The sequence below is a fragment of the Zea mays genome, chromosome 4 (genome assembly GCF_902167145.1).
Source record: "Zea mays cultivar B73 chromosome 4, Zm-B73-REFERENCE-NAM-5.0, whole genome shotgun sequence".
Taxonomy (NCBI): Eukaryota; Viridiplantae; Streptophyta; class Magnoliopsida; order Poales; family Poaceae; genus Zea; species Zea mays.
In genome coordinates, this window is record NC_050099.1 from 6,341,648 (window position 1) to 6,412,778 (window position 71,131).

Consider the following 71,131-nt stretch of genomic DNA (forward strand, 5'->3'; position numbering starts at 1 on the left):
TGGCCCAAATCGAGCACTTCAACTCTCAAGCAACGACAATACTCCTCGCCTCTCTAAGTAGAGAGGAGTATAACAAAGTACAAGGGTTGAAGAGCGCTAAGGAGATTTGGGATGTGCTCAAAACCGCGCACGAAGGAGATGAGCTCACCAAGATCACCAAGCGGGAAACGATCGAGGGGGAGCTCGGTCGGTTCCGGCTTCGCAAAGGGGAGGAGCCACAACATATGTACAACCGGCTCAAGACTTTGGTGAACCAAGTGCGCAACCTCGGGAGCAAGAAGTGGGATGACCACGAAGTGGTAAATGTTATTTTAAGATCTCTCATTTTTCTTAATCCCACTCAAGTTCAATTGATTCGTGGTAATCCTAGATATACTAAAATGACCCCCGAGGAAGTTATCGGGCATTTTGTAAGTTTTGAGTGCATGATAGAAGGCTCGAGGAAAATCAACGAGCTTGGCGACCCATCCGAAGCCCAACCCGTTGCATTCAAGGCAACGGAGGAGAAGAAGGAGGAGTCTACACCAAGTAGACAACCAATAGACGCCTCCAAGCTCGACAATGAGGAAATGGCGCTCGTCATCAAGAGCTTCCGCCAAATCCTCAAGCAAAGGAGGGGGAAGGACTACAAGTCCCGCTCCAAGAAGGTTTGCTACAAGTGTGGTAAGCCCGGTCATTTTATTGCTAAATGTCCTATATCTAGTGACAGTGACCGAGGCGACGACAAGAAGGGGAGAAGAAAGGAGAAGAAAAGGTACTACAAGAAGAAGGGCGGCGATGCCCATGTTTGTCGGGAATGGGATTCCGACGAAAGCTCAAGCGACTCCTCCGACGACGAGGACGCCGCCAACATCGCCGTCACCAAGGGACTCCTCTTCCCCAACGTCGGCCACAAGTGCCTCATGGCAAAGGACGGCAAAAAGAAGAAGGTTAAATCCAACTCCTCCACTAAATATGAATCTTCTAGTGATGATAATGCTAGTGATGAGGAGGATAATTTGCGTTCCCTTTTTGCCAACCTTAACATAGCTCAAAAAGAAAAATTAAATGAATTAGTTAGTGCTATTCATGAAAAGGATGACCTTTTGGATGCCCAAGAGGATTGTCTTATTAAAGAAAACAAGAAACATGTTAAGGTTAAAAATGCTTATGCTCTAGAAGTAGAAAAATGTCAAAAACTATCTAGTGAGCTAAGCACTTGTCGTGAGATGATTGACAACCTTAGAAATGAAAATGCTATTTTAAATGCTAAGGTTGATTCACATGTTTGTAATGTTTCAATTACCAATCTTAGAGATGATAATGTTGACTTGCTTGCTAAGATTGATGAATTGAATGTATCTCTTGCTAGCCTTAAATTAGAGAATGAAGATTTAATTGCTAAGGCTAAAGATTTTGATGTTTGCAAAGTTACAATTTCCAATCTTAAAGATAAAAATGATATTCTTCATGCTAAGATTGTGGAACTTGATTCTTGCAAACCCTCTACATCTACCATTGAGCATGTCACTATTTGTGCTAGATGTAGAGATATTGATGTTAATGCTATTCATGATCACATGATCTTAATTAAGCAACAAAATGATCATATAGCTAAACTTGATGCTAAAATTGCCGAGCACAACTTAGAAAATGAGAAATTTAAATTTGCTCGTAGCATGCTTTATAATGGGAGACGCCCTGGCATTAAGGATGGCATTGGCTTCCAAAGGGGAGACAATGTCAAAATTAGTGCCCCTCCTAAAAGATTGTCAAATTTTGTTAAGGGCAAGGCTCCCATGCCTCAGGATAACGAGGGTTACATTTTATACCCTGCCGGTTATCCCGAGGATAAAATTAGGAAAATTCATTCTAGGAAGTCTCACTCTGGCCCTAATCATGCTTTTATGTATAAGGGTGAGACATCTAGCTCTAGGCAACCAACCCGTGCCAAGTTGCCTAGAAAGAAAACTCCTAATGCATCAAATGATCATGCCATTTCATTTAAAACTTTTGATGCTTCTTATGTGCTTACTAACAAATCCGGCAAGGTAGTTGCCAAATATGTTGGGGGCAAGCACAAGGGCTCCAAGACTTGTGTTTGGGTACCCAAAGTTCTTGTGTCTAATGCCAAAGGACCCAAAACCATTTGGGTACCTAAAATCAAGAACTAAACTTGTTTTGTAGGTTTATGCATCCGGGGGCTCAAGTTGGATACTCGACAGCGGGTGCACAAACCACATGACAGGGGAGAAGAAGATGTTCTCCTCATATGAGAAAAACCAAGATCCCCAAAGAGCGATCACATTCGGGGATGGAAATCAAGGTTTGGTCAAAGGTTTGGGTAAAATTACTATATCTCCTGACCATTCTATTTCAAATGTTTTTCTTGTTGATTCTTTAGATTACAACTTGCTTTCTGTTTCTCAATTATGTCAAATGGGCTACAACTGTCTATTTACTGATATAGGTGTCACTGTCTTTAGAAGAAGTGATGATTCAATAGCATTTAAGGGAGTGTTAGAGGGTCAGCTATACTTGGTAGATTTTGATAGAGCTGAACTCGACACTTGCTTAATTGCTAAGACTAACATGGGTTGGCTCTGGCACCGCCGACTAGCCCATGTTGGAATGAAGAATCTTCATAAGCTTCTAAAGGGAGAGCACATTTTAGGACTAACCAATGTTCATTTTGAGAAAGACAGGATTTGTAGCGCATGCCAAGCAGGAAAGCAAGTTGGCTCTCATCATCCGCATAAGAACATAATGACGACCAACAGGCCGCTAGAGCTCCTGCACATGGATCTATTCGGCCCGATCGCTTACATAAGCATCGGCGGGAGTAAGTACTGTCTTGTTATTGTGGATGATTATTCTCGCTTCACTTGGGTATTCTTTTTACAGGAAAAATCTCAAACCCAAGAGACCTTAAAGGGATTCCTGAGACGGGCTCAAAATGAGTTCGGCTTAAGGATCAAGAAAATAAGAAGCGACAACGGGACGGAGTTCAAGAACTCTCAAATTGAAGGCTTTCTTGAGGAGGAGGGCATCAAGCATGAGTTCTCTTCTCCCTACACACCTCAACAAAATGGTGTAGTGGAGAGGAAGAATAGAACTCTTTTGGACATGGCGAGAACCATGCTTGATGAATACAAGACTTCGGATCGGTTTTGGGCGGAGGCGGTCAACACCGCTTGCTACGCCATCAACCGGTTATATCTTCATCGAATCCTCAAGAAGACATCATATGAACTCCTAACCGGTAAAAAGCCCAACATTTCATACTTTAGAGTCTTTGGTAGCAAATGCTTTATACTTGTTAAAAGAGGTAGAAAATCTAAATTTGCTCCTAAGACTGTAGAAGGCTTTTTACTTGGTTATGACTCAAACACAAGGGCATATAGGGTCTTTAACAAGTCCACTGGACTAGTTGAAGTCTCATGTGACGTTGTGTTTGATGAGACTAATGGCTCTCAAATAGAGCAAGTTGATCTTGATGAGATAGGTGAAGAAGAGACTCCATGCATCGCGCTAAGGAACATGTCCATTGGGGATGTGTGTCCTAAGGAATCCGAAGAGCCTCCAATTGCACAAGATCAACCATCCTCCTCCATGCAAGCATCTCCACCAACTCAAAATGAGGATGGAGCTCAAGTTGATGAAGAAGAAGATCAATCAAATGAGCCACCTCAAGATGATGGCAATGATCAAGGGGGAGATGCAAATGATCAAGAAAAGGAGGATGAGGAAGAACCAAGGCCGCCACACCCAAGAGTCCACCAAGCAATCCAACGAGACCACCCCGTTGACACCATCCTCGGCGACATTCATAAGGGGGTAACTACTCGATCTCGTGTTGCTCATTTCTGTGAACATTACTCGTTTGTTTCCTCTATTGAGCCACACAGGGTAGAGGAAGCACTTCAAGATTCGGATTGGGTGGTGGCGATGCAAGAGGAACTCAACAACTTCACGAGGAATGAGGTATGGCATTTAGTTCCACGTCCTAATCAAAATGTTGTAGGAACCAAATGGGTCTTCCGCAACAAGCAAGACGAGCATGGTGTGGTGACAAGGAACAAAGCTCGACTTGTGGCCAAGGGATACTCCCAAGTCGAAGGTTTGGATTTCGGTGAAACCTATGCACCCGTAGCTAGGCTTGAGTCAATTCGCATATTATTGGCCTATGCTACTTACCATGGCTTTAAGCTTTATCAAATGGACGTGAAAAGTGCCTTCCTCAATGGACCAATCAAGGAAGAGGTCTATGTTGAGCAACCTCCCGGCTTTGAAGACAGTGAGTATCCTAACCATGTCTATAAGCTCTCTAAGGCGCTTTATGGGCTCAAGCAAGCCCCAAGAGCATGGTATGAATGCCTTAGAGATTTCCTTATTGCTAATGGCTTCAAAGTCGGAAAGGCCGATCCTACTTTGTTCACTAAAACTCTTAACAATGATTTGTTTGTATGCCAAATTTATGTTGATGATATCATATTTGGGTCTACTAACGAATCAACTTGTGAAGAATTTAGTAGGATCATGACACAAAAATTCGAGATGTCTATGATGGGGGAGTTGAAGTATTTCTTAGGATTCCAAGTAGAGCAACTCCAAGAGGGCACCTTCATCAGCCAAACAAAGTACACTCAAGACATTCTAACCAAGTTTGGGATGAAGGATGCCAAACCCATCAAGACACCCATGGGAACTAATGGGCATCTCGACCTCGACACGGGAGGTAAGTCCGTAGATCAAAAGGTATACCGGTCGATGATAGGTTCTTTACTTTACTTATGTGCATCTCGACCGGATATTATGCTTTCTGTATGCATGTGTGCAAGATTCCAAGCCGACCCTAAGGAAGCTCACCTTACGGCCATAAAACGAATCTTGAGATATTTGGCTTATACTCCTAAGTTTGGGCTTTGGTATCCTAGGGGATCCACATTCGATTTAATTGGTTATTCGGATGCCGATTGGGCGGGGTGCAAAATCAATAGGAAGAGCACATCGGGGACTTGCCAGTTCTTGGGAAGATCCTTGGTGTCTTGGGCTTCAAAGAAGCAAAATTCGGTCGCTCTTTCCACCGCCGAAGCCGAGTACATTGCCGCAGGCCATTGTTGCGCGCAATTACTTTGGATGAGGCAAACCCTGCGGGACTACGGTTACAAATTAACCAAAGTCCCTTTGCTATGTGATAATGAGAGTGCAATCAAAATGGCCGACAATCCCGTCGAGCATAGCCGCACTAAACACATAGCCATTCGGTACCATTTTCTTAGGGATCACCAACAAAAGGGAGATATCGAGATTTCTTACATTAACACTAAAGATCAATTAGCCGATATCTTTACCAAGCCTCTTGATGAACAAACTTTTACCAAACTTAGGCATGAGCTCAATATTCTTGATTCCCGCAATTTCTTTTGCTAGATTGCACACATAGCACATTCATATACCTTTGATCGTATCTCTTGTATATGCTATGACTAATGTGTTTTCAAGTCTATTTCAAACCAAGTCATAGGTATATTGAAAGGAATTTGGAGTCTTCGGCGAAGACAAAGGCTTCCACTCCGTAACTCATCCTTCGCCGTCGCTCCATGCCACTCTCCATCTTTGGGGGAGAAAGCAAAAGGACTTCGTCTTTGGTATAATCCTAACTCATTTATTTATGACCAAAGGGGAAGAAAGTACTTCGAGGGCTCTAGTGATTCCGTTTTTGGCGATTCATGCCAAAGGGGGAGAGAGTAAGAGCCCAAAGCAAAAGGACCGCACCACCACCAATTTCAAAAACCACCAATTTCAAAACTTAGTGTTGAATATTTTTGGTATCCTATTGTGTTCAAAAAGGGGAGAAAGTAGTATTTCAAAAATGATATATCAAAACCCTCTTGAACACTAAGAGGAGGATCTTATTTAGGGGGAGTTTTGTTTAGTCAAAGGAAAAGCATTTAAAACAGGGGGAGAAAATTTCAAATCTTGAAAATGCTTCTCAAAATCTTATTCATTTGCCTTTGACTATTTGCAAAAGAACTTTGAAATGGATTTACAAAAGAATTTGCAAAAACAAAACATGTGGTGCAAGAGTGGTCCAAAATGGTAAATTAGAAAGAAACAATTCATGCATATCTTGTAAGTATTTATATTGGCTCAACTCCAAGCAACCTTTGCACTTACATTATGCAAACTAGTTCAATTATGCACTTCTATATTTGCTTTGGTTTGTGTTGGCATCAATCACCAAAAAGGGGGAGATTGAAAGGGAATTAGGCTTACACCTAGTTCCTAAATTATTTTGGTGGTTGAATTGCCCAACACAAATTGATAAACTAACTAGTTTGCTCTAGATTATACGTTCTACAGGTGCCAAAGGTTCATCTACAACTATACTAATTCGACTGTCCGGAATACCGTAGATTATTCCGGACAGGAGAAGCTTTTTGGAAAAACAGGCCAAGCGCGGACCGTCCGGGCCTTTGCGGCGGACCGTCCGCGACACGAGGATGCCCCTCGGACAGAACCAATGCAAAAATACAAGTATCTACTACAGACTGTCCGGAGGAAAAGCAAAGACCGTCCGAGCCCTTGCGCGGACCGTCCGGCCTCAGGCGCGGACCGTCCGGTAGGTAAGAAACTGAATAACCCGAAGGTAACGGGTTCAGAGAAATGAATTATAGGGGCCTCGCGGACCGTCCGGGGTGCACGACCGGACCGTCCGCGACTGGCTCTGTCTGACATCTGACGACGCATTAAATGCAATATAGCCGTTGATATAGCCGTTACTGCTGACCATTGCATTTTCAGCCGTTGATCTATAGGGGCGGACCGTCCGGACCTGGCACGCGGACCGTCCGCGCTCAGCAGAATGGAGCAACGGCTAGGAGGTGGTTGGTGGCTATAAATACAACCCCAACCACCTCCATTCACTTCATCCAAGCATTCCAACCTTCAACATTCAATACAAGAGCTAGCAATCCATTCCAAGACACATTCAAAGCCTCCATCTCTCCAAGTTTCACTATTGAGGAAAGAGATCATTAGTGATTAGTAGCTTGAGAGAGAAAGTGATCCGTGTGTTATTTGTCGCTCTTGTCGCTTGGCCTCTTTAAATCGTGCTTTCTTGATTCTTTCATCGCAATCAAACTCACTTGTAATTGAGGCAAGAGACACCAAACTTGTGGTGGTCCTTGTGGGAACTTTGTGTTCCAAGTAATTGAGAAGAGAAAGCTCACTCGGTCCGAGGGATCGTTTGAGAGAGGGAAGGGTTGAAAGAGACCCGGCCTTTGTGGCCTCCTCAACGGGGAGTAGGTTTGCAAGAACCGAACCTCGGTAAAACAAATATCCGTGTCTCACTTGCTTATTCGCTTGAGATTTGTTTTCCATCCTCTCTCGCGGACTCGTTTCTTTATTACTAACGCTAACCCCGGCTTGTAGTTGTGTTTATATTTGTAAATTTCAGTTTCGCCCTATTCACCCCCCCTCTAGGCGACTATCAGTCGCTCCATGTTCCAATTAACATAATGATCTTATCATGAACAGTAAATAATAATGGATAACAAAAGTATAATCATGAATAATGTATCTTCATACCCAAAACCACATAAAGCACTAGCAGGTACTACCCAAAAAGTTCAGTGGTAAACAAGGTATAAAGATAGACAAACTAGGGTAACCTATTGGGTCCCATCAAAATTAACCTATGCAGATCATTATGATTAATCAGAACATGGCTAGGTAAAAAGAAGTGATCAAGGGCACAACTTGCCTGGGACTTGAGATTCCAGGTACCAACTTGCTCTTCCGATGACACGTGTCCTCACGCTAGTCATAGTAATACAGACAAACATAGTACATGCAAAATTAACATCACACCAAACATAGGAATAACTACGTATTAATAATCTACACGCTGCTACGAGATCGTGGAAACAAGAATCATTAAATTCGGAGTTACGGTTACCAAGTTATGGATTTCTGAAGTTATTTAGCACATAGAACAGATTAATTCAAATGAACAATTTTAATTCAAGTTTCATGGCTAAACAGTGTTACTAGTTGATATACAATATTAAAACAAAATTATAGAAACTGGAACGAGTCAATTCGGAGTTAGAATGAATTAAATACGGATTAAACAAGTTTATGGATTTATTTTTATACTAAAAACCTATTTTCTAATCCATTTATTCAATTTATCACATCACTGGACTGGGCCTCAATTTCCAGAGAAGGCAGGGGGCTATGCGCAAGATATCCCAGACACAGAGAACAGGGTCCCTGGACGGCGGGTTGTTTTCTGATAAGCGTAGGGGCTCTTTTGTGAAATGAGCGGCTGAAGGGGTATCCGATGATGTGGGCCACCCGATCGGCCACCAACGCTCCAGATTAAATCGCTGAAAGGGAAATGTGCCCTTGGGCCATTTCTAAGTATTTTGGTGATTTAGTGTCCAACACAAGTGCTTAAATGTAAAATGGTGGACAAAGTACAAACCAAGGATAAAGGTATGTTTCTCAGACTTAATACATTGTTTTATGGACTAATGTATTGTGTCTAAGTGCTGGAAACAGGAAAAATCGAATTGGAAATGAGATGGCTTTGTTCAGCCAAAGTCTGATGTCTGGGAGCACCGGAATGTCCGGTGGTGCACCGGACAGTGTCCGGTGCGCCAGGCTGGCTCGAGTGAACTGGCCGCTCTCGGGAATCCACCGGTGACGTACAGCTATAATTCACCGGACTGTCCGGTGTGCACCGGACTGTCCGGTGTGCACCGGACTGTCCGGTGAGCCAACGGTCGGCCGCGCGATCTGCGCGGGACACGTGGCCGAGCCAACGGCTAGAAGGGGGCACCGGACTGTCCGGTGTGCACCGGACATGTCCGGTGCGCCAACGGCTCTCTGGCAGCCAACGGTCGGCTGCGCCATTTATGGAAAGAAATCGGGCACTGGACATGTCCGGTGTGCACCGGACTGTCCGGTGCGCCAGTCGACAGAAGGCAAGATCAGCCTTCCTAGATTGCTCTCAACGGCTCCTAGCTGCCTTGGGGCTATAAAAGGGACCCCTAGGCGCATGGAGGAGGACACCAAGCATCCTTTGAGCACATTTGATCACTCACACATCATTCTTGCGCACTTGTTCGACATTCTAGTGATTTGAGCTCCGTTCTAGTGTGCTAGTCTTTTTGAGCTCAAGTCTGGGTCTTGTGTGTGCGTATTTGCTGTGATCTTTGTGTCTTGTGTGAGTTGCTCATCCCTCCCTTACTCCGTGATTCTTTGTGAACATCAAAAGTGTAAGGGCGAGAGGCTCCAAGTTGTGGAGATTCCTCGCGAACGGGATAAGAAAAGAAAAGCAAAACACCGTGGTATTCAAGTTGATCATTGGATCACTTGAGAGGAGTTGAGTGCAACTCTCGTCCGTTGGGACGCCACAACGTGGAGTAGGAAAGTTTTGTACTTGGCCGAACCACGGGATAAACCACTGCGTCATCTCTGTGTTGAACTCTTTGTGGTTATCGTATTGTGCAAGATCTTCTCTCTAGCCACTTGGTGATTATTGTGCTAACACTTAACCAAGTTTTGTGGCTTAAGTTTTAAGTTTTACAGGATCACCTATTCACCCCCCCCTCTAGGTGCTCTCAATTGGTATCAGAGCCGTTCTCTTCAAGAAAGGGACTAACCGCCCGAAGAGATGGATCCTAAGGGGAAGGGAATTGTGATCAACGACAAGGAGAAGGAGTCCTTCATCAACGAGCCGAAGGAGGACAAGCCTACCGACTCGGGCTCGGGCCACAGACGCAAAGATGGGAAGAAGAAGACAAGACGCATCAAGGAGATTGTCTACTACGACGACAGTGATGAGTCCACTTCTTCCCAAAAGGACAACGACGACAACGACTGCGAGAGAAGGAAACCGGTTAATTCAAACTTTTCTTTTGACTACTCTCGTATTCCGCAAAGTACAAATGCTCATTTATTATCAATTCCACTTGGTAAACCTCCTCACTTTGATGGAGAGGACTACGGATTTTGGAGTCACAAAATGCGTAGTCATTTGTTCTCTCTCCATCCAAGCATATGGGAGATAGTTGAGAACGGAATGCATTTTGATAGTAGTGATAGTCCCATGTTTATCAATGAGCAAATTCATAAAAATGCACAAGCTACTACTGTTCTTCTAGCTTCTTTGTGCAGGGATGAATACCACAAAGTGAGCGGCTTGGATAACACCAAGCAAATTTGGGACACCCTCAAGATCTCTCATGAGGGGAATGATGTCACAATGCTCACCAAGATGGAGTTGGTGGAAGGCGAACTCGGGAGATTCGCGATGATAAGGGGAGAAGAGCCAACTCAAACGTACAACCGGCTAAAGACCCTTGTCAACAAGATAAGAAGCTATGGAAGCACGCGATGGACGGACCACGACGTCGTCCGCCTAATGCGAAGGTCTTTTACTGTCCTTGATCCTCATCTTGTAAACAATATTCGTGAGAATCCTAGGTACACCAAGATGACGCCCGAGGAGATACTTGGAAAGTTCGTGAGCGGGCGAATGATGATCAAGGAAGCAAGATACGTGGACGACGCATTGAATGGTCCAATCAATGAGCCTCAACCTCTTGCTCTCAAGGCAACAAGAAGCAATGAGACGCTACCTAGCAAGGTGGCACAAATTGAGGCGGCCGGACTTAATGATGAAGAGATGGCTCTCATCATCAAGAGATTCAAGACGGCGCTAAAAGGTCGCAAGGGGCTGCCAAGCAAGACCAAGACAAAGGGGAAGCGCTCATGCTTCAAATGTGGTAAGCTTGGTCATTTTATTGCTAACTGTCCCGACAATGATAGTGATCAGGATCAAGGGAACAAGAGGGAAAAGAAGAAGAACTATAAGAAGGCAAAGGGCGAGGCGCATCTAGGCAAGGAGTGGGATTCAAATTGCTCCTCTTCCGACTCCGACAATGAAGGACTCACCGCCACCGCCTTCAACAAGTCATCCCTCTTCCCCAACGAGCGTCACACATGCCTTATGGCAAGGGAGAAGAAGGTATGTACTCGAAACACTACTTATGCTTCTTCAAGTGAGGACGAATCTAGTGATGAGGATGAAATAGATTATTCATGTTTATTTAAGGGCCTAGATAGAACCAAGGTAGATAAAATTAATGAATTAATTGATGCCTTGAATGATAAGAATAGGCTTCTAGAAAAACAAGAAGATTTGTTGTATGAAGAACATGACAAATTTATAGAAGCACAAAAATCTCATGCTTTAGAAGTTAAAAGAAATGAAATGCTTTCTTGTGAATTATCTTCTTGCCATGAGACAATTTCTAGCCTAAGGAGCATTAATGATGATTTGAATGCTAAGTTAGAAATAGCTAGTAAATCAACAACTTGTGTAGAAAATGTTGTTATTTGCGATAGATGTAAAGATTTTGATATTGATGCTTGTAGTGAACACATAGCTTCTATTGCAAAGTTAAACGATGAATTGGCTAGTCTTAATGCCCAACTTAAGACTTGCAAAAGTGAATTTGACAAATTAAAATTTGCAAGGGATGCCTACACAATTGGTAGACACCCCTCAATTAAGGATGGTCTTGGCTTCAAGAGGGAAGTCAAGAACTTAACAAGCCATAAGGCTTCCATCTCCACAAAGGAGAAAGGGAAGGCCCCTATGGCAAGTAATGCTAAAAAGAACCATGCCTTCATGTACCATGATAGAAAATTTTCTAGAAATGTTCATGATGATAGGAGTTGTAATGCTTTTGACTCCCATGCCATGTTTGCTTCTAGTTCTTCCTATATGCATGATAGAAATATGTTTAGAAGAAATGTTTGTCATCATATGCCTAGGAGAAATGTTGTCAATATTCCTAGGAAAGTGAATGAATCTTCTACAATTTATCATGCTTTAAATGCTTCCTTTGCTATTTGTAGAAAGGATAGGAAGATAGTTGCTAGGAAATTAGGGGCAAAATGCAAGGGTGATAAAACTTGCATTTGGGTCCCTAAGGAAATTGTGACTAACCTTGTAGGACCCAACAAGAGTTGGGTACCTAAGACCCAAGCCTAAATTTGCCTTGCAGGTTTATGCATCCGGGGGTTCAAGCTGGATTATCGACAGCGGATGCACAAACCATATGACGGGGGAGAAGAAGATGTTCACCTCCTACGTCAAGAATAAGGATTCCCAAGATTCAATCATATTTGGTGATGGAAACCAAGGCAAGGTGAAAGGCTTAGGCAAGATTGCAATTTCAAATGAGCACTCTATCTCTAATGTATTTTTAGTTGAGTCTCTGGGATATAATTTACTATCTGTTAGTCAATTGTGCAATATGGGATATAACTGTCTATTCACTAATATAGATGTGTCTGTCTTTAGAAGATGTGATGGTTCACTAGCTTTTAAGGGTGTACTAGACGACAAACTTTATTTAGTTGATTTTGCAAAAGAGGAGGCCGGTCTAGATGCATGCTTAATCGCTAAGACTAGCATGGGCTGGCTGTGGCATCGCCGCTTAGCACATGTGGGGATGAAGAACCTTCACAAGCTTCTAAAGGGAGAACACGTGATAGGTTTGACTAACGTGCAATTCGAAAAAGATAGACCTTGTGCAGCTTGTCAAGCAGGTAAACAAGTGGGAGGAGCACATCACAGCAAGAATGTGATGACCACCTCAAGACCTCTAAAGCTGCTGCATATGGACCTCTTCGGACCCGTCGCTTATCTAAGCATAGGGGGAAGTAAGTATGGTTTAGTCATTATGGATGATTTTTCCCGCTTCACTTGGGTATTCTTTTTACAGGATAAGTCTGAGACCCAAGGAACCCTCAAGCGCTTCCTAAGGAGAGCTCAAAACGAGTTTGAGCTCAAGGTGAAGAAGATAAGGAGCGACAATGGGTCCGAGTTCAAGAACCTTCAAGTGGAGGAGTTCCTTGAGGAGGAGGGGATCAAGCACGAGTTCTCCGCTCCCTACACACCTCAGCAAAATGGTGTGGTAGAGAGGAAGAACAGGACACTCATAGATATGGCGAGGACTATGCTTGGAGAATTCAAGACCCCCGAGCATTTTTGGTCGGAAGCTGTGAACACGGCTTGCCACGCCATCAACAGGGTCTACCTTCACCGCCTCCTCAAGAAGACGTCGTATGAGCTTCTAACCGGTAACAAACCCAATGTATCTTACTTTCGTGTATTTGGGAGCAAATGCTACATTCTAGTGAAGAAGGGTAGAAATTCTAAGTTTGCTCCCAAAGCTGTAGAAGGGTTTTTATTAGGTTATGATTCAAATACAAAGGCGTATAGGGTCTTCAACAAATCATCGGGTTTAGTTGAAGTCTCTAGCGACGTTGTATTTGATGAGACTAATGGCTCTCCAAGAGAGCAAGTTGTTGATCTTGATGATGTAGATGAAGAAGACGTTCCAACGGCCGCGATACGCACCATGGCGATTGGAGATGTACGACCTCAGGAACATTTGGAGCAAGATCAACCTTCTTCCTCAACTATGGTGCATTCCCCAGCCAAAGATGAAGAACAGGTACCTCAAGTGGAGGCACATGATCAAGGGGGAGCACAGGATGTTCAAGTTGAAAAGGAAGAAGCACCTCAGGCACCTCCAACCCAAGTTCGAGCGACGATTCAAAGGGATCATCCCGTCGACCAGATATTGGGTGATATTAGCAAGGGAGTAACTACTCGTTCAAGATTAGTTAATTTTGTGAGCATTACTCCTTTGTCTCTTCTATTGAGCCTTTCAGGGTAGAAGAGGCATTGCTAGATCCGGACTGGGTGTTGGCCATGCAGGAGGAACTCAACAACTTCAAGCGCAATGAAGTTTGGACACTGGTGCCTCGTCCCAAGCAAAATGTTGTGGGAACCAAGTGGGTGTTCCGCAACAAACAAGACGAGCACGGAGTGGTGACAAGGAACAAGGCTCGACTTGTGGCAAAAGGTTATGCCCAAGTCGCAGGTTTGGACTTTGAGGAGACCTTTGCTCCTGTGGCTAGGCTAGAGTCCATTCGTATTTTGCTAGCATATGTCGCTCACCATTCTTTCAGGTTGTTCCAAATGGATGTGAAGAGCGCTTTCCTCAACGGGCCAATCAAGGAGGAGGTGTACGTAGAGCAACCCCCTGGCTTCGAGGATGAACGGTACCCCGACCACGTGTGTAAGCTCTCTAAGGCGCTCTATGGACTTAAGCAAGCCCCAAGAGCATGGTATGAATGCCTTAGAGACTTTTTAATTGATAATGCTTTCAAGGTTGGGAAAGCCGATCCAACTCTTTTCACTAAGACTTGCGATGGTGATCTTTTTGTATGCCAAATTTATGTCGATGACATAATATTTGGTTCTACTAACCAAAAGTCTTGTGAAGAGTTTAGCAGGGTGATGACGCAGAAATTCGAGATGTCGATGATGGGCGAGTTGAACTACTTCCTTGGGTTCCAAGTGAAGCAACTCAAGGACGGCACCTTCATCTCCCAAACGAAGTATACGCAAGATTTGCTAAAGCGGTTTGGGATGAAGGACGCCAAGCCCGCAAAGACGCCGATGGGAACTGACGGACACACCGACCTCAACAAAGGAGGTAAGTCCGTTGATCAAAAAGCATACCGGTCCATGATAGGTTCTTTGCTTTATTTATGTGCTAGTAGACCGGATATTATGCTTAGTGTATGCATGTGTGCTAGATTTCAATCCGATCCTAAGGAGTGTCACTTAGTGGCTGTGAAGCGGATTCTTAGATATTTAGTCGCTACGCCTTGCTTCGGGATCTGGTATCCAAAGGGGTCTAACTTTGACTTGATTGGGTACTCAGATTCCGACTATGCTGCATGTAAGGTCGATAGGAAGAGTACATCGGGGACGTGCCAATTCTTAGGAAGGTCCCTGGTGTCATGGAACTCTAAGAAACAAACTTCCGTTGCCCTATCCACCGCTGAGGCCGAGTATGTTGCCGCAGGACAGTGTTGCGCGCAACTACTTTGGATGAGGCAAACCCTCAGGGACTTTGGCTACAATCTGAGCAAAGTCCCACTCCTATGTGATAATGAGAGTGCTATCCGCATGGCGGAAAATCCTGTTGAGCACAACCGCACAAAGCACATAGACATCCGACATCACTTTTTGAGAGACCACCAGCAAAAGGGAGATATCGAAGTGTTTCATGTTAGCACCGAGAACCAGCTAGCCGATATCTTTACCAAGCCTCTAGATGAGAAGACCTTTTGCAGGTTGCGTAGTGAGCTAAATGTCTTAGATTCGCGGAACTTGGATTAATTTATAGCATACACGTGTTTATGCCTTTGATCATGTTCCTTATGCATTTTGTTGCTTAGTTATGGTGCTCAAGTTGTACAAACACTCCCTAGACCTCACAAGTCCGTTGCAAAGTGATGCACATTTTTTTAGGGGGAGCTGTGTTACAACTTGACCCTTTGAGACTAACCATGTGCTTGAGTTTGCTTATTTTAGTCTCAAAGGAGGTTTGAAAGGGAAAAGGTGGACTTGGACCATGAAAGACTTCCACTGCACTCCGATGAGAGGGTAACTAATTCCAAGTTCATCTCATGTACTCTTATTGCCTTTGTATTCTTATTGAAGATTTTGGTGAGGCAATGGGGTTCTAGGGCCAAGATTGATCCCGTTTTGGTGCTTGATGCCAAAGGGGGAGAAAATAAAGGCCAGAGCGATAAATGGATCAGCTACCACTTGAGAGATTTTGAAAATAGTAGAATAGAGCTTTTGGTTTGTCAAAACTCTTTTATTGTCTCTCTTGTCAAAAGTTGGCTTCTTGTAGGGAGAAGTATTGATTATGGGAAAAGGGGGAGTTTTTGAAATCTTGAATCAATTTCTCTTGGAATGACTCTCTTTATGTCTTAACATGTGTGTTTGACTTAGAGATAGAAATTTGAATTTGATTTGCAAAAACAAACCAAGTGGTGGCAAAGGATGATCCATATATGTAAAAATTGAATCAAAACAATTTTGAGTTCTTAGTTGAATTGATTTTGTACTTGTTCTACTTGCTTTATGTTGTGTTGGCATAAATCACCAAAAAGGGGGAGATTGAAAGGGAAATGTGCCCTTGGGCCATTTCTAAGTATTTTGGTGATTTAGTGTCCAACACAAGTGCTTAAATGTAAAATGGTGGACAAAGTACAAACCAAGGATAAAGGTATGTTTCTCAGACTTAGTACATTGTTTTATGGACTAATGTATTGTGTCTAAGTGCTGGAAACAGGAAAAATCGAATTGGAAATGAGATGGCTTTGTTCAGCCAAAGTCTGCGGAGTCTGGGAGCACCGGACTGTCCGGTGGTGCACCGGACAGTGTCCGGTGTGCCAGGCTGGCTCGAGTGAACTGGCCGCTCTCGGGAATCCACCGGCGACGTACGACTATAATTCACCGGACTGTCCGGTGTGCACCGGACTGTCCGGTGAGCCAACGGTCGGCCGGGCCAACGGTCGACCGCGCGATCTGCGCGGGACACGTGGCCGAGCCAACGGCTAGAAGGGGGCACCGGACTGTCCGGTGTGCACCGGACATGTCCGGTGCGCCAACGGCTCTCTGGCAGCCAACGGTCGGCTGCGCCATTTATGGAAAGAAATCGGGCACCGGACATGTCCGGTGTGCACCGGACTGTCCGGTGCGCCAGTCGACATAAGGCAAGATCAGCCTTCCTAGATTGCTCTCAACGGCTCCTAGCTGCCTTGGGGCTATAAAAGGGACCCCTAGGCGCATGGAGGAGGACACCAAGCATCCTTTGAGCACATTTGATCACTCACACATCATTCTTGCGCACTTGTTCGACATTCTAGTGATTTGAGCTCCGTTCTAGTGTGCTAGTCTTTTTGAGCTCAAGTCTGGGTCTTGTGTGTGCGTATTTGTTGTGATCTTTGTGTCTTGTGTGAGTTGCTCATCCCTCCCTTACTCCGTGATTCTTTGTGAACATCAAAAGTGTAAGGGCGAGAGGCTCCAAGTTGTGGAGATTCCTCGCGAACGGGATAAGAAAAGAAAAGCAAAACACCGTGGTATTCAAGTTGATCATTGGATCACTCGAGAGGAGTTGAGTGCAACTCTCGTCCGTTGGGACGCCACAACGTGGAGTAGGCAAGTTTTGTACTTGGCCAAACCACGGGATAAACCACTGCGTCATCTCTGTGTTGAACTCTTTGTGGTTATCGTATTGTGCAAGATCTTCTCTCTAGCCACTTGGTGATTATTGTGCTAACACTTAACCAAGTTTTGTGGCTTAAGTTTTAAGTTTTACAGGATCACCTATTCACCCCCCCCTCTAGGTGCTCTCAATCGCAGTACTAATGAAGCGGTACGCAATGCCCTCCAGTGGATTGCGATCCTATGGCGCAGATTTAATTTCACCCAGAGCCACCCGATCCATCCGATCGGATATTAACGGCTCAGATTTATTCTCCCGAACCGGTATCGCGATCTAATCGGGGCCGTTCCCTGGGAGATCAATGGCCCACAACCCATCGTCTCCAAACCGCACCCTTACACGGCGGCGTCGCCCCACCCGCGGCGCGCCCTCGCCGGGGGGGGGGGGTGACCAATCCGCGCGCACACGCCCCAATCTCACAAACCGAGAGCACATACACGTTGCCGAGTGAAAAGCGAACCCAGGAGAGGGATTCTTACCGTGGGTAGCGGCACAGAGAGCTCCGGCCACGGCGTCGTGCGGGTCCGCCGTGGAGTTGGTGCGACGGCGAGAAATTCCTTGCTCGCAGTCCCCGAATCGCGTCCGATGAGGGCACCAGAAACTCTGAGATGCCCCAACGAAGTCCCCGACCTCTGTCCGAGGCTAGAGCGTTGACTCGGGCGCGTAATCATGGCGGCGGCGGAACTCCCTCACACACGGCGCGCACGACAGTAGGCGATGGCGGTGTCTAGTATGAACTGCGAGAGAAAAGGGGAGAAACGGGTTGCGGCTAGGGCCCTTTTATACGGCGAGATGGTGCGCAGGTCCCGGTAACGGAGTCCGAGGTCACCGGCGAGCACCGCCGCGGATTTCGCGAGCTCAGTTGCCGCGGCCGCACGGTGGTTGGTGACAGGCGGGCTCCACATGTAAGCCACGCGAAAAAAAGGGAGAGCGAGGCGCCCAGGCTGACGCGTGGGTCCGGCTTGTCAGCGCGGTCCGGGCTGCGCGGTGAACTAACGTTGGTCGAGCGGGTAGGCTTAAGTGGGCCGACGCGAGGGGAGTAAGGTTGGATGGGCCGAATTCAGGCTGGCGGCCCAGATGAGCTTTTCTCCTTTTTCTCTTTATTCTTTTCTTTTCTCTATTCCTTATTTCCAAATTCCATTTTAAATTCAGATTTAAATTCAAATCTTGTGCCAGATTATCTTCAAATTATATTTGTGAAATAAAAAGTACCAATTTTTTGAAATATAATTATATATATGTTATTTATATTTTCATATCCTTTATTCCTTTTCTCCATATTTCTAGAATCCCCTTTAACTCTTAATTTCCCACTTTGGGACTTCAATAATTTTCTTGTCACATTATCTTTATATTGTCACAAAATGCACACAAAAATAAAATCTCAGCATGATGCAATGATTTAGTGGCATTTACTTTAGAATTAACTTTTTTAAAAAAAATTATGGTGTCCACATGTAATGGCACAAAAAGTTCAAACTCCCACATAGATAAAGTGAACTTGTTTCTCCCTTTGGTATTAGCTCTTGCATATTACAAATTGGGTATTACAAATCCTACCCCCCTTAAAAATAATCTCGTCCCCGAGATTTGTAAGAAAAGGGATGTAGAAGGATTGATTTGTAGTTTGTTTTTTATAATTGCTTCAAAAACTGAGAGTCTTGTTCTTTTTTTAGTCATTAGTGGGTGATTAGGAGTGCATAGGTATCCAGCTACTTATTATGTAGGATATAAGAGATGGATAGGTTAGGGCAAGAATAGCCTAGGGTGAGAAAGTTTATAGTGGGAAAGAATTCTTGGTGTTGAGTGGTAAAGTATCCGAAGATTGAGTTTGACTTCTCTCCTTCCTTGACGAGGTTGATATTGTCCTTTTCTGGTCTTTGTCTCATTGAGTCGGGGTCAGTGTATATCATCGAAGTTGGGGGAATATGGTTAAGATAAATATAGGTGAGATAGACTACATGATGTAGGTTAAAAGTTGGTTTGATACTAGGTGGGGATGATTATACAATTCTTCATGACTCTATTGGTTGGGTTAACTCTTATGCTCACGATTGAGTTGGTCTAAGGCACTAGTTTAGTTTTAAGTGCATGAGGGGTATGGTTTTATCTTTTGTACCAGCATTAAGTAACTTACTCTAGATTAGATCACCATAGATTAGGTTGGATATGACTAGATTAGACTAGTTAAGATCTAAATAAATTTTGGATTAGCTCCTGGTTGTTATTCTAGAGTGAGATAAATATACTAATTAGGGCAAGACGAATTCATAAGGATAAGGTAGAATCTTTTGAGGTCAGTTAGATCTGTTAAGATGAGATAAAATCTTTTCAAGATAAGATGGATCTATGAGTGTAGGATAGAATCTTTTAAGATAGGATGAATCTATCAAGCTAGATACATTTTTTTAATGAGGGATAATCTAATTTGTCTAGTTACTTTTATAAGCATTTTTTCCTATATGTATATGCAGATGTAATTGTGGACATTACTCCACAACTAATCACACTCAATCAAGATCCAAATCAGACAAGTATCATAAGAACAAACTTTCAAGTTCATAGAGATTAAAAAAATATTTTTGTTTTTGTTCCCAAGATTAGGTCTCCTATTCCTAAAAGTCACTTTAGGCACAGGATTTCAAAGTGTGAAATCCGAGTTTGCCTTTAGAAGTGAAAAGGTAAGAATAATCAGAGTAAAGCGGAAATAGATGAGAATAGATTAAGAGAAGTTTAGAAAGAATCAGAGTAGCTGAAGCGTCCCCAATCCTCTGGGACTCAAATGTGATACAATTACTAGTCCCAGGAGGCTAGTAAACACATTTATACATCAGATGATACCAAATCTTCTCAAACGAGACAAACCTACAAAGGTGGCGAACAACTTTAAGAGTTGGTCCACAACTCGGGACATATCATCAGAGTGGGGCTGAAGCAGCCCGATATACGCAGTGAAGCAATTCAGCGGTCCAACAACCACAGGCAAGGTTGGGAACAGTCGTAACTCTTACCCGATCTCCTTTTTCTGAAAAACAACAAATAAGCAAGGGTGAGTACAAACGTACTCAGCAGCCCACCTTCACCCGCGGAATGGGGAAATCAGATATAATGCATGGAATATGTGGAGCTCAGGATATTTTGCAGAAACATCAATATTTTATGCAGCGTTGTTTTGAAAAACATTTTGTATTTTTGCAAAGCGCATCCTCTCCAAAAGAAGCAGGAAGTTTTTCAGTATTATAATAAAATCCCATGGACTAAACCATCCAGGTATCTCAGCAGTTTCCCACTGGTTTTCATTTTCAAAAACAGCTACTGGACTTCCCGTCCACCATAGCTCACGGCTCAACCGCCGAACCTTTTTTAAAAACCACTTTTCAAAAGCATCTCTTTTTTTTGGAAAACAAAACATTAATTGCCATACCATACCAGACTCGTCCATTCCAGTGGACATAGACTATTCGAATAGGTTTTCAAACTCTTTGCAGAGGTGTACACTTTACCCACTAGTCCGGCTCTGCGATCTCATGATCAATGAGATCCAAATCCGAATCTCTTTCTTTCCCCGCATGTCCTAACCTTAACGGTTATCCGGAAGGAGTCAGGCCACCACCATGTCCAAACCGGACAAAACTTTCCCCCTCCTTATCCTCCCGGTGCTCCCCAGCCTTCATAACCCTGGGGTTGGACCGTACGAGTTCAGATTGAGTGACTGCCCACACAGTCTCGAGTGGTTGTACTATTAAAGAGTACAGGTAGTGAAGATGACAAACTGGTCCTTATATGAGGGGACAATCCTTGTGCTCACGCCTAAACCAGCTGAGCCAACACCTTAGGCCCTCCCCTAAACCAGGGAGTCCCTGATTGTCCCACTCACAAGGTGATAAGGGTGAAAACCCTTCATCACACACATTTTGAAAAGCATTTTTTTAAAACTCACACCTGTTCTCAAATCATTTAGAACATATATATCAGGGATTGATTGCGGCAAGCGGCTGGGTGGCCATAATAACTTGTCTCAAAACCATATCATGCATAAAATAACAGGCTGAGGGTTGTGGTTGAAAAATCATAGGTAATTTATGCATCAAAGGGATCCAGTGAGCTTGTCGTGCTTATTCGGCGAAGGGGGAAGGGGAGCTCGCAGAACTGGCTTCTGGCTCCACCGCCTAGCGTAGACTTGCAGATCTGGCCTCCACGAGATGGCACGAACGCTCCGATAACTATGCAACATGAACAAGCAAACATACAAACCAACAAGTATAGCAACAAATATTTAGTATAGTGGTCAGAAAAGCGATATATGGATGGGTAGAGTCTTGAGTAGAATCTGTGTCATGTGGTGTTGTGATATTACTGGTGGTGGAGCGGAGGTGCTTACCAGGAGGGTGGACTGGAGGCGAAGCAACACTATGCGTGTAGCCGGCAGAGCGGAGTAACTGAGTGGGTGGGGTGTTTGCCTTGGTTGAGGGTGTTGAGTGTGTGGAGTGGGAGAGGGTAGCTGGGGGTATTTATAGCTGGGTGTATGTGGTGTAGCATAGTGAAGTTCACTGTTGGTGAGAATAGTGACGAATGAATCGTCTGACTTAGTATGAACAAGAGAGTTATATGCAGAATATGGGACAAGAGTATTTTGGGAGTTTTCTGGAATATGGACCAGGCTTAAGGGATGACATGGTTGGATAGGGAATAGTTTGATAAGAATTTAGAAACAAGAATTATTGGAATCGGAGTTTGGAAGCCTGGTTCAAAGGAATCTCAAAGTTAAGCGTGCTCAACTTGGAGAAACCTAGGATGGGTGACCAGATGGGAAGTTCCCACTGGAAGGAAAACCACAGTCACCGGAGTTCGTATGATTGGAACATGGGTCTGGCTGGTCTTAGGTGGACTGGACAGCATGATGGATGAATAGTTGAAATTTGGGATGACTAGATGACCGATGAATAGTAACGATGATTAGTGGCGATGGAAAAGTAATTATAGATATCATCGATGAATAGCAACGATGATGAATAGTAATGATAAATAGTAACGATGATGAATAGTGTATGTGAATAGTAACGATGAATAGTAATGGTGAATAGTAATGGTGAATAGTGATAGTGAATAGTTCGTATGAACGAACGATGAACGATGAATAGGAACTATGAACGAACGGACGAACGATCGAATGATCGGACGAACGAACGATCGGAATTTCGGCAGCATAACGGTAGGAAAAGATTATTTGGACGAACGAACGGATGAACGATCGAACGATCGGACGAACGGACGAACGAACCATGAACGATCGGAAGAACGATCGAACGATCGGACGAACGAACGAACAAACTAAGAACAGGGGACGAACGATCGAAGAACGATCGAACGATCCTTGTGCTAGTGTGTGCTTGTGTGGAACATGGAGTGGGTGTGTGTGGGGGGGGGGGGAAGAGAGTTGCCATGAAATGTCTTGGGGTGGGATGAGAGGAGGCCCTTGCCCCTCTATTTATAGCCATGGTGGGGGGATTAGGGGGAGGGATGAGAGGATTAGTGGGAGGATGAGAGGATTAGTGGGAGATTAGCATGTATTTGTCTTGTATAAGTGAGATTAGCTTGTAGAGCTCACCGTATGACACTGGAGGCATACATATACGTATGAGCATGAGGAAAGTTATGAAGAAAATATTTATAGGGACTTGAAAAATGATTCTGAAGGTATTTCTCAAGAGGAAAATACTTGTAGATATATCGGTGGAATATTTGGACAATATTTCTGGATAGGACTTGAAGGGGGTTACTCGGGAAATATCTGGGCTGTATTTCTAGAAAGAATTTAAGGGGGATCACTGGGGAAATATTTGGGCAGTATTTCTGAAAAGAAATTGAGGGCGATCACTTGGGAAATATTTGTAGGATATTTTGAAGAGGATTTTGGAGAGAATATAGACCACTATATTTTATTTGCTGATATCAACTCGCAAACAAACATTTTGAAATGAAATTTGAAATTCATTTTGAATTTAGAGCGAGTTTGAGAAAATTTCAGGATTTGAATTTTTGGGATGCTACAGTAGCAAAGGTAAGTAGACAATGGTTGTCCAATTCTATCTAGGTTTCGTCCTACAGTCAACATTCCTCTGATACCACTTCTGTCGCACCCGGGTTTCGGGGCACCAAGACCCGGGCGCGAACATAATCACCAGGTGTGCTGGGACCAAGTCTCACACATATGATGAATCATGGCACAGGATCGAATGTCACATCTTTACTATATCATAGGAGTTCTATACAAAATAAATAAATAATTACATTATAAGGAGACAACGGTCCAGCAACCCAAAGTTGACTGGGAGACGACGGCCTAGACCTCTCACGAACACATCGCAGCATCCTTCATGCGCCTCATCCTGTGGTACCTGTTCTTGACCTGTGGGGGGGTGTGAGACAGCAAGAGTGAGCTCACATACGTTCATCGCTCAACAAGTTGTGGGGAATAATGTGCATGAACTCGCCAAAGGTGGGAGCTCACGTGAAGTGTAAGGCTTACCAAAGAGGATGGTTAGAGCTGAGCATTGCTTTTGAAGTTGGTCAAAATTTTATTAGCAATTACTAAGTATAAGTAAATACCAACTCAATTAAGCAGTAGAACAAAGGTAACAACATCACCTGCGATGCAATGCATATGACAAATTGAATTTAGTTCCATAAATTAATCATGTGAGGGTCCGAGCTGCTCATGACCGTGAGCACGGCTAGTATACCAGTTTTACACTCTGCAGAGGTTGCGCATCTTTACCCACAAGTCATGTTACCCATCTGCCAAGGGATCGCGACTTCCCATACACCTCTACCGAGGAGGCGAGGCAGGGTAACACTACGAGGCCTTTACAAAGTTCCACTAGCTTCAGAAAACCCGCTACAGTTTATAGGAAGCTCCAATGCAGGGTTCTTGCCTGACCGCCATCGCAGCAAAATCAACCAAGGACCTCCCTACACTGACCACTCCCCTACTGCTCTTGCCCCTTTCGGGTAAGGTAGTCTTCCACTAGCTTTCCTAATTAATCAGCCAAGGGCGTCCCATTAAACCCTTGTGGTAGCACTGTTTTCCCGGGTGGTCGCTCCATGTTCCAATTAACATAATGATCTTATCATGAACAGTAAATAACAATGGATAACAAAAGTATAATCATGAATAATGTATCTTCATACCCAAAACCACATAAAGCACTAGCAGGTACTACCCAAAAAGTTCAGTGGTAAACAAGGTATAAAGATAGACAAACTAGGGTAACCTATTGGGTCCCATCAAAATTAACCTATGCAGATCATTATGATTAATCAGAACATGGCTGGGTAAAAAGAAGTGATCAAGGGCACAACTTGCCTGGGACTTGAGATTCCAGGTACCAACTTGCTCTTCCGATGACACGTGTCCTCACGCTAGTCGTAGTAATACAGACAAACATAGTACATGCAAAATTAACATCACACCAAACATAGGAATAACTACGTATTAATAATCTACACGCTGCTACGAGATCGTGGAAACAGGAATCATTAAATTCGGAGTTACGGTTACCAAGTTATGGATTTCTGAAGTTATTTAGCACATAGAACAGATTAATTCAAATGAACAATTTTAATTCAAGTTTTATGGCTAAACAGTGTTACTAGTTGATATACAATATTAAAACAAAATTATAGAAACTGGAACGGGTCAATTCGGAGTTAGAATGAATTAAATACGGATTAAACAAGTTTATGGATTTATTTTTATACTAAAAACCTATTTTCTAATCCATTTATTCAATTTATCACATCACTGGACTGGGCCTCAATTTCCATAGAAGGCAGGGGGCTATGCGCAAGATTTCCCAGACACAGAGAACAGGGTCCTTGGACGACGGGTTGTTTTCTGATAAGCGTAGGGGCTCTTTTGTGAAATGAGCGGCTGAAGGGGTATCCGATGATGTGGGCCACCCGATCGGCCACCAACGCTCCAGATTAAATCGCAGTACTAATGAAGCGGTACACAATGCCCTCCAGTGGATTGCGATCCTACGGCGCAGATTTAATTTCACCCAGAGCCACCCGATCCATCCGATCGGATATTAACGACTCAGATTTATTCTCCCGAACCGGTATCGCGATCTAATCGGGGCCGTTCCCTGGGAGATCAATGGCCCACAACCCATCGTCTCCAAACCGCACCCTTACGTGGCGGTGCCGCCCCGCCCGCGGCGCGCCCTCGCCGGGGGGGGGGGGTGACCAATCCGCGCGCACACGCCCCGATCTCACAAACCGAGAGCACATACGCGTTGCCGAGTGAAAAGCGAACCCAGGAGAGGGATTCTTACCGTGGGTAGCGGCACAGAGAGCTCCGGCCACGGCGTCGTGCGAGTCCGCCGTGGAGTTGGTGCGACGTCGAGAAATTCCTTGCTCGCAGTCCCCGAATCGCGTCCGATGAGGGCACCAGAAACTCCGAGATGCCCCAACGAAGTCCCCGACCTCTGTCCGAGGCTAGAGCGTTGACTCGGGCGCGTAATCACGGCGGCGGCGGAACTCCCTCACACACGGCGCGCACGACAGTAGGCGATGGCGGTGTCTAGTATGAACTGCGAGAGAAAAGGGGAGAAACGGGTTGCGGCTAGGGCCCTTTTATACGGCGAGATGGTGCGCAGGTCCCGGTAACGGAGTCCGAGGTCACAGGCGAGCACCGCCGCGGATTTCGCGAGCTCAGTTGTCGCGGCCGCACGGTGGCTGGTGACAGGCGGGCTCCACATGTAAGCCACGCGGAAAAAAAAGGGAGAGCGAGGCGCCCAGGCTGACGCGTGGGTCCGGCTTGTCAGCGCGGTCCGGGCTGCGCGGTGAACTAGCGTTGGTCGAGCGGGTAGGCTTAAGTGGGCCGACGCGAGGGGAGTAAGGTTGGATGGGCCGAATTCAGGCTGGCGGCCCAGATGAGCTTTTCTCCTTTTTCTCTTTATTCTTTTCTTTTCTCTATTCCTTATTTCCAAATTCCATTTTAAATTCAGATTTAAATTCAAATCTTGTGCCAGATTATCTTCAAATTATATTTGTGAAATAAAAAGTACCAATTTTTTGAAATATAATTATATATATGTTATTTATATTTTCATATCCTTTATTCCTTTTCTCCATATTTCTAGAATCCCCTTTAACTCTTAATTTCCCACTTTGGGACTTCAATAATTTTCTTGTCACATTATCTTTATATTGTCACAAAATGCACACAAAAATAAAATCTCAGCATGATGCAATGATTTAGTGGCATTTACTTTAGAATTAACTTTTTTTTAAAAAAAAATGGTGTCCACATGTAATGGCACAAAAAGTTCAAACTCCCACATAGATAAAGTGAACTTGTTTCTCCCTTTGGTATTAGCTCTTGCATATTACAAATTGGGTATTACAGGTAGGTGTAGTCGTCTTACGTCTACCACTTGATGTACAAGTATGTTTGTCATTCAAGACAATTACCTGAAAAATTGGTTAAAGTGTCAAATACCTATATTCTTTGAATTGTACATGTTAAGTGAAAAAGCTATAATCTCAGCTTACTTGAATTGTAGGAGAACCTTTCGTCTCCGATCTAGCATGAATGCTCCGAGGGCAATCAGGCCCTTTACAATACCCTCTAAATCTAGTCTTATTCGTTGCCTCAATTCCAAGCTCAAATTCTTTATTTATGGTGTATTGCCTAATTGTGAGTCTGAAGTGCTGCATTGTTGCATACAAGCTGCCAGGCTCCATTACTGGATTGTTCATATCATATATGGTCCTAGTCTCATCGAGCACTGCATCAGAGCACGAAATGCCTTCTCCCAATTCATCTTCACATGGAATGCTATTTCTAAAACGGGAAGCACTTGAATCATCTTCCCTTCTATCATCTTGAGTATCCAGTCCAAGCTGATAATATAGACCTTGTTCACTAGTAACATCATTTCTTCCTTCTTCGTTGTTGGTTTCTTCTACCATTATTGAATCCCAATCAATGTCATGAATTCCATGGCCACTCGCCTATTCACCACAAACAGTTGTTATGTAATATGTAACTACTAAATTGCATACAATAAATTCAAACTACTAACCACTGTAGGCTGTGTCCCAATACAAGTCAATGTCCACTCGTCTTCTTCAACAGTGTATGCAGTGGTTTCGTCCATGGGGGAACTGCCTCATCGTTGGGAGTATTATCCATAGTACATTGCACATACAATGGTGCTCACTGGCTGGTACGCTGTAGGACTGTTTACTACGCTAAATGGTGGCTACAGTATTCATAGGACAGTATACTACGCTAAATGGAATGGAACGAAGCAAAGGAAATTCTTACCAGAGCCGACGGCGTTGAGGAACTGCAACCGCGCACTGGAATGGGCCTCAGCGCAATGGACCACGGGCGCAGGAACCGGCGACACAGGGGAGGGCGAGATCCGGAGAAGGACAGGGCCCAGTGCGCGGAGACAAAGAGAGCAGCTCGAGGAAGACGACGGCTAGGGCGAGCAGAGTTCGGGCGAGCAAGACGACGGCCAGGGCGAGAATAAGGAGGAGAGGACACAGAGAGAATGGCATACAGGAGCTTCACGGGCGACGGTAGAAGAGGAAGACGGCGGCAAGTTTCTAACGGCGCGAGGGCAGCACGGGCACTGCACAAGGGATAAACACCATTAAGCGCGCGCGATGCCAAATTTACAATTCGAGAGAGATTTCAATGCCACGCTTTCAATTGCCACGACGGCGGTGCCAAAAGTTTGAAGCCCGCACTCACATATTATTTCACCTCTTTACAAGGAGACCCTTACACTAATTCACAATTACACCAACAGGGGCCCTTACACTAATTCACAATTACACTAATATTTGCAGTTGTGTTAGGTTGCCGATCGAAGAAGGCAGGCTTCCTGATAGGTTGTTGTTCGAGAACTGCAAGAGTTTCAGGGCTGATAGCTTGTCTGGCACCCTGTTGAAAACAATTACTTTCCAATTATACCTCAGGTGTAATTTACTTAGAATACCAGCACTAATTTACTTCCACGCTGTGGCCATTATTTTATTCTGGACATGTTTTTAAACTTTAAAGATAAATTACAGCGGCAATGTCTGTTACAATATTTTTTCTTTTGTAACATATCTAAGTAACTATGTATACTAAGATAGCTCTCGTCAAACTTATGCTCTACGTCAAACATCTTTATGCAGCAGCCATAGTACCATTAAATTAGATAATTGGGACCAAGTGAACTGAAATATTCTCTTGGAAAAAAACATACAAGTTTCATAATCTTGCTAGTGTGATGTGCGGGCAATAAAAAAAGGAACAATTGGATCTATACCATTAAAAGATCCAAACTTTAGATATATACCATAGACCCCACATGTCATTGACTCATGTGGACCCACATGTAAGTGAGATAGTAATGGTATGGATCCAAAGTGGTGATCTTTTAATGGTATGGATCCAAATTTCCCATAAAAAAATCGACAGATCCAGCGCCGGAAGCTCTCACATGAGTGACGTCTAGGGAAGGGATAAATCGATGCAAGCTTTTGCGGAGTGGCTGCTTCGAACTAGCAACCCAATGACTCAGTGAGACAGCTTTTACCACTGCACTAGGTCTTATTGGCGTGCCGGCAATAATTTTGAATATTCATTGATCAATTTACTTTGTTGGTTTTATTTGTTCATTGTATCTATTCGTGCATTCAAGTTTTAAAAGAACCACCTGTATAACACGAGCAGTCAGGATGTGTGTATGAATTTTACAAATTTTTTGCTGCAGGAAAAATTGTAGGCCACATTATCAAAATTTGAACTGGTCATTTTAGATTTAAGATTAGAATAAACTAGTTGACCTGACAGAAGAACCTTCTGAAACAACTCAATCATCTATAATAAATTTGCTAAATGACTATGTTTTTGAGTTTTGGACCCAAATGTTGCAGCTTGTTCAGCAACTTTTAGGGGGGGGGGGTCAAATTCATGGCATGTTACCAAGTACTTGAAAAAGCAATAGTCTGACTGTTCTAAGGAATGCTTGTTCTTCACACAAAAGATGAATTTCAAATGGCATAGTAGCCTGTTTGAATGCTTGAGTTAGCAACTAGAACTTCATTGTTTTCTGTAGCTAAAGCTCTCGTTCTTTTTACATGCTTTTAGACTGTAATCACTTTCATTGAATAGTCTAAACAGTAAGCACATGCAGGAACAGTCAACATTCTTATTCTCAAGATGTAGTATGCAACAGTATCAAGCTATTTTGATTAGGCTATTCTGAATTTACTGGCGGATGAAGTGGGCCCTTATCTTCCGCAGCTCGGTGGCTGCGTTTCTCATGGATATCCTTTCTGCTGGTGCCTGCTTAGTACACAACAGTGCCAGCCCAGTAACAGATACCATGACACTGTTGTTTTGTCCCCGTGGACCGTTGCTGGTTCCGCTGTGCACATCATGTGCATAGTTTTCTTCTGCTGCTACAATAGCAGGATCTACAATGTCCACCAGATGATCTGGGAATGCAGCCTGGACGTAGCCCTGCAAGCTCAGGCCATCTGCAAACATGTCATTGGTAGGAGCCTTTCCAGTAAACAACTCCAGGAGTAGAATTCCAAAACTGTAAACATCTCCGCATGGGGAAACTTGGTGACCTTCCCCATATTCTGCATCATAGAGGAATATTTTTTAAAAAGCCATTGCTTGCCAATTTACAAATCAGTCAGGTGCTCAAGCACAAGCAGGAAGAGAATACAAGTATGGACTAAAGTTACCTGGAGCAACATATCCGATTGTTCCCCTTATCCCGGTGCCAGTGGAGCTTCTGGAGTTCATGTTCGAGGGGTCGCCTGTCGAGTCTCTAAGAATCTTTGCAATTCCAAAGTCCCCAACAAGAGCACCAAAGTCTTCATTGAGAAGGATGTTGCTTGGCTTCAAGTCGCAGTGAACTATCGGTGGCTGGCAACTATTATGCAGGTAGTCCATCGCGTCACAAGTGTCAATAGCAATGTTCAATCTCTGCATTAATGTCAGACCAACTGGATCTGTAGACTGTCCACCTTGATCTGGATGTATCCACTTGTCAAGGCTCCCATTAGTCATGTACTCTAGCACAATGGCTTTGAAGTTGTTTTGGTTGGAGTCATAACCAGAGCAACAAGTGATGACACTAACCAAGTTACGATGCCGGACCTTACGAAGTGCCTCACACTCTGACATGAAACTTCTCAAAGAGCCTGACTGTTGGAGATCAAAAACCTTCACAGCAACGATAGTTGTTGCGTTATTGATCACCAAGCTCCCCTTGTACACCGATCCATACCTCCCTGTACCAATCCGGTTGCTTAGAGAAAATCCATCTGTTCCACGTACTAAATCTGCATAGGAAACTCTTGGATACACGTCGTCCATCAATTGGAGAGCACCCTCTACTGTCACCGGTGCAGCTTCTGATTGTGCTTTTGATTTCTTTTGCAAGGTTCGAACAAGAACTGCTAAGGTCATGAATAACAGCAGTGCACCTGCAACTGGAATCACTACTTTAAGAATGATATGGTGATTTCTCCGACTGTGCCACAAAGGTTTGTTTGCGCAAGCAGGCAAATGCAACTCCTGGACACCTCCGCAGAGTTCATCATTACCAGCAAAAGAGAAGCCCGTCACATTAGTAAACACACCCTGTACTGGGATTTGGCCACTGAGTTGGTTGAAAGACAGGTCTAGATGGTTCAATGAGGTCATATTTCCAAAGGTATGAGGGATTGGTCCTGAAAGGTTGTTGTGGGCAAGATACAGTTCTTCTAAACCACTTATGCGGGACAGTTCTTGAGGAATTTTTCCTGAGAGCATGTTGTCTGTTAAATTTAGCAGTACCAAGCCACGCATTGAACTGAAGGATGTGGGAATGGCACCACTGAAGGAGTTACCGTCCAATCGAAGCTCCATCATGCTTAAGCAGTTGCCTAGTGAATCAGGCAAGGGGCCAGATAAATTGTTCCCGGAGATGTACAGATGTACAAGGTTTGTAAGACTTCCAACTTCTGGTGGGAGAGAACCAACGAAGTAATTGTAGGACAAATAAAGATCATCTGTCAAGGACGACAGGTTGAAAATCTCTTTAGGCAAAGGGCCAGTAAACTTGTTATTAGACAAGCCAACACCATTTAGCTGTTGCAAGTTGCCAAGGCTGGATGGAAGGGGCCCTACAAAGGCGTTCTTATATGCGAGCAATATTTGCAGTTGTGTTAGGTTGCCGATCGAAGAAGGCAGGCTTCCTGATAGGTTGTTGTTCGAGAACTGCAAGAGTTTCAGGGTTGATAGCCTTCCGATGCTAGTAGGAAGAGACCCAGAGAACTGGTTGTAGTCTAGCTTCAGTGCTTGTAGGCCAGCTAGATTGCCAATGTCGAGTGGTATCTTACCAGAAATCTCATTCGCTGAGAGGTACAGCAACTGGAGCTGGGACGAAAGATTGGCGACGGAACTCGGGAGCTCACCGCCAAGCAAGTTGTACTGGAGGCTGAGGAGACGCAGGCCGCGGGTGCAGTTCGTGAAGGATGTGATGAACTCCCAGTCCTGGGCGCTGCTTGCCTCAAGCATGTTGTCGTCGAAAGCTAAGGTATCTGGACAAAGCCTTCCTACCCCTGGCGGTATGGTGCCGGTGAGGCTGTTCACGCTGAGATCTATCACATGGAGCATGGTTGCATTGCCAAGTGAAGGCGGAACTCCTCCAGCGAAGAGGTTCCTGCTCAGGAGGAGATATCTGATCATGGGTAGGCCAGCCCCCATGTCAGACGGCAGCGTACCGTGCATCGTGTTGTCGGACACCGCGAGCGTGATCAGCGAAGACACGTTGAGGAGAGGTCCGCGGGGATGGCGCCTGAGATACGGTTTCCTGCCACTGTGAACGACTCGAGTCCATGGATTCTACCGAAGCCCTCGGGGATGGTGCCCTCGAGCCAGGTGGTTGGTCTCAAGGTTGATTTCCCTCAGGGAAGAAGTGAGATTGGCGAGCGACCGGGGGATCAGCCCCGTGAGATTGTTCGGCCCCAGCAGCACGCCTTGGAGCTTTGGCAGGCCTCCAAGCCAACCAGGGACTCCTCCCGTCAGCTGGTTCCCACCAAGCCTGATGCTCACAAGGCTGCTGCAGTTCCTCAGGCCAGCCGGGATCTCGCTCTGCAGCGAGTTGTTTGACATGTCAAGGTATCGCAGCCGGTGCAGGCGGCCAACTGCCGCGGGGATTTCGCCTTCCAGCTTGTTTTGGCTGAGGTCGATGCTCGTCAGGAACGTCAAGTTGCCCACCGACGCAGGTATGGTGCCGGCAAGGCCGGCAGAGCTGAGATGGAGTGCTGAGACCCTGCCTCCGTGCCTGTGGCTGCATGTCACACCTGGCCACAGGCACAGGCTAGCGCTACTGTTCCAGGACGACAGCCTGCTTGATCGCTGGCCTAGGACGGCCTTCAGCTCCAGCAAGGCTTCCCGGTCCGTCTCACTTCTCAACGGTGCTGCTGACGCCGAAGTTGGTGCTGGTAGGATCCCATGAAGCAGCAGCAACGGAAGCAGCAGCACAAGTCTGGTGGGGAGCGACATGGGTGCAGTGCAGCGCCTTCGTTTGCTGCCACTGAGAAAGATCCAAGATCCGAACCAAGTATTTCTGAAAGCATATCAACAAGTTAGTTGCTAGTATTACTACTTTGTATATTGATCTAATAATCTTCGTCAGCCGAATGTTCTGAGTTTTTTTTTCGAGGCACAAAAACTTGATTTTGAGATGTATTCTTTGCCGAGTTCCACGTACCGCTTGGTTTCAGATGGATTGCCGCCTCCGTCTTCCCTTCTAACCTTGCCTTCTGTGTGACTCTTGCTTTGCTTCTGCATCGTCGTTCTACAAGCTATAGGAGCATTTTTTTTTCATACGACAAGTGTGGTGTGCTCACAGTGACTAGAGGAACTTGCGTGTGCATGTACTTATATTCTTCCTGATAGTTTTTTTTTTCTCATTTGAAAAGTAGTAATATGATGCATGTCAGAATACTAGACTAGCACAGTGAACTCTCCTATGCTGGACAGTTTGATTCTTTGACTGTGAAAATATACGTGTGGAATTCATCTATACGAGACAACCGAACTTGACTTTGAAGTCAAGATTATCTTCCAAGCAATACGAGTATACGACAAAGCATTTTCTTTCCTGCATAGAAGTCCAGTAGTTTTTTTTTGTTTCTGAACTCCCGAAGGTCATTGTTAGGCTGTCACTTACCAACTGAGGTATAGTTTAGATACTCTAGAATCGATCTCATTCCACATGTATTGAGGTGAATAAGGTGTAACGTAAATTTACACCTCAATCCATCTCATATTCTCATCACATGTGGATAAGGGTCAATACTAAGTATCCAAATAAAATCTAAGGGGGCTTTTTTAAAAAGCAGAGTATATCTCTAACATCTCTAACAGGGTGTCTCGAAATAATGCTCCTAAAACTAAAATACTACTTCCTCCATGTTTTTATTTGATGTTTTACACTTCATTTTTGCACTATTTGGCGTCATTTTTGCACTAACTGGCGTCAAATAAAGAAAGGGATAGAGGTAATATATTTTGTTTTGTTTTGTGCGAACTATATTTTGTGCTTGTTCTGGTGTGTCACATGAAACATTTTCGGCGTGCATGCTCTGCTCTGCTCCGCTCTGATATATTAGATGAACAAGGACAACGTCCATTGTCTCTTGTTGTATATGCACGGCCATGCACGTGTGACTACTGTGCAGCTATGTTTAACAAGTACTTGACCGGCAACGTGCTGGCATTTTTCAACTTTTAGCAAGTACCGGATGATTTTAAAAATAGGAATAACTGCATGTATGCTACTGCACAAATATATGACGCTTGACTTTTTTATCTTAATTTTGACCATTATCTTAAAAAAAATTAAAATTTCGGAATGATTATACCTACATTTAAATATTTTGTATTCTAAACCAAATTGTAGTGAAGATCAATAAAAATCCTTTTTTTAATAAGGCGAACGGTCATAGACCGGTCATAGATGAGACTAAAAAAAGTAAAAAAAAACATATATTTGTGAACGGAGCGAGTACCATTTTCCTCGGTACTTTATTTACCATCGTAATATCCTAATTTTTTCGGATGTAATTTCTTACCCATTCCATCGCCAGCGACATAAAAGTGATTGGAACATACAATTTTTTTTAAAAAAAAATCCATAGATAACTTTGAAGGGATTCATCTATTCCTTAGATACATTGGAAGAGTGCTTGTGTCATGATTGGTTTTTGCTTGAAAGCATTGAAAACTTGTAACCAATTGGTCCTTGTTTAGTTGTTCCCAAGTGGTGATGGATCCTAGCTGAAGGGTCGAATACTAGGTTTAGGTTATTCCTTTTGTAGCCATAGTGAAAGATTTAGCCAACACCGTTGCGTTTCTGCTGGAAGATGCAACAGCTGCTTGGCAGCCCACGAGGAACTGTTTCGGATCATAATGCACAACATACGAAGGAAGCTATTCCTTTCACGTTTTTTTGGCTTTATCCACCTCTGGCCCGTTCGTGTGTTTTGAAGCTTCTTCAGAGAGCGATGATCTTCTGCATTGATTGAAATTTGTAACCTGGAGAACCATTTGAATTTTATTTCATCAATTTAGACCTTCGACCATAGATCTACCATAGATCTTCTCCTCAATAGGTCCCTAACAAAATTGTTACGAGGGGCTCCAACGAGTACATGAAACATGAAACGTAAACTTTTTGATACCTTGATAAAAATATAATAGTCATTGATATAAGTTTGCATTTATGTCTCAATAAACCTTATGTACCTTATTTATCGCTTAACTAACTTATATGTACTTAGGGCCTGTTTGGCACAGCTCCAGCTCCTGATCCTAGGCGAGGATCTGGAGGAGCCGTGCCAAACAAGTGTTTTGTGAACTGATTCTCACGTGGAGCAGGAAGGATTGAGAGTCGTTTTTGTATAGAAACGTGGGAGCTAAAAAAAAACTGCTCCACCCTCCCTCAAAACAGCTCCTCAACCAACCAAATATGAACCTCCCCTCAAAGTTTGCCCAAAATTACCTGCAATTTGTATTATTGCTTGTAATTGATTTGTTGAACGCACGTTTGGTGTATGCAAGACGAAATAGAAAATTCTTCTAAAGATGTCAACCAGACAAGAATCATTTTACTTGCCAAACGGTTAAAAACATGATTCTGATTCTCCAGGAATCAGAAGGATCAGCTCCTTAGAAGGATTAGGATCTAGAGCTAAAGAATCAGGAACTGGAGCTGTACCAAACGGGTCCTTAGTTTCTTAGGTGTCTTGCTGGGCCAGTGATAGAATTAGAGAGTTTGTATAACTTTTTTGCGATAGAAATAGTAACACATATATAGCTACACGTCGGAGAAATTACATTCTTACATCGATTTCAACCAAATAAAAACTAAAGATTTTAGTTAAATTAAATTTTTAAATAGCATAATACATTCTACTCTATAAAGGTTGCCTCCTTTCTACGACTGTGACGTGTCTGGTATTTTTTTTTGCATCCACACCCGATGCAAGCTGGAAACCGGAGAGAGTAAGGGGGTGTTTAGGAACAAAGTTTTTCTGCATTATTAAAGCAATACTGTAGTATTAAGCAATATTGTTGTATTATATACTTTGAGATATTTGGAAACTCATCTGAAATCTATGTATACTAAATTGTAGTATTGTTAATACAACACTTGTTTTGCAGTTTTGGAAACTTCGGTCTCAACCAAAGTTTTTCTCTGTAAAGAGAGTGTCGGCTCGGTCCTGCTTAATTTGGTCGATTGGTCTCAATCAAAGTTTTTCCCAAACACTTTGATGTATCGGATACTGTTGTATTCGAAAACTGAAGCATTGTAAACTGTAGTAATGTCATGACTAAAATATACTTTAGTATTTGAAAAACTGCAGTTTGGAAAAACTATGTTTCCAAACAGGCCTAAGGGTATGTAGAGCCCCCATTTAATATAGGGTCTCTTGAGAAGTCTTTAGAGGACTAAATAAAAAGGTACAAGAGACATTCTCTTCACATGCCGCTAAGTTCATCTCTACACGATTTTCTATAGTGGCGGACGCAGGATGAGAATTCATGGGGGCCAAGAAAATCACGTGACAAAATCAAGCACGACCGAAAAACTAATGTTGCATAGAATCCAAGTTTTATATCAATACACGATATAGGTTAAAAGAATAAAACTATATAAACAAAAGAAGTAAACATGTCACTAAGTTCTTGCTGGCCGAAATGATGCCGTACGTATCTGTCAAATGTCAATCCTTGAAAGACTGGGGCACCGAGAAGAGGGTAGTGTCAGGCGTCGTGATGATGAGAAGTAGGGTGAGGGTGTCGCGAGGGTTTGGGGTCTCGCTAAGTTCTTGCTGGCCGAAATGATGCCGTACGTATCTGTCGAATGTCTATCCTTGAACGACTGGGGCACCGAGAAGAGGGCAGTGTCGGGCGTCATGATGATGAGAAGTAGGGTGAGGGTGTCGCGAGGGTTTGGGGTCTCGCTAAGTTCTTGCTGGCCGAAATGATGCCGTACGTATCTGTCGAATGTCTATCCTTGAATGACTGGGGCACCGAGAAGAGGGCAGTGTCGGGCGTCATGATGATGAGAAGTAGGGTGAGGGTGTCGCGAGGGTTTGGGGTCCCGCTAAGTTCTTGCTGGTCGAAATGATGTCGTACGTATCTGTCGAATGTCTATCCTTGAACGACTGGGGCACGGAGAAGAGGGCCGTGTCAGGCGTCGTGATGATGAGAAGTAGGGTGAGGGTGTCGCGAGGGTTTGGGGTCGGACGACGTCGCGTGTCGGAAAGGAGGTAGTGGTGGGCGATATCAGGACGGACTGGCTCGAATGTCGTCAAATAAAATGGGGCCAAATAGATAGATACGGAGACTAAACAAAGGAGGAGAACGAAGTCAGGAGGATTATACTGATCTGGACAAGAAGATTAGAACATGTATGATGTAGTCTACCTAAAACTTTTTTTCTATATTTAACATTAAATAAATATTATGTGTAGGAGATTTTACAAAAAAAATGGAGGGAGTTCATGGCCATCTTTGCTCCTCCTCTATGGATCTGCCTCTAACTTTTTATACTTATTGTTTTTAACTATATTTATTATCTAAAGGTTTATAGTTGTATAATCTCTTAGTTATCTATTGTATATAAAAAAACTAATCTAAATTCTCACACGATTGTACATGCCCACATATAGAGACAATAAATAGACCAAACAATTAATGGGTCCGTAACCTTTCTACCCTGCATCATCGCAGAATCACATGCGATGCAGCTTTTCATTCGCTGCAAGTCGCATGCCAGGACAGTGCTTGCCTACTCTCTACTCCATCCATCACTCAAAAACAATCAGCAAAGTGTTGCAACTGCTACCGTGACAACAACGGTTCAACAAAGACATGTTTGTCCCTCTTTTTTTTGGCATTTATTTAACGCTGCCCCCGTAGTTATCATATCTACTAATATCTACATGCTGCATAAGATGAAATTCGGTGGTCTTCGTACAAATGACAGTCATTTTTCCCCCTCAGTGGAGGACAAAGTCGTAATTTCTTTCGTCGTCTCTCTCTTGTGCTTTCCTCGCTATAGTCACTGCCAACTGTTTGAGTACCTCTGCTGCACAAGTAGCTTCGGCTCCCGGCAGTACCGCAACTCCTCTTCCACCAAACTCCAGAGGCATCCAACAGCAGGCGAGGAAAGCAAGACACGCCCACCCACCCGCTCCGGCAGCCAGCGGCTATGCAGCAGCAGATGCCCATGCCGCCGGCGCCCGCTGCCGCCGCGGCGGCGGCGCCCCCGGCGGCCGGCATCACTACCGAGCAGATCCAGAAGGTACGAGCCGCCCCGCCCCGCCCCGCCCCGCGCCTACCTGCTAGGATTTGGACGCCGTGCTTGGTTAGGTCCGCCGGCCGCCTTAGCTCGTTTCGCCAAGAAACGGACGGGTACTTCTCCTCGGGTGGCTGGCTCCTGCGCGCGCCGTGCCTCCTCCTTGCTTTGTCGGGCTCGTGCGCCGCCGACTCGTCCGTTTTGCCCTTCCTCCTATGGCTGCGTCGGTTTTAGGGGTTGGTTCCAATCAAAGATTGGGTCTTTTCGGCTGGCTGTTTGGTTAGGGCGAGATTGGGCGTCCTTGTGCCTTTTTCCATTATCGCAGATTGCTGGATTGAGTGCTTAGGTCAGTCGGTGGGTGGCAGTACTGTAATAGCAGATTCTTGAATCGAGAGTTTTATTTCAATCAGCGAGTAACAGTAGTTTGGTGGCGTGCTCTGGCTGTTTGGAGTGCTATGCTCGCCTCACCAAACTTGACTTAGAACAGAACTCGAGGAGGTCGAGCTGGAGGAGGCGGTCAACAGTGCAAACCCTCGATGCTGTACGGTTGTGGTTAGTGACTAATCATTGAAGGACTTTGGCACCACTGAGGGGGTGTTTCAATGCACTAGAGAGCTCATAGGTAGTTGGCTAAAAAAATGCTAGTGAAATTAGCTAGGTAACTATTAGCTAATTTGCTATAAAAGTAGCTAATAGCTGGATTATAAGTTAGACTGTTTGAGACGTCTTTAGCTAATTTTAGCGGTGTTAGCCCGAGTGCTTTCAAACACCCCCTACAACGTGTTTTTTTTTTAAATGCCAAAAATGGGCAAGGCACCCTATTATGTCATTGAGGTACCATTCTTGTTGTTGTTTCAGTATAAATGCAAAATGTGGGTAATATGCCTTTGAAATTTTGGCATAGGCCAAGTGACCAGTAGGATCATGACATGCGTTCAAATCAGTTTTGAACTTTGGTCAAAGGCCATGTGAGCAATGACACTAATTTGCTATTTGAATATTCAGTTTTGAATTTTTGGTAAAGGCTAAATATGGCACTATAGCTAGCCGGCACTGTGCCACACGGGTTCTCAACCTGTGCTTATATTGCAGTTTGTGGTGGGGCAGCTAACCAGCCCTTGTTCCTCTGGTATGCAGTAATGCAGTTTGGCACAATAATTAGCCAGTCCTGTGCCATGTGGCACAGGTTCTAAGCCTGTGCTTTATATTACCCTGTGGTGGGGCAGCTAACTGGGCCCTTAGTTCTCTGCCTTGCAGTTTGACACTTTGGCTTACTGGTCTGAAGTCACTTTTACGGCCCCGTTTGGATCCTTGGAATTGAATTCCATTCTAATAATAGTAATTTAGGCATGTATCAATTAAGCTAATACAGTTTTATAAGAAATATATTTGTATATTATTATTAGCAAGATGTGTGAGATATTTATGTGCTACATTTTTACATAAAGGAGTGAGCCGAAGAACGTCTTATAAGTTGCAGATTAGAAACATTGTCTGCTGATATATAAAATCATTTCTCATTCTCCGTCCCATGAATTTGAGATAGGCTTCTATCTGAAATTTGGAAAGTGGTGGAATGTCAAATTCCAAACCAAATAGGTTACTTTATTTAGTAAATTCCAATTCCTCCAAAATGAATGGATCCATATGCTGCTTGTGTGCATTCAAGCATGATATGGCGACTTCTAGTGTAACTTCCTGTGTCTTTGTGACAATTCGTTCTGACCTGCATGGCTGCAACTTCTTTTTAATGGATTCTTCAAGATGAGCACCAAACTGCATGAGCAGAGAGTGCAAACAATGGAGTGCTAGGTCAGATTAAATGTTATGGAGGTGCTATGATCCACACTAGAAATCATCATGCCACGTTAGAATCCACTCAAGCAGCATGCAATGTGGTCAATGGCGGTAAATCTAGGAAGAGACACAGGTGCTAGAATACAAAAGCAAAAGTTGTAGGGCGGTTTGATGAACCCCATATTTACAGATGGGTTTTAGGAATTTCCCCTTAGCACGATCGTCATCCAACAATGCTCTTCTGTCAACCATGCTTAATAATTCTTAGACAAAATTCTCTTTGCCATGGAGTGTAGCCTGCTGGTATAATACTATCGGCTTTGTCAGTCTTCCATTCACAGATAATGTGGTTTGTTAGGCTACACTATCTTGATCTGGTTACTAGCTGTGACATGCTAGCAGTCATGTACTGTCCTCCACAATGTGTTGGTGTCTAAAACTGAAACTCGCAACCAAAATTCTGGAGTTAATGCACAATTAAGCTTGGCTTTCAAGCAACGGAGCATAACTGCAGGAAAGATGGAAATATCAGGCCTCTATACTTTTGAATAAAACCACTTGCACCATTCTTTCGCAGAGAAGGTAAACGGATTGCTTCATGACTATGCATAAGCCAAAAACCAGTCTGTGTCATCATTCACTTAATGAAGTGTACTGACATGAACTGAATTTGCCTTTTGCAGTATTTGGACGAAAATAAGCAACTTATTTTGGCCATCCTGGAAAATCAGAACTTAGGGAAGTTGGCTGAATGTGCTCAGTAAGTATCTTTCGGAACTATTTTGTGAGACACCTCATTTTTCCGTACTAGTTTATATCTATCAATTGATAAGGGTGTCTGAATTAGTTTAACCGTAATGCTGTCTAAAATTCTGATCCTTTGACGTGTTAAGTCATTTTGCCGTCATTTTACATACAAGTTTCAGCTGTTAGTTGAGAAGGATGCATGGGCATTTACAATTCATAATATTGATGCATTAAAACTTAAATGATATGTTTGTAATTAGTACCTTCAATCTTTTTGATGACTTAACCGTCTCATGTGTACTTGCTATCTTCTTCACAATGTATTTCCAATAGCGTTCATTTCGTGAACTTGTAGGTATCAAGCTCAACTTCAAAAGAACCTCTTGTACCTGGCTGCGATTGCTGATGCCCAACCCCAGCCTCCGCAAAACCCTGCAGGTCGCCCTCAGGTTAGCCGTTAGCTCTGTTCAAATCAGAAGAAATCCTCCACTTGCTGCCCTTTGCTCGAGTCACTTAAACCTCCATTGCTTTGAGTACAGATGATGCAGCCTGGTATAGTGCCTGGTGCGGGGCATTACATGTCACAAGTACCAATGTTCCCTCCAAGAACCCCATTAACCCCACAGCAGATGCAGGAGCAGCAGCAACAACAACAGTTTCAGCAGCAGCAGCAGCAAGTGCAGGCTCTTACATTTCCTGGACAGATGGTCATGAGACCAGGCACCATCAACGGTATGCAGCAGCAGCAGCCTATGCAGGCTGACCCTGCCCGGGCAGCAGCGGAGCTGCAGCAGGCAGCACCTATCCCAGCTGACGGGCGAGGAAGCAAGCAGGACACCGCGGGTGGGGCGAGCTCAGAGCCTTCTGCCAATGAGAGCCACAAGAGCGCCACCGGAGCAGATACCGAGGCAGGTGGCGACGTGGCCGAGAAATCCTAAGTCGAGCAGCCTGGGCAGGGCGAAAAATAATGCCTTGTATACTAGCAACGAAAGAAAAAAAGAGTCTTTGAATGACAGCTACTAGCCCCTACCAGTTTACTGTGTGGTTTAGATGATGTAGAACAAAGTTTAGATTGGTGATGATGTAAACCGTCCAATATTGATACTGCGTTCTTACATTGCTGTAGTCAATTATATGAATAATTTCATATAAGCATGTTGCCCTAGTGGATTTTACCTATGTTTTATGAGCTGATGTAACCAAAAACACTGAGCAGCTTTTAATTCAGTATGGCAATTCTGCAGAGTTTTCACCAATCTGATAAGCTGCTCCACACAATTAACCCTAAGAATTAACCCAAGCGGAAGCATTTCAATACATTCACTCATACAGATAGACAAACATTTATCAATACATAGATGACATGTTTCCTTAACAAGAAAATGTCGATGAGCAACTAAAAACAAAACGAGATGAAACACAGGACAACTTTTCATTTCCAGTACACTATTAAAATCGGGCCCCTAGCATCGATGCCTTTACTTCTTGCCTTCGATAGGGAGTATTTCCAATCCAGCCATCCATTCAAGTAATGCAAGCCATTTCTGAGATAAATAGCCATTGGTTTCTCTCCTTGTCTCCTTTGGATAAAAGCCCTACTGCCGTCGCCGCTTTCTCGTAACTTCCTTTGGGAACTTGAGAGGGGCTGGGAGCGTCATGAAAGTAGACTTAAAAGCACCTTCTGTCACAGATTTGCATCCCAACTGGTCATAGTATGGTTTAAGATTTTGGCGGGTCATTTTAAGGTCCTCACATATGTCGCTGGGGTTGGATCTGAAGTCATCGGCAAAAAGTGTTAGGACCAATATGTAGTTGGTCAGAAGCTCTTTTTTCTCTGTTGGCATGACACTGGACCCCGGTTCTGTAAACATGAACAGCAGCCTGCGATATACAGCCTGCGGGGTTGCTGGTCCATGGCTTATCTGGTTTTCATTTCTGCCTTTCCATTTGCGATTGGACATGGAGCCATTCCGCGCCAATAGAGATAGGAGATGTTGGATGTAGGAAAGTATCCAAGCAAACCTCTTTTTATCTTCACCCTAATGCAAGAGAAAAGTTGTTTCTTTTAGAAAACATATGGAAAACATCCATGAACACGATGTATTAACAAAATAAAAAATGGCATAAGAGCAAGAATTGTCTGCCATCATTTTGGCAGCCAAACTGTCACTTCCAAAAGAGGCGCACACAGAGCAGTGCCATTCAACTTGTCAACATTGCAGTAGCAATGGTGTCTGCTACACTGTTATCAGCATGTTATACAAGTAAAAACGGTCATGCTAAGGATCAATTATAAACTGTCACAAGTTCAATAAGAAGAAAAACAAAGGCACTCCAAATTACCACAAAACTGTCTGCCATTTAATGGTGTCTTACGAGTTACCATTACCACTAAATTATGTAGAACCTAAAACTATATGACTTCCTATAGAAGAAATCTTAAGGATGCAGAAAATTGCAACAAATTACCTGAAGCTCCTTTAACTTGTGCACACGTTTTGAGACAAAACTCCCATAGCCTTTTGAGGAGATTTCTCCTGATTCAAAATGACGGACAATTTCCAAAAGATGCTCCCGCATACTCTTTGGAATAATCTCGTCCAAAAGATATGCATTTTCTGATGTATCTGCGGTAGGATCATAAGGTGGAATGTTCCGAACAAGTACAGGTTCCTGCCTATCATTGGCGTTGACATTGGTCTCTGATATTCCAAGATCAATGTCCTCATAAGCGGAAGGATCATTCCTTTGTTCCTTTAACGATCTCCACTTATTGTCCTGCAAAGAATATTAGCTTCAACCAAACTTTCTTTTTAACCTTTTGAAATTGCAAGGAATGCTGCAAGCGCCTCTGCAGTTCATGAAAATAAATTTAACCAGTATACAATGGAAATTATCACAATCATCTCAAGATAAATCTGTGAATCAGCTTTTAGTTCAAGACAATGATATATCTACACAATACTCCCCTGAATCATACAGATTCAAATAAAAATCTAAAGGAAGACCTACTATCTCCATGACAGTTAATAAAAAACTCGGTCGGGCAGGGAAAGACCGCCCTCAAACCCCCATCACTAACGGGCCGATCAACTGCCCATTCTGCAACGGCCCAGCCAGAGGGTGGCGTGCAGGATATCGACCCCGAGAGCGGGTGGGGCACAGCAAGGGGATTTTTTTAACCAAGCCCAAAATTCGTCCCCAAGGGGAATCAAACCCGAGATCTAGAGGTGCTACTCGGAAGCTTTAACCATTACACTAGAGGCCCTTTCGCTCCATGACAGTTAATAATGAGCACTGCTTAACAAATCTAATCTATAACTGTGTCATGACTCATGAACATTACCTTAGATACACTATTTCCTAAAAAACATAAACAAACAGGGGAAATAATAGTGGCACTTTCATTCCTTTTGTTCCATATAGTCTTGCAACTGTTAGTTTTAAGCTGACACCACAGTTGCAATTCTGATATATATAATTAATCAACTGAACGCTAGTAAACCTAGACGCAGACATACCTTGTCCCTGTCCGTCTTGGCTCCATACATCATTGTCAGATCCTGAACCTTCAATTCATCATTTCCTGCAGCTGAAGCCGCTTCTGATGCCACCTCAGAGTGCTGCGAATGCGCTGGATGCTGCACTTCAAGATGTGGCTCTAGCCTCAGAATCTGTTAGAGTACAAACATTAAGAATGATTTTGAGTGCCGATATCCTTAATGCCTCATGCCATTTGCACAAAAATGTTTCTAAGCCCTTTTAAAATGTATGCCACTCTTATGACTGAAATGAAAAGGCGTAACAATAGCTTACATTCCAAGTGAACAAAAATAATTCAAAACAGGAGATTGAAACTTTGGTGTGGCTGCTAAACCCTAACTACGCAGGTAATGCCACAACACCAGTAGCGCCCATCAGGTAATGCCACAACACCAGCAGCGCCCATCGACTGCAACTTTGAGGTTGCACAACTAGACAGCAGAGAATGCTTACAGTAGTTAAAAACCGAGATTGCTTCTTTAAAAAGATAAAAATTCACATGTATGTGTGATAACAACCGTTTCGCTTCAGCTAAAATCACAACTCAAGTACAACCATGACAAAGTAAAATTTCTGACGCACTCAGACGAGATCCTCACCTTTTTGCCAGCGATGGGCACGATCCTGAGAGTGCCGGAGGCCTTGTCAAGGACGCCAAGCGCGTAGTCGCAGACCTGCGGCACGGCGGCCTCACCGGCATAGCTCCGGCCAACGAAGTCGTGTCCGCCGCCGGGGCTCCGGACCACGAGGTCCACCCAGGTGGGATGCTTCTCGTGCCGGAAGAGCTGGGTGCCGGGGGCAGACTCCGCCCCGGCAGCGGTAGTGAGTGGGTCGTACCCGGAGGGGAAGTAGCCGACCACGGGGGCGGCCGCGACGTAGGAGGAACCGCCCATAAGGGATGCGTCGACGGTGACATTGGTGGGGGCGTCACTGGCGGCCTTGTGCTTCTTGGAGTGTTTCTTCTTCTTCTTGGTGGAGGCAGAGGCAGGGGCGGGCGTGGCTAGGGTTTCGAGGTCCGCCATTGGTGACGGCTCAAGGGTTTTGGAAAGTGAACAAACGGGGCTGTCCATCTTAAGAGAAGAGAACTGCAAGTTTTTGCACGCAGGCCCTCCTTAACTTTTGCACTTACAATCACCAGAATTTTTTCCTATATTAATAGGACTATTCGTGTTTGGATCTACCCTAATTAAACTTTAGCCAACTAATCTGATCACTGAAGTTTAACAACCTAAAGTTTAGCTGGTGGATTCAAACATGACATTAACAATTTACATAAAAAATAAGGAATGCATCAACAGCCAAACTCTATTCCTTATTTTTCTATACAATTTGGACAATTTTCTTCCATTATTGTTGTTTTGTTCTCCCTCAGTCATAGAACTTACTATTATTCTGATTCTCCGTCAGTTATAAAATTTATCGTTTAGGACATGTTGATTTCAAATCTTAAAATTGCAATATTAATTAGTTTAGAATTATTTAGTTTAAAACATGTTAAAGCCCACGCATAAAAATGTATTAGTGGTAAAAAAACACGCATCAAGGACCTTGCACAAATAAATAGCAACATGAGTAAGCAACTCAATAAAGATAATGTGACATACTAGAACAATGACAAGTTTTTTGATTAGCAGAAAATAATGATACTTATACTTTTCGTACATATAAGCACATTAGCTGCAGCTAAAAGTCGCAGGCATACCAAAGATGACATGTCCACAGTATACACAGCTCCGATTTTCAGTTACCGAATGCACCTAGGGTCAATGCAACATGTTGTGTCTGCGTATGAACAGCTCGCTTTCGATTGCATTATTATTGATTTGTTCTTGTACAAAATACATCGGTACCACAATTACATCAAGGATGAAACGAAAAAGGGGGGGCTGCAACATACTATCAGATCCCTCCATCCAGTAAATTTTGTACCTTCAGTTACAGGACACACGGAGGTATGATTTCCAGTCCTACGACGACAACAACAACAACAACAGGAGACACAAGAAATAGCTACTACATCTATTATGATCCTATATATACAAAATTCCATCTTGCAGGAACTTATATCAGGAGCAGGAGCATCCACATGTAGCCAACCAAGTAATGGCCTGCAGAAATAGGTGGCCGATGCACCAAACATCTTAGACACAGAAGGCCATGAAGTTAAAAACAAAGGAGCACAAAAGTAGGTCAAATGAAATACCCCTTCACCGTGGTTACCTTCTCATGATCACTACGGCACATCATAAAATTAGTGCAGTGCTGTTGTGCAGACTCGACTTGTACCTCACAAATCAACATCAGGCAATGGCATCTTCCAGTAATTCCAAGCATTGTAGTCCTCCTGAATTCGACCAAGAACTTGCCATCAGGACCAAAAAATAAAGGCAATTGCAATAAAACGTGTAAAGCACACTTGAACTGCTGACAAATACTATACGGGAATGCTGGCCTGCTCAGATGACGACAATATTGGAGGGAACATCCCGTGGACAAGAGCATGCAAGGATGTGTACGACTTTGTATCGACCCGTCGGTTCACTGCGACTTCACCCTGCATCGAAGGGAAATTTTAGCACGAATTCTCTAGATGCCATCTCCAGCGTGACTGTGGTCTCACCGGCTGAACTCCAGCACAATTGTGCAGATACAGACGTTCAGAGGAGGGAAACTAGTGGTTTCTGTCTTAAATCCTTACCTTGGGGTTTATTATGAAGATCTTGCCCATAGGAATACCAACCTTGAGGTAGCTAAGCTCGTCTGTGTCTCTATTTCCAAATCCAGCATAAAACGGATTTGAGTCGTGTGGAAATAAATCTTTGATGGCCTGCAAAGGACAGAGAAACCATCAATAGAACATCAAAGAAGCAAAGAACCCTTCTTTATTAGGCTGCTAGGGAGTACTCACCTCTAGACACGAAATCTTGAATTCATGCGGAGCTCTTCTGATGACTACAAACCAATGTCATGAAACATTAGCATCACTCAAACATGTAGCTAACATAAAGTCGTTACCAGAGATACTCCCTCTGTTTCTTCTTATAAGGCGTATTAGGATTTATGGAAGTCTTTCAATACATAATTTGACCATTAATTTCTTGTACTAGCAACTACTACAAAGCAACATCTTAATAAAAGACAAGCAAATGTACAAATATGTCAATGCATCTTATGTACGCTAAATGTACATATGCTTTGACAAATTGATGGCCAAAGTTTAGACTTTTTTTTTGGTTTTTTAAACTCTAACATGCCTTATATTTTGAAAAGGAGGGAATGCTTTTTATGTCAACATAATCGTATTATGTGCACTTATCATAGACCTGCTAAAAAGAAATGGGCCTCTTATCCAACAATGGTTGAGGGGGTCCAAAACCAAAAAGAGTGGTGCTGTTATGCTTACCAAACAGAGTTTATTAGAAGGCTAGCAACACCCAGTTTACTCATGTGAACCCAAGTCAATATTAGAGGTAATGAATGCAACATTTTTCAGTGGAGATAAGTTATTTTGTGTCTTCTACTCTTTTTGCTGACTGACAATTAACTGAATAGAAAATAGCAAAAACATATCAGGATGTGCTCACCTTCTCTGTAAAGTGACGGGAAGAGACCATCTGGAGATATAACAACAGGGCCATCAGGAAGTGCTTTGCCGTCCTGAAATCGAAATTTACATGAGGGGATAAGATAGATGGGCACCGGGCTCTATTTATTAGTTTTGCTGTAGCTGGGTCTTTGTGAATGTGTGTCATGACCAGGCATGTGTAATTATTACGTGATTGGGCATAACACAATTCATGGCTGCTTGTATACTAGGCCATAAACAGTTTCTGAAGGTAGAAAATTAACTAGGACTAAGAACTGGATTTAGAAGTACCTGCTTTAGGTTGAAAAGAAACTGTCTTGTGATGTGGGCTTGTGAAATAGCGCGTGCACTCAGAAATAGAAGCTGGTATCCATTTTCCTGTGGATGCAAGCAACAAGATAACAAGAACAAACCCAAGTCAGCAAACATTCACTGATGGCATTCTTGAGACTTGAATGATGTTCCAAAGTCAAGAAAGCAAGAGTCAATCAACTGCTATGGCATGACTAGATGTGCAAGTGAATTAAAAACTGATTTTTATTTTGTTACAAGCATAAGTATCATGAATACCTTTCTATTGCACAACTAGATCTGATAGTGAAATTGCAAATTGCTTTATTTTGTTACTAAGCATGAATACCTTTATTGCAGAAAATAAATGAGCAACTCCGTTTTGGGACCAATCAACTCCAACTAGTGGCATGAACTGCCCAAGAACATCAGACCTACAATTATATGACAAAACATAAACATTTGTAAGATTTTAATATACAACATTAGTTGGTGGTATGAATCACATTGCCCTTGCCCATATTGTTTAATGATAAAACTTAGTTGTATTTAATTCATTATCTTCCTCTTTTTTTCCTCCTATTACAAATAAATATTTTTTCAACAAAGAGAAATTAAGAATCATGGGTTAACAGAACAGTATAACTGTGTATCATTTTTTTCTCAAATACGCATGGCAGCTGCTTATCATTGCATTATGAAGAAGAAATTTGTTAAAACTTATAATTACATACACACCACAACCAAAGAATATGTGTATCATCTGAAAAGTGGAATAACCAACACTCCCGACGATCAAGTGCCCAAACTATAACAATTAAACATTAAAACATAGGCTTGATTGCTCCAGTTTTGCAACTTACTTGGTGATAGTTCCATCCACATCAGATATTACAATGCGTGTATTCCATCTCCATAAATATATGTGGCAATCAACCTGTTAAAGAAAAGATGGGAGGATGAAAAATGCAACTTAGTGAAATTTGAAAATATTAAGTCAAACTAACCTGCTGTTTCCCAACAATTGCAGTTGAGAACGTAAATGTTACCACGTTCCTGCCCTCTCTGAGATCAAGAGATGCAAGCTCGTCAGATGTTGGAGTGAGTGATCGCACCTTCCTCTCAATCCTCTTTACCCTGGATTTATTCCTTTCTCTATCTAGTTCTTTAAAATGTGTCAATTCTTTAGGAGTGGATACAGAAGTCTCAACAATACTTTCACAAACTGGCTGGATAGCAGTAATAGTCCTTGTTCGTCTGAAACTAAATGGCCAGATGCTCCAGCTGCCACCTGGAGCTGCACTTTGCTCAACTCGCTCCACATTTATCATTCCTTTGGGTTCAAAAACTTGTTCCTCACTGAAAGAAATCATACCGAGTACTATAGGTGCAGCAGCATCCCAGGGAAAGTAGCGGCCAGCAATCCTAACAACTAGTTTGTTGTTTCGCATCAGTGATTGCTTCATGTTACGGAACTCCTCTAAGGTTACCTTCTCAGAATCAAATGCACTGCAAGCAGCATCCTCCCCCATGCCTTCAGATAACAGGTGTCTGCATAGTGATAATTCTGCAAAAATGGGACAGGTAGAGATTATCATTATTGTCAAGTTACATTTCAGTTAAGATGGTTTGGACATGTCCAACAAAGACCTCCAGAGGTACCAGTGCGATAGCGATGGGAAGAGAGGTGAGGTAAGGCTAAAGTTGACATGGTAAGAGGAGGTAAAAGGAGACTTGAAAGGATGAAATGTACCAAAAAAATTAACCTTGAATATGAATGCATGAAAAACAAGTATCCATGTATCTGAACCTTGACTTGTGGTTTCTATTGTATTTTAACTCTAGCCGATCCCAACTTGCTTAGGACTAAAAGGCTTTGTTGTTGTTGTCAAGTTACACTTCAATAGTAATGTAACACATTATTCAGACATTGCAGGAAATCACAAAAACTGGAACAAAGCTAGCAAAACAATCCACCAAATTTGTCTTTATCAAAGTTTCACTATTCACTTAACACAACTAAATTATAGTGAACAATTTTTTAACAGTATCAAGCTCGCAAGATAAAGTTCATTATAACCTACTAGTGTTAAAACAACTATAGATGTTAGTCCCAGGCAAAAAGAAAATAACTCACCTGCAAAAGGAATGAACGCATCAACTTTCAGATCATCAGCATGGTTGCCATCAAGTGCTACAGTGTTGGTAACCTCAGGAGGGCTGTTATTTTCTTCTGAAAAATCACCAATAGCTTCTGATTTCTGCTCAAGAAAAGCATAATTCATGCTCTTGACTAGATCAATTCCATTATTTTCAGCAGTTGATTGCAGTGAGCGGCTTAGCTGAAAACTATAAGACCTTTCAAGATCATGTATATGAGAACGGAGATTTGGTAGAGATTTAGCCTCTCTGTTACTATTTCCTGACTGGAAGTCAATTGCAGGAATAGAAACAGGGCTACTCACAGGCTTTAATGACGCAGAACAGTTCTCCAAGTCATTTACAAGACCTACATCACCTTCTTCCTGTTTCTCTGTGTCACAATCAGATTCATCATGTTCTACTTCACCTGTTGTTTTGTTAGCCACCATGTCATCCGTGGCCTTTCTATCTGCAAAATTTTCAGCATCACTAAATTGAAACTGAATTTCTTCTGTATATTCAGATAATGATATAACTGGTTCTGCTTCTTCATCAAGCTCAGCTGTAGCCTCAGGCACAAAACCAGCTTCATCTCCAATCACAGAACTAGATTTGTTTGTGTCATCTTCTAGTTTTGTGTTTTGCACTTCAACACTGATCAAACTGGAAAATCCAGCAGAAGTTGGTGAGCCTTCTACTTCTATTTTATTAGAAAAAACAGCTGGATGAGCAATGCATTTTGTCAGTCCATCTCCCGCTGAGGTCTGAATAACAGAAACAACAAGTTCCCCGCTGCATGCTCCATTTTCCACAACTGAGTTTTTTGTTACATCTTCAGGACCAATGCCAGGCTCATAACTTGTTGTATCTTCAACATTAGGAGAAACATGCTGACAAGCTAAATCAGGAGCTGAGTCTGCATGTGAAAGGGAAACACTGTCTGTAGATACATCCAAACCTGGACCACTCTCTTCCAAGATTTGGGAGGCAGGATTTTTTAAGATAAAGGCTTTACTTTCTTGAACAGCTATATTAACCAAGTCTTTTTTGTTGCTGGGAACACCATAGCATACTAATGAACTTTCCTCAGAAATTAGCTTTTCTGTACTCCCATCAGAGATACTAGAGTGCTCCTCATGTTGTACACCGTCAGCCTGTGAGATATCAGAAGCATCATGAACTGTGTCATCCAAAATACAGGACACAGCATATGAGCTATCCACAGTCTCAGAACTGCTGAGAATGACTACTTTCTCTGGAACTGCATCTAGTGAGCCCTCCACAGCCTCAGAACTGCTGAGGATAACTATTTTCTCTTGAACTGCATCCTGTGCAGAAGGGATCAATGAAACCTCATGTCTTTCAGATGAAATATCTGTGGTGCCATAATTTTGGTAATTTGTATCTGTAAAATTCTGGTTAGCTCGATCTGGTTCTGGATCCACAGTAACAATCTCAGAATCCACCTCGCTCTTACCACTTGTAATGTCTGTCTCAACAACATGGATTTCAAAAATGTCATTGGAAATAACCTCCTCTGCATGTGTCTCCCTTTCAGTTACATCTTCAACATCATGCAGCAACTCATCTTGAGTATCGACAGACTGCTGCATAAGTTTATCTGTTCCCAGATCATTTGACGAAGATTCTGACCCTTGTTGATGTGTGATTGAAGTGATATTATCAGTGAAGTCGCTGCTCTCACGCGCGTGTATCTCAACCACCTCTTTCTTCACAATAGTGGCTTGTAAACACGGATCGGTTTCATCTGCTGAACTGTTTCTTCCTCCACGAGGGCTGCATGAATTGCAGTGAGCATTGTCACAGTTAGAGTCCATCTCTTTCCCATGATCCAAACTATGTTCCGAAAATACAGGTTTTGAGGTTTCCATCTGATCATTGTTGCTCTTGGAAGGCTCATCATTTGAACCATTAGGTTTTGAACTACGTGGGAGATTTGTTGACCACTTGGTATCTAGGAGTTCTGCAGCGACCTCTGCACGCTCCAATGAACTCACCCTATCCACAGCATGGGCATTGTTCTTAATCGATTTCCGGCCAAACATCCTTTCAAGTATGGTTATCCGCCTCGAGGTTGTCCTCGCAAGAATCTTGCCCTCACCGACGTCGGCTTCCATCGTCGAGCTATCACACGAAGTGCTCTTCGACTTCCTCAGCTGAGCTTCCTGGATCGGCACCTCTCGCTCATCTCCCGACGAGGCGGGGGAGACAATGAACTCCCCTTCCTCACCATTCGGGTCCGCGTTCCTGAGGAAGTAAGCCTCGCCGTTGCTGTCCAGGTACATGTGGAACCCTGCGTCGACGCCATTGACGGAGATGTCGACAACCTTCTCCCTCGACTTGAGAACCCCCTGGAACTTGCCGAACCGCACGTACCACGGCGAGCTCTTGAAGCTGCCGTCCTGCTGCTGCACAACGACTATGTCGACCGCGCCGCCGAACGGGTGGAACGGGCCGGAGACGGTGTACACGCTGCGGGAGATGAGGCTGCCCACCTTCCCCACGGCATACATCTTGCACGCCACCAACGAGGCACGGCAAGGGCATTAGCAGCGGCGTCCACCACGGCTACGAAATCAAAGCTTTTCACCACCACCACGACCCAGCGCCTCCTCCTCCATCCACAAGCTACAGGAACCACCAGAATTCTGAATTCGCAACATTAATTGCAACCTTTAAGTGCTTCCAATCAGAGGCGGATAATTTTATTTTGTTTGCGAAATGTTAGAAGTTGGTCGGCGTAAAATAGCCAAATAGCTTGAGGTTAAGAGTTTGGAAACTCGGTTTCGCACAGCAGACAGGGAAGAGATGAGAAGGGTGTGGGCAATACCTGGTGGCCGCTCTTCGCCGGCGAAGAGATCGGCGGAGGCCTCGGCACCTGGCGTAGGGCGGTGGCGAGGGTAGCCGAATTCGGACCCGATCTAGGAAGAAGGAGGCACGATCTGGACTGAGGCAAATCGGCTGTGCGAGCCAGGCGGCAGGAGCTCACCGACGAGAGGAACGCGAGGAGGGAGACGCCGGGGGCATATTCCGGGACCGAAGGATGCCGAGGAAGGGATTATTCCACCGGCTCACTTATTTTACTTCCCTCGAATAGCCATTTTTATCCTTTTTGGAAAAAGAAAAGAAAATAAAAAGGAGGAAAAGAACATTAGAGGTCACACGAAACTTTATCTTGGTATACATATGGAGTTGCAGATAAACATGCTTATTGTGCGATGTGTACTAATTTTCTTCCTGTGTATAACCAAGACCAGGTAAATGGTAATCTCAAATGCTATCTAGTTTCATTTGTTTCTAACAAGATTTGATGTTAAGGGTGATTTAAAAAGTGATATATACATTATAAAGGTATATTTCTATTTTGTATACATTAGCATCACTTAATAGCGATAATACTCCTGCAGTTTTTGGATTTATGCATGTGCATGACCTTGAAACCAAATGATTTGAGCACATATGTAGGAATAGGTGTCACTACCAAGTCATTTAAAGTGTTTATCTAAATCTTATCAAGTGGTTTAATGTTAGATAAGTAACATAGGATCCAAACTAAAGCTAGCCATTTACACTAGTGTGAAATGCTAGCCTAGAATGCACTTAGCTTCTATATTTTTATAGAGATGTAATCAATTAGCAAAGAAAAGGAAAGATTGAAATGATCTTGTTTGGTTTTGGTAATTAAGTGACAACCTATGTAGACTAAAACGCCGTGGAGGTGGACATAGGTTTGACTTGTTAATTGCTGAACTAATTTAAGTGTCAATGGAGGAGCTTATTTGACTATTAGTTGCATAGTTTTATGTGACTACTAACTAAACATGTGTAGGCCAGCTCTACCTAGCTCGATAGCTTAGCAGCTTAACTAGGATATTTGAAAGGTGCATGCAGATATAAGCAAATGGATATAGTCTTGGCTAGACCGATTAGTTTTATTGTTGTTGTGAGTCAGTGTGTTTAAGTTCTAGAAATTGTTCATTTAGGTCATGTGGTTATATATAGGGCTACTATAATATGAATTGGAGAATGTAAAAAAACAGGAGTATTTAGATCCTTGGATTACTGTTGGTTAGAGTGCCAAATATATGTAGTCTCCAAAAAGCATTGTTTCATGAAACTCCTCAAAAGGTTATTTTTTTGAAGCTAAAGGTTAGTTCCATGATTTTTTAAGCTTATCAAAAGGTGCTTAAAAAACATTGTTTTCATACCCCTCATAACGTTTCACGAAAATTATGCATCATATCATTGGTTACACGACTTACCGATTTACATTACTCTCCTACACTCATTACAATCCACTAATCGTTAAAGAGTAATCAAGTAAACTCACACAAATTAATAATATTATAGAAGCCGGAGACAACGTGCAGGCCAAATACTCCCCAAACCCACTTAACAACATGTTGAATTTGTTTTACGACGAAGCTGAAAATCCAAGGTGCAGATTTTGAATTGAAGCTCTCTCAAACCAGACCTGTATATATAATGAATGGCATAGTATCCCTACAAACTTGTTCATCGCACATTAACTGACAATAATAATAATTCAATGCTATATACTCTCGTTGTCCTAAATTAAATTTCGTTTTAACATCTTAAAAGATTTATTATCATCCCTTTGAATATAGATATAAAAAAAATCGAAGGCTAGAGCGACTAATCGGAATTGTCTTGACCCTTCTCCTACGTGCCGTACCTGCCTACTAGCAGCAACTAATGCTCTGACAGAAACGTCATTCTTGGCGAAGTTCATCGTGCAGGCACCCCGCACCCATGCCATGCCACAACCTTCAACAAGATAGAAGTTGGCGTGCAACTTCAGTGAAGAATCCCAGCAGAGCAGACAAAAGAAACAAGCGTGGGATTTTGGAACGGCGCAGCATAGCCCAGCACAGCACAGCCCCTCTCTTTGCGTAAAAGAAAAACAGCAAATAGATCATGTTAGTAGCTGGGAGCCGGGAGTGGATGGCAACCGCTGGTCAAGGATATTTTTTATTCATGGCAATCAGTAAAATGCTCTGAAAACGAAACTGATGAGCGCCGTCAGAATCGGGAGTGCTCCTCGTGCAATCACCGCTCACGACAGCCGCACCACCGTCCCTTCAATTTTTCCTTCAGAAAAGAAAGAAAGAAAGAAAACACACACGGTTCATACAGATAGAGGAATAGACCATTACGATCACCATATTTATATTGATTTGTATAGAGAATACGTACTACTCCCTCCGTTCTCAATATTTGTTGCTCACCTTAATTTTTAAACTAAAACGCACGCACAATATCACAATCTCGAGCGCCGTACACATCTCATCGGACGGAAGCTACCACGGCGAGGCGGCGCGGCAGCAGCACGGACGCGCCTCCCCATCCCATCCGACGACGCGGAAGGCGGCGCGAGGTCCCAGCCTTCTTCTACGTCCTTCGGAACACAGACACCGTACAGCGCCTGCCCCAGCACCCCACAACGCAGGCCCGAGCTCTCCACGCCCGGCATGCTCAACAGCTCCGGCTGCGGCGGACCTTGGCTGCTGCTCTCGTGACACTCCATGGAGCTCGGTATGGAAGGAAACTGGCCGGCTGGATCGGCCGGTGCTTGAATCAGCCTGCTACGACCGACAGAGCTCGCGGCATCTCTGTGTGGGTTGGACTTGGAGGTGGATGCAGGCGCGGGCGCGTCGGTGTGCTCGCTTGTGCCCACGGCGTGTCCGTTGAGTTGTCGTCTGCTCGCGTAGAGCGTCGAGGCTTTCTTTAGGAGCTCCGTCACAGCAGCTCTGTATTCCTCAGGATGATGCTTGTAGTGGCCTGCATAACGAGAGAGAAGAGATAAGCAGAAAGCTTAGCGTACAAGTGCGTTAAAAAGAAGATTGTTTTTAATCTAGAGAAAAATTGTGGATGGGAACGGATATCTCAAACTGATTCAGATCATGCTAACAAATGCTCAGCAATAAGGGAAAAAATTTCTAGAACACCAGCATAAAAGAAATTATCTGGTAGGTTACCGACTCAAATCCTTCTGTTAGATTATATGGCGACTTTCAATTAATTATATTGAATTCGATCAACTTTAGGATATTAAAGGGAGTAAGTACCCATACACTAATACAATCGTGGTGAATGTTCCAATTTTACTTTTCCAGTTGAGAGCTTTTTGTAACTCTTAAGGCACAATACTGTTTGAGAAGTCCAGCATTATGGGAACAAACTCCATTATGCCATCATTATGCATTCTTCTCCCCTCTCATTTTCAGGCTGTTGTCAGTTATTTTAGTGAACTGAGATAAGTAACCAATAACCAAGTCTAATACTTGCATTTATTGCCTAGCTAGAGCCTAGAGGTATGTTGCCTGAGAGAGCTAATGGGAGATGTTAATATGTTATTTTTAAAAAAAAAAATTGCCAAAAACTTCAGCAACAAAGTCGCAATGATTAGAATGGCTAGTACCCTAATGGAGTAAAGATCAAAACAGTTCCTGGTCAAAACCACTGCTAGGTAGATAGACAGAAGACGGAGAACATACCGACATGCGGAGAACTATGCCATTTAATTAGGCTCACATCACCACCAAGCTCTAGCAGATGCTGGCCAAAATTTTGAACAACTGAATATGTAGCAAGTTGATCATCCTCTGAGCAGAGTATTAGTATTGGACCAAAATGCTGCATGTACAATGGACTAAGGTTACAGGTGTTCACAAGCACATTCATCAACATTCGGGCTTTTAGTCAATAGAGAGGCATACCACCGATGAGTATAGTGTTTCCCAATAATCTTTACGTTGTTCTTCAAATTTGTTTATGAAAAGAACATCAAGACCTGAGGCAATGCCCTTAGTCATCCATGACAAGACACGAGGAGGTTCAGACATCTTCAGGACACTTGGATCGAGGAGGAAGCGAGTGCCCAAGTCACTGACAAAATCCACAGGGCTTGAATCATACATTTGTCCGCATAGACAATCTCGTACGAGCTGGTACTCATCCTGTAGGAAGCCAAAAGAAAAAGGAAAAAGGCTCTTCAAAATGAGTGAATTCAATCTCAGATACACAATTAAATGAATGTGAAGATTCAACTAAAATTTCTGTGAGCAATGAGTTCATAGGAAGAGGAAAGGCAGGAAAAGAGTCATATACCATGCTTAGTTGCCCTTCACATCTTCTCTCGATCAGCTGTCGGTCAACAAATAAACCTTTAAAAACTGAGATCCACAGACTCTTAAGCTTCAACGAGAGAAATTATTTTGGTTACTGGTTAGAGCTTCCCATCTATTCACCTGAAGAACCTTGTATGTGCACCCTTTTGGCCCTCCCGAAAACGACGCAAACACAACAGGTACAGGTGTAATCTTCAGCACCTGGATTCCAAAGAGCAGTATGGCAAACATGTGATGATTTCAACAGACAATTCCATGTGTCTACACATTCGTCCAAGTTGGAAATCGAACCAAGCAGGTTGAAATCGCAATGCATTGAGGTAAGCATACCTTGACAAGCTCCCCAATCACCCTGTCGGCGAGCATGGCAGCCTTCTCAGGGAAAAACCTGCTCAAGTACGTGTAGCGTGCACGCAATTAAGGGCTAGTTTGGAAACTACATTTTCACATGGGAAAATGAACTATTTTCCCTTGATAAAATAGGAATCTCTCGGTAAAATGTGGTTCCCAAACTAGCCCTAAACAACAAAAGATCAATTCAGTTGTACGAGTTATAGAGTCATGGACTCATGGTACCAAAAGATTAGAAGTTCATGCAATTCATGCCTAACAGGATACATGTGCCATCTCACTTTTCCCAGAACTACCCAACCTAGCTGTATGGAAAAAATCGCATATTTATAAGTGGATCAATTGGATTCCGAACGAGGTGGATCCAATGCAATTCATGCCTAACCATCAGTTGCGTATTTCCCTAATCGCGTGTTTCCGCGGTTTTCGTCGCTGGCAAAGAATGGAAGAAGGAGACAGACGGCCGTACAGGGTGAGGAAGTCGGAGTGGCAGACGAGGCACGCCCACCCGTGCGCCGCGTACAGCTCCACGTACGCCCGCACGTGCCGCTCCTGGCTGGACAGCCACGCGAACATCACCACCACGCCGCCGGTGCCGGCTCCGTTCCCTCCGGGCGCCCAGCTTGGGCGCCGGCCGCCGCCCCAGTAGTGCCGCCCCCACATCCCGTGCCCGCCTCGGCCTCGAAGCCCTTCCGGAAGGCTGCAGGAGCTTCCGGGCCGCCTTGAATTGGGAGGGAAGGGGGAGAAGATGGCCGGGTGTGTTGGTGCGCCGGCGCGGGGCCGCGGGCGCGTGGTGTGTGCGTGCTGGGGTATCTTTTCTGGGGACGTGTAGCGAGCAGGCGAGGTGAGAGGGCCGTAGGCGCTAGTGCTAAACTGCTAATAATGCTAATCGACGAGTCAGCGCTAATGCTCGGAATATGGGCCGGGCTTTTTGGCCAGCACGAGAACGATCCGAAAATAAGAGACCAAAGCACGGTCCGACATGAAAAAATATGGGTCGAGCTAGCACGACACGAAGACGGGTTTGGACCGGGCCTCAAATTCCAGCTCGTCGAGCCCCAGCACGACCCACACAGATGGTCGGGCTTGGGCAGACACGGCCCAATGAAGCCCATGTTATTTAATTTATTAAGTTATAGACTTTATATTGTTGTGATATTTGGACTTTATGTGGTCAAATAATGCTAACATTGTTTAATATCTTTAATTTAGTAAGCAATGGACTTTACATGTTTATAACATTTTAATTTATGTGATCAAATATATGAACCGGGTTTGGGCCGGCACGACATAATTTAGGGCCGAGTTAGACCATTGTTTTTATACTTCGGGCTGGCACGACATGACCCAAAAATATTTTGGGTTTCTTAACCTGAACCCGTTTGGCACGAAACACGGTGGGCTCGGTCCGACCCGGCTCAATTCCCAGCACTAGTCAGCACCATGTTATGTGCTATGGACTTACTTGGTAGGACCCTAGCTCTGGTGAGCACAATTAGAGATGACCATATAGACTTTGAAGGAATAATGGAAACTAAGAAATAGATTTTTTTAGGCTTATTTTGGTTCCTTATGGGCAATGTTTATTTTGTTTGGGAATATTTAAAAGATAAAGGCTCTGCTAGGGGTATGCTAGTAGAGCCTAACTCTCATGTTTTTTTCTTTTTATGGGCACACGTGAGATGTGAATTTTTAGAGTTCTATATGAGTGTCATACTTATATTAATAAGATGTCTGAATTCTCTTTTAGGTTGATTACTGTGTATGGGTCAGTATGATAGTGGTATACAAGATTTTCTAGATGAGTTTAAAAAATGAGGGCTTCAGAGACCCATTTTAATAGATGTGAATTTTAACGTGGTAAGATATGTTAAGATAAGAGTAATGGTATAATAAACTATTGGTGGGTAGACATGTTCAATGGTTGGGTTGATAAGTGGGCACTCATTGAGTTGAATCCAGATAATTATGATAGGTTTATCATGGCAGGATTGACATGCATGCTTATTTCAACTGCTTGAGAAGTTGTTTTCCCTCTGGCTAGAGTGAAGGCACTAGAATGACCATTATCCCTTAGTGGTAGAATCTAGTGATAACCTATTCCTCACGAGGAGCATCAGACATGTTCGATGTTCTTTTTTAGCGCAACCCACTTTTGTAATTTGGGCATAATTCTTAGCTTTGAACTCTGATTTGATGATATTACGCTTTCTGAAAACCTAAATGTCGGGGATAAGATCCCCGGTCTTTATGGTCCACTGGTCAACGAGGGCGCCAGGATGAGGCCTTTGACAACTAGGGCCCATCGGTAAGCTGGGGGAGAAAGGAAACGTCTGCCCTAGGAGCATCTACCCCCAAATGAGCCCCATGCCACCGAGGGCGGGGTCGGGTGTGGCAGAACTAGACAGAGGGCGGGTGAACCGAAGGAAGACCACCGAGTGGATCCCTCACCTAGCTCGAGACCGACCCGTCATAAGTGAACGATCGCATTAACTATGCTTGTCGTCGAGCCACGATGTAGGCGCTGATCCACCTCCCACTCATGGCCTACGAGTCGCTCGAACTGCAGCGCACTCATAACCTACGAACCCCTCGTACTGCGGCACATTTATGGCCCACACGCTCCCTGTCTTTTCGACGTACTCATGACTTATCGGGACTAGGCCTGAGTGCGCAGATCGCTTGTCGGGCACAACGAGACAATTCGCGCCGAGCCCTAGGCTACGGAGGTCAGGGGTCGGCACAGCTCAAATGATGGCGCTTGGGCCCCACGCTGCTCGCGACGTCCGCTATAAAGAATACGAGACAACCAGGCGACCCCGGGGCCCACAGGCGCGCATGTTTTCATCCCGTGGTAGAACGCTCAATTTTACAATCACTCGGTGAGTACTTGAGGAAGCCACCGTTGGGTGGCCCCCTCCCTGACCTATAAAAAGAGAAAGTCGGTCCCTAGATGGGAAAGGAGGCCCGAATGGACACTGTTGGTCACTTGTTCTCAAAATGCTATAAATCAAGAACAAGGCAACACAAGTGTAGATGGTTAAAGACCTTCGTCCTTCGAAACATTATCTCCCTTAGGATATAATGATCTTCGGACGAAGGATATGTGTAACACCCGGCTTTAAGGGACAAAGCCGGGTGCATCTCATACATGCGCCAAAGAAGACAACATATATAATAACAGAGTGTATAGAGATAAATGTCACAATAATCAGAGTACTTATTACATAGCGGAAGTCTTACAAAATAAAAGAAAACAATAAGTATAAAATGAACTAAGGATCGTCGGCGCCAATATCGACTGAGAAACGCCACCTAGATCAGATCATACTCCTTGCCTTGTGGCTCCTCCTGAACCACCTGTTCTTCTCCTGTGGGGGGGTGTGAGACAGCAAGAGTGAGCTCACATACGTTCATCGCTCAACAAGTTGTGGGGAATAATGTGGCATGAACTCACCAAAGGTGGGAGTTCATGTAGTGTAAGGCTGATCAATGAAATAAAGGCTGAGGCTGAGCATTGCTTTTATAAGTTGGTCAAAATTTTATTAGCAATTACTAGGTGTAAGTAAATACCAAACCTTAATAATAATAAAGAACAGTAATAGTAAAATAATCCCAAATGCGATGCAAATGTCAAATTAAATTTAAGTTTCATATTTAATCATGTGAGGGTCCGAGCCGCTCTTGACCGTGAGCACGGCTAGTATACTAGTTTTACACTCTGCAGAGGTTGCGCATCTTTACCCACAAGTCGTGTATCCCATGTCGCCTGGGTTTGCAAGGCCCTTAGACACTACCGAGGTGAATGGCTAGGGATCCACTACGAGGCCTTTACAAAGTTCCACTAGCTTCCGAAAACCCGCTACAGTTTATAGGAAGATCCAGTACAGGGTTCCTGGCTGACAGCCATCGCAGCAAAATCAACCAGGGACCTCCCCGCACTGACCTCTCCCCTACTGCCCTTGCCCCTTTCGGGTAAGGTAGTCTTCCACTAGCTTTCCTAATTAGTCAGCCAAGGGCGTCCCATTATACCCTTGTGGTAGCACTGTTTTCCCGGGTGGTCGCTCCATGTTCCCATTAATTTAATGATCTTAACATGAACAATAATAATAACAAGTTAATAACAGCATAATCATGAATAGTGTATCTCCATACCCAATCCACATAAAGCAATAGCAAGTACTACCCAAAAATATTTCAGGGGTGAACAAGGTATAGAGGTAATCAAAACTGGGGTAACATAAAGGCTCCCATCAAAATTATCCTATGCAGATCATTAAAATTAATAAGAACATGGCTGGGAAAGTAAGTGATCAAGGGCACAACTTGCCTTCAATGAGCTCCTGCTCAGCTACTTCTACTTGTTGAACCTCAGTTTCCACAGTGGCTTGCTCGTCTACTCGCATCAACACAATACATACATAGTATAGCCAAAATCAACATCACACCAAGCATGTAAATAAAATATGCAGTAAAAATCTATACATTAAAATGAGACCATAGGAACTGGAATCATTAAATTTGGAATTATAGATTTCAAGTTATGAATTTCCTAAGATTTAATGTGCCTGAAATAGGGTTAAATGATAAATAAATTTTCTAACAGAGTTCATGTCAAAACAGAGACACTAAATGGTAGAGAATATTATTACAAAATTTTAGAAATTGGAATGGTTCAATTTGGACTAAAAATGGATTTTCTATGATTTATACAAGTTCTAGATTTGTTTTTGTATTAAAAATCTATTTTTCAATTACCTTTCTCTGATTTTATAATACTCAGGACTACGCGTCATTTACTAAGAAACACAGGGGCTAATTTGAATAATTCACCGGACTCAGTGAATAGCGCCCCCAGGACGGCGGGTTTATATCCTAAAACTACAGGGTTTCTTTAGTAAAGTTGACCCGCGAAGGGGTATCGCGCGTCCATAACCGTCAGATCTAACTCAACGCACCAGATTAGATCTTACGCGCAGTGAACCGGTACGCCATCTAAACCGTTAGATCCAGATCTAACGGCCACGAGTTCAAAACTACGCGATCCCATTACGAACGTCCATCCACAATCGGACGGCACAGACAACGCTCAACCAGCGATATAATCGGGACCGTTGATCCATTGATCAACCGTCCACATCCCATCGTCCTCCTCCGACCAAATCCCCCCCAAATGCCCGACGGCGGCGAGGATCACCACCGGCGGTCCAAATCTCCGGTTCGGGGGCACCAAACATAAATTAACTTTTGCTACACGTTGCGGGTATGAAAGCGGGTTTGGGCGAGGGTTTCTTACCGGGAATTGCTGGCACAAGCGAGTTGTCCACGGTGAGCTGCGGGCGGAGGTGGAAGCGCAGCGACGGCGAGCAATCGCCGATGAAGCAGTCAATCAATTGTTGCGCTTGGTGCTCGGTGAGTATCGGCGGTGTCCCCCGAAGGCCCTAGACCCCTACCCGGAGCTCGGGTGGCGTGTATGGCTCAAGTTAGCGACGGTGGAACACAGGGCTCCGCGGCGGATGGTGGCGGCGAGTGGTGTTCGGCGTATGCAACGACACAGGAAGGTTTAGGGGAAAGGGAAGGGAGAGCGCAACCGTTATATGGTCCGTGGAGGTGCCCGGCTAGCAACGGCGTCAACGGAAAAAGGGGAGAGGGGCTCGCCGGTGAACTCGCGTTTTCTGTTGAGGGGGAAGAGCGAGCGCTGCCAGGGCGGTCCCACGCATCAGTGAGATGCAGAGGAAGCGTGCGGTGATAGCGACTGACGTGTGGGGTCGAGCTGTCGGCACTTCCCCCCCCGATTGATGGGCCGCGCGGGATATTCCCCCGGTGGGCCGAATTCGGGTACCAGGCCCGATTAGCTGGGTTTTGGTTTATTCTTTTCTTTTTTTTTCTTTTCTCCATTTTCAAATCCAATTGAATTCAAGTTTGAATTCAAACTTGATGGCTCATCATTTACACTGTATTTGTATAGTTAACAGTAATAAGTTTAAGGATATCTATGTTTTTATATTTTTATATCATTTCTCTTTTTCTTGTTTTCCAAACCCTAGAGTTTAATTTAGGGATTTAATTTCCCATTGGTGTATTAACATAATTATTATTTTTGTTTACCATATTTTTACATCATCACAAAATGCACACAAAGTAAGATCCAACATGATGCACAGGTTATTTAGGTGTTCTTGGTTCTAATTACCCACTTTTAACTAGTGTTGATCACATGCAATGAATAGTAGAGGCCACAAACTAATGAGTTTATCTCTATCCACTTTTATTACACTTTTGAGTATTACAAATCCTACCCCCCTTAAAAATAATCTCGTCCTCGAGATTTAAGAAGATCTAGGGAAAAGATGGGGGAAGTCTATACGAAGCTCTTCTTCTCTTTCCCAAGTTGCTTCATCTTCACCGTGGTGGCTCCATTGCACTTTGCACATCTTTATAACCTTATTCCTCGTAACTCGAGTCAATGTATCCAAAATCTTGATGGGGTACTCAGCATACGTCAGGTCATCTTGAACATTAAGGTCTTCCGTTGGTAATTGCTCCTCAGGTACCCTAAGACATTTCTTCAGCTGAGATACATGAAATACATCATGAACATCCGCAAGATGATCCGGTAACTCCAATTGATATGCAACTTCTCCCACTCGCTTTAAGATTAAGAAGGGTCCAATAAAGCGAGGGGACAATTTTCCTTTGACTTTAAACCTTCTCATGCCCCGGAGCGGTGACACCTTCAAATAGACATAATCACCCTCCTTAAACTCAAGTAATCTCCTCCGGGTGTCAGCATAACTTTTCTGCCTGGATTGTGCAGTTCTCAAATTCTCCCTTATTTGCTGAACTTGTTCCTCTGCTTCTTGTATAATCTCAGGTCCAAACAACTGCCTTTCACCAGTTTGATTCCAATACAAGGGAGTCCTGCACTTTCTGCCATACAAAGCCTCAAACGGTGACATCTTCAAACTGACCTGATAGCTATTATTATATGAGAACTCAGCATATGGTAGACTCTTATCCCAACTACCACCATGCTTAAGAGCACATGCTCTTAACATATCTTCCAGTACTTGGTTAGTCCTCTCAGTCTGCCCATCAGTCTGTGGATGGTAAGCCGAACTAAAATTCAATCTCGTATCCAATGACTCGTGCAACTTCTTCCAATATCGAGAGGTAAACTGTGGTCCCCGGTCTGACACAATCTTCTTTGGCACACCATGTAGACATACAATCCGTGACATGTACAACTCTGCCAACTTGGCCCCAGAATATGTGGTCTTCACTGGAATAAAGTGGGCTACTTTAGTTAGCCTGTCCACGATCACCCATATAGAATCATAACCAGCAGACGTGCGGGGTAATCCAACAATGAAGTCCATGCCAATCTCTTCCCATTTCCACTCAGGTATCTTCAGTGGGTGCAATAATCCGGCTGGCCTCTGGTGTTCAGCTTTAACTCTTTGGCATACATCGCACATAGCCACATGTGCAGCCACATCTCTCTTTAGTCCATACCACCAATACTTTTGCTTTAAATCCTGATACATCTTAGTGCTCCCAGGGTGGATAGAATAAACTGAATCATGTGCCTCCTTCAATATGGTTTCCCGAAGACTATCGATATCGGGAACACAGATCCGATTCTTGAACCATATCGTGCCTTGCTCATCCTCGGTGAACTCCGGGCCTCTACCCTCTGTTATCAGATCCTTGATCTCCTGGATTTTGGCATCACCAACCTGACCTTTACGAATTTCTTGCTCCAAGGTAGGTTCCAATTCAATAGTAACTCCTTCCGTATGTGTAACAATTCCCAGGTTGAGCCTCTCAAAATCCTTTGCTAATTCATCAGGTAGCTGGACAACGAAAGCGGAGTGAACATGCTCCTTCCGACTCAAGGCATCTGCAACCAAATTTGCCTTGCCTGGGTGATAGTGAATCTCCAAATCATAATCCTTAATGAGCTCCAACCAACGGCGTTGCCTAAGATTGAGATCCTTCTGAGTGAATATGTACTTCAAACTCTTATGGTCCGTGTATACTTGGCACTTAGTTCCCATAATGTAGTGTCTCCAAATCTTAAGTGCATGCACAACGGCAGCCAACTCTAAGTCATGGGTGGGGTAGTTCAATTCATGCTTCCGCAACTGACGAGATGCATAGGCAATCACATGACCATCTTGCATAAGCACACATCCAAGTCCTTGGCCACATGCATCACAGTAAATATCAAATCCCTTCTGCAGATCTGGCATAATCAATACTGGAGGTGACATCAATCTCTCCTTCAATTGATCAAAACTCTCTTGGCATTTCTCATCCCACTTGAATTCTTTCCCTTTCTCCAAAAGCGATGTCATGGGCTTAGCAATCTTAGAAAATCCTTCAATAAATCTCCGATAATATCCTGCGAGTCCCAAGAAACTCCGAATCTCAGTAACTGTAGTGGGCACTCTCCACTCCATTATCTCCTTCACTTTAGCAGGATCCACTGCTATTCCTCCATTAGAAATAATATGACCAAGGAATGGCACCTTGTCAATCCAAAACTCGCACTTGCTGAACTTAGCATAGAGTTGATTATCTCGTAACTTCTGTAGCACCAATCTCAGGTGTTCCTCATGATCACTTTCATTCCTAGAATAGATAAGAATATCGTCGATGAATACCACGACGAAACTGTCCAAATACTCCATAAACACCTTATTCATCAAATTCATGAAGTAAGCTGGTGCATTGGTTAGTCCAAATGACATAACAGTAAACTCATATAATCCATATCGAGTCGAGAAAGCCGTCTTGGGAATATCCGATGGTCTAATCCTCATCTGATGGTAACCCGATCGGAGATCAATCTTCGAAAATACTCTTGCACCTCTCATCTGATCAAATAAATCCTCAATACGGGGCAATGGATACTTGTTCTTCACTGTAACATCATTAAGAGATCTATAATCCACACACATCCGTTGCGATCCATCCTTCTTCTGTACAAACAAGACCGGTGCTCCCCAAGGTGAGGAACTCGGACGAATGTACCCGACCTCTTGTAACTCAGTTAACTGCTTCTTAAGTTCCTTCAACTCCTCTACGGACATCCTATATGGCCGTTTAGAAATAGGGGCGGTTCCAGGTAAGAGGTCAATAACAAACTCAACTTCTCTCTCAGGTGGCATCCCTGGTAACTCCTCTGGAAAGACATCCGGAAAATCTCTAACCACCCGGATATTGTCACCAACAAACTCCTCAGGCATAAAGAACATTGCACGCATAGATGAGGAGGTTACTGCAACATTAACTTGAAACCTTTCTCCTTTAGTAGTAGTGAGTTCTACGGTACCTCTACCACATGCTATAACGGCCTTTGCCTTTCTTAGCCACGACATACCAAGGATCAGATCTATACTGCTTGACTCTAATATTATAGCAGTAGCTCCAAAATCTCTACCCATAATGGTTAATGTCAATCTACGTGTCATTTGATTCGCCTCAACAGGCCCTTTAGGTGTAATTACTATCAGGGGTTTCCTCATATTTAGCAGTGGTATTTCATTTGTGTTGGCATATCGAGCAGACATGAATGAATGTGTAGCACCAGAATCAAATAATATGGTTGCAGGAATTGCATTAACATAAAACATACCAATTACGAGGTCCCCACCATCAGGAGTATCATCAACGCTGACTTGATTCACCCTGGCTATAGAATATCCCTTGCTAGGAGTCTGTTGCTTGTTCTGAGCTGGAGTAGTAGCAATCCTCTGTGGGCAGACATTTGCATAATGACCAATCTTCCCACACTTGAAACATTGAGTGCCCGGACTCTGTCCTGCAAACTTTGTCGGGGTGCCCGTGGGAGTAGCCTGTCGAGGAGGTGGAGTCCTCAGTGGTGATTGCTGAACTGGGCGTGGTCCTCCGGGTCGAGTCGGTGTACCCTGTGGTGAACTGTAGCGAGGACGAACACTGCTGCTACCCTGTCCCTGTGAGATAGCCTTCCTCTTCAAATCACCCAGTTGAACACGCTTGTGTTCAATAGCAAGAGCCTTATCAAGTAGCCTCTGAAATGATGGAAAGGTGTGTGCAACCAGTGCATACTGCAAGGGTCCATTAAGCCCTTCAATGAAGTGCTCCTGTTTCCTCTCATCCTCAGCAACTTCCTCCGGAGCATATCTCGACAACTGAATGAATTTGTCTCTGTACTCGCTGACCGACATGTTGCCTTGCTTCAATGACAGAAACTCCTTCTTCTTGATCTTTATCATACCAGCTGGAATATGGTAGTTCCTGAATTGTGTGCTGAACTCTGCCCAAGTAATATTATCAGCAGCATCATGTGCAGCAGTATAAGAAATCCCACCAGTCAGCAGCAGGACCCGTCAGACGTCCAGAAGCATATAAAACCTTCTCCCGGTCAGTGCATTGTGCAATATTCAGCATCTTCTCAATTGACTTCAGCCAATCATCCGCGTCCAGTGGATCAGGTGAGCTAGCGAATGTAGGTGGCTTATGACTCATAAACTCCCGGTGCTTATCACGAGGTGGAACCGGTGGTGGTGGTGGAGGCAGTGGCACTTGTTGCTGTTGTTGCTGCTGTTGCATTTGTTGCTGCAGTTGCTGTTGTTGCGCCCTCCTTTCTTGGCGTATCTCATCTCTCTCCTGGCGCAACTCTTGGCGTTCTTGCTGCATCTGGGCACGCATATCAGCCATAGTGTCCGCCATTTGCTGCATCACCGCCATCTGAGCAGCAACCAGTGGGTCAACTCCGCCTGGTGGAGGATTAGGAGGATTCATCTCTGCAGGCTGCGGCTGAGGTTGTCTATAAATTCTTCGAGTGTGTCGGTTAGGAGGCTAATCAATTCCACCACCCCTCCTGGTATTGACCATCTGAGTTAGATACATATGGTAAGAAAGAGCAGTAGACAAGGCAGTAATTACAATCGTGTTACTTTGGGGGATTTATTAGCTAAGCAGATTAATATTTCACCTACTATAGCTAATTCATTATCTTATGGTGGTACATGCTAAGATGCCCATCTATACTATTTCAATCAATCAAAGAAGCAAATCAGGCATTGATCATCAGAACAATCAAACAACATTTTTTTTAAATATAGAAAATAGTTTTGATCTTGTCTTAGGTTCCCTAACTCTTAAGAATGTCATAGGGGTAGGGATTCCAAGGTGTGAAATCCGTCTTGTCTTGGAGTAGAAAAGGTAAGAATGATCAGAGTGGAACAGTAGAAGGTGAGATAGGATCAAGATAAGATAAGAAAGAACCAGAGTAAGGTAAGTATAGAATGAATCAGAATAAGATAAGTAAGTAAGGGTTTGTCCATTCTATCTAGGTTTCGTCCTACAGTCAACATTTCCTCTGATACCACTTCTGTAACACCCGGCTTTAAGGGACAAAGCCGGGTGCATCTCATACATGCGCCAAAGAAGACAACATATATAATAACAGAGTGTATAGAGATAAATGTCACAATAATCAGAGTACTTATTACATAGCGGAAGTCTTACAAAATAAAAGAAAACAATAAGTATAAAATGAACTAAGGATCGTCGGCGCCAATATCGACTGAGAAACGCCACCTAGATCAGATCATACTCCTTGCCTTGTGGCTCCTCCTGAACCACCTGTTCTTCTCCTGTGGGGGGGTGTGAGACAGCAAGAGTGAGCTCACATACGTTCATCGCTCAACAAGTTGTGGGGAATAATGTGGCATGAACTCACCAAAGGTGGGAGTTCATGTAGTGTAAGGCTGATCAATGAAATAAAGGCTGAGGTTGAGCATTGCTTTTATAAGTTGGTCAAAATTTTATTAGCAATTACTAGGTGTAAGTAAATACCAAACCTTAATAATAATAAAGAACAGTAATAGTAAAATAATCCCAAATGCGATGCAAATGTCAAATTAAATTTAAGTTTCATATTTAATCATGTGAGGGTCCGAGCCGCTCTTGACCGTGAGCACGGCTAGTATACTAGTTTTACACTCTGCAGAGGTTGCGCATCTTTACCCACAAGTCGTGTATCCCATGTCGCCTGGGTTTGCAAGGCCCTTAGACACTACCGAGGTGAATGGCTAGGGATCCACTACGAGGCCTTTACAAAGTTCCACTAGCTTCCGAAAACCCGCTACAGTTTATAGGAAGATCCAGTACAGGGTTCCTGGCTGACAGCCATCGCAGCAAAATCAACCAGGGACCTCCCCGCACTGACCTCTCCCCTACTGCCCTTGCCCCTTTCGGGTAAGGTAGTCTTCCACTAGCTTTCCTAATTAGTCAGCCAAGGGCGTCCCATTATACCCTTGTGGTAGCACTGTTTTCCCGGGTGGTCGCTCCATGTTCCCATTAATTTAATGATCTTAACATGAACAATAATAATAACAAGTTAATAACAGCATAATCATGAATAGTGTATCTCCATACCCAATCCACATAAAGCAATAGCAAGTACTACCCAAAAATATTTCAGGGGTGAACAAGGTATAGAGGTAATCAAAACTGGGGTAACATAAAGGCTCCCATCAAAATTATCCTATGCAGATCATTAAAATTAATAAGAACATGGCTGGGAAAGTAAGTGATCAAGGGCACAACTTGCCTTCAATGAGCTCCTGCTCAGCTACTTCTACTTGTTGAACCTCAGTTTCCACAGTGGCTTGCTCGTCTACTCGCATCAACACAATACATACATAGTATAGCCAAAATCAACATCACACCAAGCATGTAAATAAAATATGCAGTAAAAATCTATACATTAAAATGAGACCATAGGAACTGGAATCATTAAATTTGGAATTATAGATTTCAAGTTATGAATTTCCTAAGATTTAATGTGCCTGAAATAGGGTTAAATGATAAATAAATTTTCTAACAGAGTTCATGTCAAAACAGAGACACTAAATGGTAGAGAATATTATTACAAAATTTTAGAAATTGGAATGGTTCAATTTGGACTAAAAATGGATTTTCTATGATTTATACAAGTTCTAGATTTGTTTTTGTATTAAAAATCTATTTTTCAATTACCTTTCTCTGATTTTATAATACTCAGGACTACACGTCATTTACTAAGAAACACAGGGGCTAATTTGAATAATTCACCAGACTCAGTGAATAGCGCCCCCAGGACGGCGGGTTTATATCCTAAAACTACAGGGTTTCTTTAGTAAAGTTGACCCGCGAAGGGGTATCGCGCGTCCATAACCGTCAGATCTAACTCAACGCACCAGATTAGATCTTACGCGCAGTGAACCGGTACGCCATCTAAACCGTTAGATCCAGATCTAACGGCCACGAGTTCAAAACTACGCGATCCCATTACGAACGTCCATCCACAATCGGACGGCACAGACAACGCTCAACCAGCGATATAATCGGGACCGTTGATCCATTGATCAACCGTCCACATCCCATCGTCCTCCTCCGACCAAATCC

The 71,131-nt window shown here is 43.7% G+C and overlaps 4 protein-coding genes and 1 pseudogene across 9 annotated transcripts; 1 reads left to right on the forward strand and 4 right to left on the reverse strand.

Annotated features, from left to right (window-relative positions):
• Nucleotides 1-29,218: 29,218 nt before the first annotated feature.
• On the reverse strand, nt 29,219-33,111 carry LOC103652774 (probable LRR receptor-like serine/threonine-protein kinase At3g47570; annotated as a pseudogene).
• Nucleotides 33,112-37,920: 4,809 nt separating this feature from the next.
• Nucleotides 37,921-41,698, forward strand: LOC100101545 (GRF-interacting factor 2-like). Its single transcript, NM_001112561.1, is given in 4 exon segments — nt 37,921-38,065; nt 40,540-40,616; nt 40,959-41,052; nt 41,143-41,698. Coding segments are annotated over 4 exon segments (663 nt in total). The 5' UTR covers nt 37,921-37,972; the 3' UTR covers nt 41,542-41,698.
• Nucleotides 41,699-41,814: 116 nt separating this feature from the next.
• Nucleotides 41,815-45,229, reverse strand: LOC100284469 (uncharacterized). Its single transcript, NM_001157364.3, has 4 exons — nt 44,746-45,229; nt 44,125-44,277; nt 43,073-43,381; nt 41,815-42,642 (listed from the first exon to the last, which is right to left on the reverse strand). Exons 1-4 carry the CDS (start codon nt 45,214-45,216, stop codon nt 42,199-42,201), a joined length of 1,377 nt encoding a protein of 458 aa, NP_001150836.2. The 5' UTR covers nt 45,217-45,229; the 3' UTR covers nt 41,815-42,198.
• A 693-nt stretch (nt 45,230-45,922) lies between these two features.
• On the reverse strand, nt 45,923-53,408 carry LOC103652775 (phosphatidate phosphatase PAH2). 6 transcript variants are annotated; one of them, XM_008679737.3, is made up of 12 exons: nt 53,017-53,408; nt 50,161-52,834; nt 49,031-49,590; nt 48,887-48,960; nt 48,373-48,457; nt 48,024-48,110; nt 47,731-47,803; nt 47,055-47,098; nt 46,845-46,973; nt 46,599-46,700; nt 46,367-46,490; nt 45,923-46,254 (listed from the first exon to the last, which is right to left on the reverse strand). In XM_008679737.3, the coding sequence occupies exons 2-11, from the start codon at nt 52,697-52,699 to the stop codon at nt 46,434-46,436; spliced, it is 3,750 nt and encodes a 1,249-aa protein (XP_008677959.1). In that variant the 5' UTR covers nt 52,700-52,834; nt 53,017-53,408; the 3' UTR covers nt 45,923-46,254; nt 46,367-46,433. The 6 variants fall into 6 exon arrangements, with proteins under 6 accessions (XP_008677959.1, XP_008677958.1, XP_020408027.1 ...); XM_008679736.4 differs by having other exon boundaries at nt 46,587-46,700; nt 50,161-52,814; nt 53,017-53,334; XM_020552438.2 differs by having other exon boundaries at nt 50,161-52,814; nt 53,017-53,277.
• A 1,937-nt stretch (nt 53,409-55,345) lies between these two features.
• Nucleotides 55,346-58,469, reverse strand: LOC100191550 (uncharacterized). Its single transcript, NM_001136980.1, has 7 exons — nt 58,158-58,469; nt 57,668-57,725; nt 57,458-57,538; nt 57,318-57,353; nt 56,927-57,166; nt 56,705-56,843; nt 55,346-55,988 (listed from the first exon to the last, which is right to left on the reverse strand). Exons 1-7 carry the CDS (start codon nt 58,349-58,351, stop codon nt 55,468-55,470), a joined length of 1,269 nt encoding a protein of 422 aa, NP_001130452.1. The 5' UTR covers nt 58,352-58,469; the 3' UTR covers nt 55,346-55,467.
• Between the last annotated feature and the right edge of the window lie 12,662 nt (nt 58,470-71,131).

What these genes read in the sequence shown, in the direction of transcription:
- LOC100284469 (NM_001157364.3), bottom strand. Translation starts at nt 45,216, where the DNA reads ATGGACAGCCCCGTTTGTTCACTTTCCAAAACCCTTGAGCCGTCACCA. An exon ending in TGCCCATCGCTGGCAAAAAG is followed by an intron (nt 44,278 to 44,745) that starts GTGAGGATCTCG and finishes GTACTCTAACAG; the next exon opens with ATTCTGAGGCTAGAGCCACA. An exon ending in CCAAGACGGACAGGGACAAG is followed by an intron (nt 43,382 to 44,124) that starts GTATGTCTGCGT and finishes TATTCTTTGCAG; the next exon opens with GACAATAAGTGGAGATCGTT.
- LOC103652775 (XM_008679736.4), bottom strand. Translation starts at nt 52,699, where the DNA reads ATGTATGCCGTGGGGAAGGTGGGCAGCCTCATCTCCCGCAGCGTGTAC. An exon ending in TTCTTTTCAACCTAAAGCAG is followed by an intron (nt 47,804 to 48,023) that starts GTACTTCTAAAT and finishes TTTCGATTTCAG; the next exon opens with GACGGCAAAGCACTTCCTGA. An exon ending in TCTTCATAATAAACCCCAAG is followed by an intron (nt 46,701 to 46,844) that starts GTAAGGATTTAA and finishes CCTTCGATGCAG; the next exon opens with GGTGAAGTCGCAGTGAACCG.
- LOC100191550 (NM_001136980.1), bottom strand. Translation starts at nt 58,351, where the DNA reads ATGTGGGGGCGGCACTACTGGGGCGGCGGCCGGCGCCCAAGCTGGGCG. An exon ending in GTGAAGGGCAACTAAGCATG is followed by an intron (nt 57,167 to 57,317) that starts GTATATGACTCT and finishes GGCTTCCTACAG; the next exon opens with GATGAGTACCAGCTCGTACG. An exon ending in GCATAGTTCTCCGCATGTCG is followed by an intron (nt 55,989 to 56,704) that starts GTATGTTCTCCG and finishes CTCGTTATGCAG; the next exon opens with GCCACTACAAGCATCATCCT.